We start from the raw sequence: 72,089 nt of genomic DNA on the forward strand, positions 1-72,089 counted from the left end.
AAATGAATGTATAAGCGGAGGTATACATGTGTTTGACGTGTTAGTGCAAAAATATACATATATTTATTTGAATACAAATTCATCGTGACCATAGACTTCACTTTTATTAATATACGAAAATTAATTTCATAAATGATTTTATTGTCTGTGACTAGATATCAACGATGGAAGTCGGATCAAGGTACTTCACGTTTTGCGCGTTTACTGTTACTCAAATGGTTCATCTACTGTTTGTGATGGGACAGTTTATGGTCAATTCCAACGATGAAATCTTCCAAACAATATAGGATCGACACAAACATGACTCCAGGTAAAATAATAATTTGTTTTTATTTTCATTCATGTGCTATTTTTCACAGTAATATCTATATCTTTTCATTTTCCTACTTAACACCGACGTATTGTCGAATTTCACAATCAGCTTGTAAAATACGCATCTAGTACCACACTACCGACCAAAAGTTTGGAATCACTACGAATTTTAAGGAAAACTGAATATATTAAAGGAAATTACACATTTTTACAGGAACTGAGGATATTTTATTTATCAAAGCGTCTAGTAGACAATAATTTTTACATTTTCTTTCGTTTTTTTCAAAAAGAAACAGATTTATTTTTCTTAAATCGCCATTTCATTGAAAAAGGCGCCTTTGCTTCTAATGACTGCCTGACACATTCCGGACATCCTGGCAATGAGTTTTTTAATTGTTTCTAATTTTACATTCTTCTAGTATTCGCTTCTTGTAGTATTTGCCAAAGATGTTCCTTCGATGTTTGGTAGTGGAATCGGATATTGCTATCGATCTCTTCCCACAAAAGCTCGATTACGAATCTGGTGACTATGATGGCCATCTTATGTTTTCCAAAACCCCCTGCCTTCCTTTTAGCAATAAGAACTCTTTACACAATTTAGATGAGTGCTTAGGGTTCTTATCTTGATGCATAATAAAATGTCGACCCATTAAATGGCAATCTAGTGGTATGGCATGTTGCTCAAATATCTGCTTATAGTCCTCCTTTCTAATTGTATTCTCTACTTTTATCAGTTCTCCTACTCCAACGGCCGAGAAACATCCCCACACCATAACTGAGCCGCCACCATGTTTTACAGTCAGTATAATAAATTCTGCCAACATTTTCTGTACTACAGATCGACGAACACAACTTCAAATTTGAATTCATCGGTCCAAAGGTCTCTCAAACGTCCTCAAAAGTCCAATTTTTGTGACATTTTGCCCAATCCCACCGCATTTTGCGATTTTTTTTATGAGAGCAATGATTTCCTGACAGCTATGCAACCGTTTAAACCATCAGCTCTTAGTCGCCTTTTCATTGTCACAGATACTGAAGTCGGTCTACTATGAGTAAGATATGCACGAATTTGTGAGGCCATTAGCCATCTATTAAGTTAGCATATAATCTGTACTCCAATATCTTCAGCCTTCAACGTCATTCTGGGTCTTCCCGATTGTAGTTTGTCTTTTAAACAGCCAGAGCTCTCAAAAGACTTACCATACGCTGAACTCCTTTGTACAAGATCTTCAATTTGCATTCAATAAAGCACTTCTAGTTTCAACACTAATCTGTATCGTTTTGGCCATTTTCAAATATCGGAGCACAATTTTAATTGCTGATCTCAGTTGAATTCCTCCGTGACCGGGAACGACAACAATGTATTGTAAATGTGGCTTTTGTCAATGTTCTCAGTGTCAGCGTCAACTAACCGGCGTCTAATGTAACTAAACTCTCATTGGATAAACAAAAGAACCAGGTAGTCCTAGATAACACGAAAACAGATAGTCATTTTACGTGGTAGGAAGGTTCATGTTCAACGTTACTTTAAATTGGGATTATAATCTGTAATCAAGAGTATTTTCAATGCCACAACGCAATTAAATATCTTAAAATTTGTACATGCTTGTTAATACCTACTATACTAGCATCAGTGCGGAATGTATAAGAATATTCGATTTTGATAAAAATCTGCAAGTGATTTCAAACTTTTGGCCGGTAGTGTATGTAAATCTGCATGAAAATAAACTCTTTCAATTTGTAGAGTTCTTTCTATATGAAACACACGAAAATATTTCAATCGAGAAGCATTTGTGCTTGAAAAAATAGACGAAGGAGAATATTGGCCGAGTGATACAACTAGTATGAAAGCAGAGGGCAATTCACCAAAGTACTACACACAATACATATCAATTATTCCACAATACGAAACGTATTAATTTTTCATCTTCTGCATATGGATCTACTTATGCACTCATCGCATTATAGCTATTTTTCTTGGCACTTCTAAGATTTTCTAGAAGTACACTCTCGCAAGTAATGGCTTTAAAAATGTAAGGAGAAGAGAAACCATCCGTTAATACGAACTGGTATATGATTATACAATTTCACTTTGCATAGTAAATAAATAATTGCCTCCTATTCCACGTTGCTTTACTTCCGCTGAGTGTTGTATGTAAATTTCAACGTGTCCTACCGAACACTAACTTTACATACATGATTATGAATTGGCAAGCACTCGAGAATCAATATCTCGGAGACATGAAATTTTTCATGCAGCTAGTCGGTATGTGGCCATATCAGGAAAGATTCGCTAAACTTTCTACGCGACTTTTTTCATTTCTTGTGGTTATTTATGCCTTTATAACCGAGGTATATTTCTTCTTCACGATAGATAATGTTTCTCACTTCTGCCTTTCGTACAATTTTTTGCGTAATGGAACAAACAAACATGAAATCGTAATAGAATTTTTCTACACATTATAGGTATCGCGGGTAGTAGTATTTTACAATACGAAGGTGCTATTGGATCAGATGGTGTATTTGGATATAATTATAATCATTTTCGCTAAACAATATCAATACGTACTGAATGCAACGAAGGTGAGAAGCCAATCAATGTTCTAAAATGTCTCCAATAATTATCTTTGTCTTTAAAATTGTAGTTAAAAGAACTTTTACGGGAAATCGTGGCTGACCGCATGCTGGAGTATCCGAAGGAAGAACTAGAGATGTTGGATAGTTACTTTAACAAGGCGGTATACTTCTGCTTCGTCTATAAAGGTAATAAAAGGGAAGAATAAAACTTTTCATTACAAAAACTGCCAAAACAATAATCAGGAAGGGGAGTTAATAATTTTTTTATAATTTTTCCGCTAAAATTTTTAACACATTTCGAAGTTGTTTCACAGAAATGTAAAATATATTCTCTCGAAGAGTATCACAACATCATTGAAATCGCTGAAATGTATCTGCTACTAATAATTGTTATTATATTTTACATTTTACACTCTTTGTACATAGGCGTCGTATATTTTTCCGCACTGGCGTATCTCTTAACACCGGCAATATCTCCTATACTGAATATCATAAAACCTCTGAACGAGTCACGAAGTTACGAATTAATCTACCCGGCTTATTATTTCGTTGATGAACAACAATATTATTTTGTCATAATAACGCATATGGCAATAGGAGTAATAATATTAATTACTGTGTATATCGCCAGTGATCTATGTTTGATTTATGTTATACATCATGGTTGTGCCTTGTTGACTATCAGCGGGTGAGTATACATTCGTACGTGTGTATTTTTTTATCTGTTTCTGTTTAATTAAAGAAATGCGTGATCGACATCAACAAAGCGAAGAAATTCATATAGGAATATGTCGATTGGCCCTGATTTTTCAACACGGAGACACAAGAACAAAGTGTGAGGGATATACAGAACAATTGCTCGGATTTTGTAAAATTGGCGAAAAGCCACATTGTTTAAATCTCTAGAAATCTCGTCATTATCTCGATGTCTAGAATGCATTCAGATAAATGTCATCTACTTTTATTTTTACTTTTTTGTCTATTTTTAAACACGGATCTTTAACTACATGTGACCAAGATAACAATGTGCACAGATATCGTTTCAAACACGCGTTCGATGAAGTGAGTCAATCTGAAGGAAAAGACAACGACGTATTGCAGGACGCTAATTCGAAAGTGTGCCGAGCTATCAAGGGACACAAAAAGGCAATCGAGTTGGTATTGTTGCATATTAGATAATAATCAGTAAACCTGTACCTTACAGATTATTTTATTACGTTAGATACGTTTTATTCTTTTGTTATATTAGATACATACATAAAATCAACAACTGCTACGTGCATTACTTCTTGATAATTTTGGGCCTGATAATCATAGCATTCACATCCACTTTCTTGAGGGTAGGTTTCAATGCACTAACAAAAATTTTATTGCGTTATTTTCTCAATAATTGCAAAACACATATTGAACTTTAATTGACAATGAATACAAAAAGCAGACACATTTAATTCTTTGTATTAATTTATCGAAGATAATTAATTTTTTCTATTGCATGCGTATTCTACAGTAACCCACTTCGTTGTATAAAATGGTGGTTAATTTTTCAGTTCTTAATCCACTAAACAATGTATTAAGCATTTTCAGCAGAGATGTACGTATGTATACATTTATCTGATGTNATGATGCGTGGATTAGTGCACAATTTGTTAAACATACGTCGTTTAATTAATACATGAAAACTAATTTAATAAATTTTTTTCATTTTCTGCGTATAGTTGTCGATGATGGAGAAAGGAACGACGTACTACGTATTTTGCATGTTCACTGTTGCCGAACTGTTTCATCTGTTCTTTCTGATGTCAATGGGGCAAATTGTGGTTAATATCCACGATGAAGTCTATCAAACAATGTAAGATCGATAGATGTAGTTGTAGAACAATTTCAATTTAATTTCAATAATTTCAATATCAATTTGGTAAACACTGTTCTACCCCTAGTTTCAATCCCTAGATTAGTTGTAAGGATTTCACTGTTTCAATAACATGTTGCATTCAAGTCAACCTAAACTCACAATAAAATACGATATACAGATGCGAAGCCAACTGGTACAATGGCGCGCCGAAAACGCAATTGTTGTACGTACTGGTGTTGCGAAAATGTTTAAGTTCGCCTGTACTAACAGGTGAACGATTGATCCCTTTGAATTTGTTCAGCTTCGTACAGGTTAGCTTACCAGTTCCGCAGACTATTGTTTTCAGAAAATAACTGATCATGAATATGACTCATTAACGATTAATTTCTTTCAGGTCCTGAAGGTTTCTTTTTCATATTACACGGTGTTTAACTCTTAATGGTTTTTGAAGAGAAAGTAATGTGAAAAAAGATTTTTATTACTTTATAACTTTTCAAGTTAAATATATTAGTACTTTATATAACTAGTATACTTCTTTCATTGCATTCGAATCAGTTAGTTGATAACATCAATGTTACACAGAAAATATAATATTTCTTTTCGCTTTCTATTTTTTGAAATACAACAAATCCCGAAATGTCTGAAATATTAATCAATACCACTGCAGACATATCCGTATAAACATCATGACAATGACGTTTTTAGAGTAGTAGCAATTAAAAATCGTGTTACGTTTGTCTAGTATTCAAAATATAAATATAGTACAAAGTATTTAATAATGAATCATGTTATAATAAAGTATATTTTATTATTAGTGTTTCAGTCACAAGACAAAATAGGCATCCTTATCTGAACAAATATGAGTTGAGATACTTCATCTTGATAATCATCAAGTAATCAATTACCAAATCTTGTAAAAAAGATTTAAAAGAAGAATAAATAACATTAACATAATAAATACACGATAGATACGTATTTATATTTCAGTTGAAATCGAACGTGCTCTACAGTTATAAATTAATATTACAACCAAACTAGCATTAATGTTAGAAATTAATAATACTGATTATAATTATAAATCATTATAATCAATCGTTATAATCAATTAATTAATGATTTCAAATTCAGAAACTACTCGATCGTTAGAAACAATTATGCCCGGAATGTGGTAAACGTAATAAAATGTTTAACACATTACAGTTTCGTTTTTCTTAAATATGTTAATTGTAGGATTCAGATTTTTTTCATCAGGTCGATTCTCGGATCTAGTTTCCAATTTGTTACGTGAAATTCGCGTTAGTATTCAAATTACCGAGAGTAATTGTTTCATCAGCATCGGCTATTATTGTATTGGTATTGACATTGCTATTGGTATCGTAGAATAACGTTATTAATTAGTATTAATGCTACTTGAAATGGTGTATTTCCAGATGTTGTAAAAACAAATGTTGCATATCTTTTGCAGACTGATTTTAGGAATGAACTATTAGAATATAGAGATAAATTAGGCATAAAATGATGTTATTTCAAAATACCTATAATAGAACAATGAGAATGACTTTTATTTCAACCGCGCGTGTACATGAATAATTGATGATGACTGTTAAAATGTTTTTGAAATTGATAATAGTTATTCGTAACCAAAAATCAGTTTTGTGTTGCAACTTTTATAATTGGGATTTCAATAAAGAATTATTTTAGTAAAATACGTACAGGTGTAACTAGATCCTGCAAACAGTCATTATACAGTAATATTAACATAAGTTATACAAATTCTTCCGACTTCGAAGGAAGCAAACAATTATTTAGTTACCGATTGATGCAACGAAGAAATTACTGCCCAACATATTGACAAACTTTGCTACCTGTTGCACAGTATCCAGCTAATATCCTGCGGTAGTACTGCGCCAGGAGTCCATTGCTGCGTGAACCTCCGACGCGTGCACGTCGTATAAATTGATTTTTTATGATGTTCCTAAATATTCGAAGTATTCAGAAATCTAAAACTTCCACAACGCCTATCTAAAACAATTGAATCATTAATTTGTTAATTAGTGCGTAAACATGCATTGTGAATTGTCTTAGTCTCGTTTACTGACTCTGTGCATTGAAATAGAAATGAAGTGCTTGGAACGTAAATGACTTTCTTCTTCAACACGTCGCTACAGCATTTACTCAGTTATTTTTGTAGCCTAATCAGTGTTAGTGCAAAGTGTGTTTGCCAAGATGTCGTAAACGTCAGTGCAATGGCAGAACTTGTGAGACGGAAGAGTCAGGAATTCACGAATCTAAGATGGGCCAAATTTCATTTTGTAATTTTCGGTTTAATAATCGGTGAGTAACATGATTTAAGTTTCTTGAGTACAGTAAATTGTCATATTCATACACAATATTTCTACTGTTATTCCTGTTGGTATTTTATGATTAGTTCAGTCAAAATATGTACTGTGTAATTAGTTTAGTTAAAATATGTATTAAATTCCTTTTTAATTTATTATACTTTCAATTTACTACACTAGACATCAATTGAAACGTAAAAGTCGTGCATTTAGTATTAAAGAATTGTTTGTAGTCTATTGAAATTTTCATAAAGCTGATCTTAAATAATACGAAGTTCTCCAAAACCGCTGAATTGTTATGTTCATGAATGAATTCAACGTAATCTTAAAGAATGAAGTCTATCCCTCGTGTTGACTCTATAAAATGTCCTTTACAATTTTTTTTCAATATTACCATTGAACGAGAAGGAAAAAGTAAGAAAATCCTGACAATTCGTCATGGAAATTCAAGGTCCCATAAAATGGCGTAGGGAATCAGCAAGTTTTAAGAGAACTCGTTGTAAAGACGAGACTACTTCAACCTTAGGGGAGATCTAGTCATGAGAAATTTTTAATTTAATTTTATCACCGTTACTGTAGAACACTTAAACTTTAATTAACAGACTTACACTGTGGTTATAATGAACGTAATGGCCACCCTCTCGCATATATCTTGTGACAATTGTTTTTCATATTTATCAATGATAATTAACCTTCCTTGTTGCACATATATTCTACAGTAATCTTTATTCATATCTGAATACAAATTTATTGTGGTCATAGATTTCATGTATAACTAAGTAATACATGAAAATTAATTTTACGAATGATTTTATTGTTTATGACTAGATATCAGCGGTGGAAGTGGGAGCAACGTACTTCACGTTTTGCGCGTTCACTGTTGTTCAGTTGGTTAGTGACTTATATACATAACGTCATATACGACAAAAATTTGGATGTCTGGTCTATCCTAATTAGGCATCTTAGGTTTATATATATATACTTCGTCTGTATCAGCTCAGTATTAGCTATCGCCAATGTACACGTACTTGCGTAGCCAATTCTCGGAGCATATGCGAATGAATATTGTTTATTACTTGAATAACAAAGTAACGTAAGTAACTGAGAAACTATGACAAAATGAAAATCAATTCAGTGTTACATACTTGAATTTTAATTATTTCTGTCTAATAACATGGAAATACAGAGATCATGTCCATTAAATTTCTCTCTAACAATTCGAAAATAAAGACATATATACATAACTTCAAGTATAAGAATAATTTGATTGTATTTTTATTAACATGCTACTTTTTACAGTAATATCTAAATCTGTGGATCATATTTATGATTATTCTTTTTGTACTTAACACTATATTGTTGAATTTCACAGTCAGCTTGCAGCTAACACGATATCCTTTCTATGCATCAAACGCACGAAAATATTTCATTTGAGAAACTCTTATGCTTGAGACAATTGGTAATGGAATATACTGGCTGACTGATACTGCTCGCATGAAAGCAAAAAGCGATTCACCAATATAGACAGTAATTACAATACGAAGCGTACACATCTTAGAATTAATTTTTCATATTCTGCATATGAATCCACTCAGCCACTTATCGCGCTGCAATTCTAATCGATATTTCAACGTTTTCCGCAAGTAATGATAAAAAAAAATATAAGGAGAGAAGTAAACATCCTTTTCTTTTATCGTCCATGTGAATAATAAAACGATTTCACTTTTCATATTAAATAAATAATGCCTTTTATTGCACGTTGCTCTACTTTTGTTGAGGGTTGTACGTACGTTTCGATTTATCGGGCTGCAGTCTTCACAGTTTCACTATGAACTGGCAAACAGTTGACGACCAATATTTCAGCGATATGCGATTTTTCGCGAAGGCAGTCGGTTTGTGGCCACATCAGGGAAGATTTGCTAAATTGACTATACGAATTATTACATTTCTTGTGATCATTGTTACCTTTTCAACCGAGGTATTTTTTTTTTTTTTTCCCTTTGTGACGAATGATGTCCTTCGTACAATAGAATTTTTGATGTGAATAAAAATGTGAAATCGTAATGAGAATGAACGTAATTTCTCTATACGTTATAGATATCGCGGGTAATAGTATTTTACAGTACGGATGTGCTGTTGGATGAGATGGTGTATATGGATATAGCTATAAGCATTTTCGTAAAACAATATCATTACATCCTGAATGAGAAGAAGGTGAAGAGCCGATAAAAAACTGAAATATCTTCGATAATTATCCTTTTCTCTAAAATTGTAGATAAGGGATCTTTTAAACGAAATCGTGATCGACCGCCTGACGAAATACCCGAAGGAAGAACTGGAAATTTTGGATATGTATTATAACAAGGCGAAATTCATCTGCACCATATATAAAGGTAATAAAAGAGAAGAATAAATTGTTACATTACAGAAACCACCACAGAGACAATCAGCAACGGGAGTTGACAAATTATTCTGTTAAAAATTTTTTATACATTCAGAAGTTTTTTTATGGATATTGTAAAATACATTCTTCGAAGAATAATGTCTCATTATTGAAATTGCCGAGGTATATCTGTTATAAATAATTATTATTCCATTTTACACTTTGTTCTCCTTGTGTTTAGGTATCTTGAAATTTACCGCAGTGGGGTACATCTCTTTACCGGCAATACCTTCTCTTCTGAATATCATAAAACCTCTGAACGAGTCACGAGGCCGCGAATTAGTCTACCCGGCTTATTATTTCGTTGATGAACAACGATATTATTTTCCCATAATAACGCATATGGTAATGGCAGTAATAGTATTAAACGTTGTATATATGGCCAGTGACATCAGTTTGATTTATATCATACATCATGCTTGCTCCTTGTTATCAATCAGCGGGTGAGTACGGTTTCTTTTACACTTAGAGAACCGCGTGACAGACATCGATAAAACGAAGAGAGGAGTATTTCGATTGGCGTTCATATTTGATACTGGAGAAGTGAAAACAAAGTATAAGGGAAATAGAGAGAACGCTTGCCCGGATTTTGTAAAACTGGCGCCAATCGCATTATTTCAATAGAGCTCTCATCATTATCTCGGTGTCTAAAATTCATCTATATACATATGATCTATTATTTTATTTTTATTTCGTCTTCTATTTTTAAACACGGATGTTTGACTACATGTGATCAAGATAAAGATATGCACAGATACCAATTCAAACACTCGTTCGATGAGGTGAGTCGATGTGACGAAAAGGACAACGACGTACGGCAGAAAGCGAATGTGTACCGAGCCATCAACGGACACAAAAGAGCTGTCGAGTCAGTATCGTTGCATATTACATAATAATCAATAAACTTGTATATGACAGATTTGTTTTTATACCGTTTGCCACGTTAGATTCGTGAATAAAGTCAACGACTGCTATACGCATTACTTCTTGCTACTCTTGGGCCTAATAATCGTAGCATTCACATCCAGTTTCGTGAGGGTAGGTTTCAATCCACTAACAAAAATTTTATTGCGCATTTTTATCACAAAAATTGGGAAACACATGTTGAACTTTAATTGACAGATACGATTTGCATTATGGTTACAATAAATACAAGGAACAGAGTTATCAATGATAATGTTTCTGTTGCATGCGTATTCTACAATAACTTGTTCTTTGTTGTATAAAATGGTGGTCAATTTTTCAGTTTTTAATCCACTAAACAATGTATTAAGCATTTTCAGCAGAGATGTACATATGTATATATGTATCTGATGTATGACGTGTGGTTCGGTGCACAATTTGTTGAGCGTACGTCGTTTAATTAATGCGTGAAAATTAATGTAATGAATTGTTTTTATTTTCTGCGTATAGTTGTCGATGATGGAAAAAGGATTCAATTACTACGTATTTTGCTTATTCACTTTTGCCCAACTGTTTCATCTGTTCTTTCTGATGTCTTTGGGGCAATTTGTGATCAATGTCCACGACGAAGTCTATCAATCAATGTAAGATCGATAAACATTGTTAGACAATTTCAATTTACTTTCAATAATTTCAATTGCTAGATTAGCTGTAAGAATTTCACTGCTTCAATAACACATTCCATTCAAGTCAATCTCACAATAAAATACGATATACAGATACGAAGCCAAGTGGTACAATGGTGCGTCGAAAACGCAATTGTTGTACGTACTGGTGTTGCGAAAATGTTTAAATTCGCCTGCACTAACAGGTGAAGGATTGATCCCTTTGAATTTCTATAGCTTCGTACAGGTTAGCTTACCAGTCCCGCAGAGTATTGTTTTCAAAAAATAACTGATCACGAATATGATTCATTAACGATTAATTTCTTTCAGGTCCTAAAATTATCTTTTTCATATTACACGGTGTTTAGCTCTCAGTAGTTTGAAGAAAAAATAATGAATGAAGTACTTTAAATAGCTCGAGTACTTTAAATAGCTGATAATAGTACTTATTATAACTAGTGTACGTCTGATAGTCGTTTTTAACATCTGGTATTACAGAGAAAATAAAATATTTCTGTATGATTTCTTTCTTTGCGCTTTCTATTTTTTTCAAATGCAAAAAATCTCGAAATGTCTGAGCGATGCTGTTGATGACGTATTCGTACTTAGGTAAGAATGAAATTTTCGGAGTATTTGCAAATGAAAGTCGTTTTCCGTTTGAATAATATGAGTAATTAGAAAATATTTAATAAAGTATTATATTATAATAAAATATATTTTATCATTAGTGTTTCAGTCACAATAGAAAGTAAGCATCCTTACCTGAACAAATATAAGATACTTCATCTTGACAATCATGAAATAATCAATGCTCAAAAGTTGTATAAAAGATTTAAAAAAGAATAAACAATATAAAATTGATACACGAGAAATACGTATTTATATTTCAGTTGAAAAACGTACTCTACAGTTACAAATTAATATTATAATTAAATTAGCATTAATGTTAGAAATTTACAAAATTGATTATAATTATAATTCATTATAATCAATTGATTAATGATGCCACTGATGACATCATTAATGAACACTGTCTGTATTTTTTTATTCTAATTCCCCTATCGCAATGCAATACTTGCCTAAAACTAGCAAAGATGTGACATGAAAATGCTAAGGTGACAAACATAATGTGACAACAAAAAGTATTGGATGTCCGGTCTATTCTAGTTAATCAATAAGCATCTTATCCATATACTTCGTTTGTATTAATTAGCTCTATTAGCAATATGTATGTACGTACTGACGTAGCAAATGAGAATGAAATACTTGGAGAATTTGCGAACGAATGTTGTTTATTACTTGAATAACACATAAGCAACGACGTAAGTAATTGAGAAACTTTGACAAAATGAAAATCAATTCAGTGTTACATACCTGAATTCTAATTTTTTCTGTGTAACAACATAGAAATGCGCAGACAATGTCCATTAAATTCCATGCACAATACGAAGATGACGACACATACATGACTCCAAGTAAAATAAACTAATAATAAACTCTTCCAATTTGTAGAATTCTTTCTATGCAACACATGAAAATATTTCAATCAAGAAACACTTGTGCTTAAGACAATAGGAAAAGAACATTGGCCGATACTGTTGGTATGAGAGCAAAGAACGAGCAAAGACCAAAATACTACATATCAATTATTTCACAATATGAAGCGAATGCATTTCGCAGTTAATTTTTAATATTCTGCCTATGGATTCACTTTACTTAACGTTATTATTCTAATCGATATTCCTCAGTGTTTCGCAAATAATAGTATGGAAAATGTAGAAGGAGGAGAAAACATCGTTTCTTATATTGACCGTACGTACAATAAAACGATTTCACTTTTCACGTTAAATAAATAATTGTCTCTTATTGCACGCTTTACTTTTGCTGAGGATCGTATGTACATTTCAATATCCGACTACACATTCTATGACTATGAGTTGGCAGACAGTTGAAGATCAATATCTCAGAGACAACAAATTTTTCGCGCAGTTAGTCGGTGTGTGGCCATATCAGGAAAGGTTCACTAAATTTTCTATACGGCTTGTTATATTTGTTTTAGTCATTATTGCCCTTGCAACCCAGGTATTATTTTTTTCTTCCATACATTTCTTAAAATGTGACAGATGATATTTTTCGCCTGTGACGTTTTATGCTCTAAAACTTTTCGACGTAATATATATGTGACAACTGGCACACCGCAATGAAAGTGATTTTTTTATACGTTACAGGCATCTCGGGTAATAGTATCTTATAGTATAGACGCGCTGATGGATGAAGTGGTGTATCTAGTTATAACTGTAACAGTTCCAATTAAACAGTATAACTACATCCTGAATGAGAAGAAGGTGAAACATTGACATTTTACAATAATTCCGATAAGTATTCCTATTCTTAAAATTGCCTATTGTAGCTGGAAGAACTTTTAAGAGAAATTGTGTTCGATCATCTGATGGAACGACCGAAGAAGGAAATGGAAATTTTGGACACATACTACAGGAAGGCGCTAATATTTTCTTTTATATATAAAGGTAATAAAAAGAATGAACAAATTATTACATTACCTACTAAACTAATACCGGAGTATTAACCACCAACGTGTTGCCCTGATATCACGTCTCCTACTAATATTGTTGATCCACATCAATGTTGTTCCACACACTTTTTTAAGAGTACTATCTTAAGATCATTGAAATCGCCGACGTATGTTCGATATATAAAATTATTATTTTATTTTACACGTTACTCCTTTGTATTTAGCCAGTATATCCACATCAGCCTTGACGTTTATCCTCATACCGGCCATACCACCTATTTTGAACATCATAGCTCCCCTGAACGAGTCACGGGGCCGCGAATTCGTCTACCCCGCTTATTTTTTCGTTGATGAACAACGATATTATTATCCTATACTGGTGAATATGATAATATCAGCACTAGTACTTGCGTCTGTATATATCGCCTGTGATGTAAATTTGATACATCTCATACATCATGGGTGTGCTTTGTTGGCCATCAGCGGGTGAGTATACTTTAGTACTGTGCATGTTCTTTGCCCTTTTCATTATATAATGTTGGAAAAGAAGAAACACGTAAGAAGAACGAAATAAGAATGAAACTGAGTCAAATGATTAATCCCGTTCGGAGAATTTATTTGTAGCACAAAATGAAATTGCTTGAATTTCGAAAAATTTGCATTTTCACAAGAACTTTTCTCGTTATCTCCAGACTTGCCTAAAATTCATTCCTATAAATATCATCCATCTTCTATTCTCTATATTTTCCACTATTTCTAAACACGAAACATTGATTACATGTAATAAAAAGAAAAAAAAAGAACAAAAAAAAAAATATGCACAGATATCGTTTCAAGCACGCGTTAGACGATGTGAATCTATATGATGAAAAGTACAACGATGCGTTAATGCATGAAGCTTACGCGAAGGTGTGCCGATCTATCGAAGGTCACAAAAGAGCTGTCGAGTTAGTACCGCTGTATATTATATAATGAGCACCAAACATCTTGTGCATGCTCGATATTTTATACATTTTTTTGTCACATTAGATACGTGGAGAAAATCGACGCCTGCTACGTGCATTATTTCTTCGTACTATTGGGCATAATAATCACAGCATTCACATCTACTTTTATTAGGGTGAGTCAAACAAAATGCGCTAACAAAAAATTGAATTGCTCAAGTTTAATCACTATTATTGAAAGTCACAATTTAGATTTTAATTAGAAAATACGATTTGCGTTACGGTCACAATGAATGCAAGTGCAAACTTTTAAATGCTTTGGGACACTTTTTATTTTTTTATATTCGTTATATAAATAATCAAATTTCTCAGTAAAATAAATACATAATCTACGATGCAACTATGACATCTTATAATTATAAATATAATACTATTACAATTATAATACATATATATTATATTATTATCTTTTCACGAACTCTTTGCTATATGAGATACTATTCTTCTTTGCCAGTTTTTAAACGAATGTTACGAATATATAGGCAGAAGTATTTAAATATATAATATTTATTTGAGCGGTATTAGTCGATGATCATTGTGATCGTAGAACATACACTGTTTAGATACATGAAAATTAATATAATAAATGATTTTATTTTATTTTTATGTGATTAGTTATCGACGATGGAAATGGATACCAGATACTTCACGTTTTGTATATTCACTTTTGCGCAACTGGTCCATCTGTTATTTCTGACGATTATGGGTCAAATTGTGGAAAATTCCAACAACGAAGTTTCTCATAAAATGTAAGATCGATAAACAGTATTGTAGAATATTTTCAATTTTAGTACGTTTGAAACAAGATGTAGGCATTCATTCAAAAACGTGTTCCAGTTAAGCTGATTTTATTAATTAAATTCACGGTACCATTTAATATATAGATACGAAGCCAATTGGTATACTGGTTCATCGAGAACGCAGTTATTGTACGTACTGGTGTTGCGAAAATGTTTAAATCCACCTGCGCTATCAGGTGGAGGATTGGTCCCTTTAAATTTGTTCAGCTTCGTGCAGGTTAGATTACTTTCGCAGAACACCTAGATATTGCTTTCAGAAAATAATTGATTCAATAACTATTCATTCCTTTTCAGGTTCTCAAAGCATCTTTTTCGTATTTCACAGTTTTTAGGTCTGCATAATTCGAAGAGAAAGTAATTCGGACTGCAAGCTTTAATGTACTTAGACAACTGACGTTAGTATTTATGTCAGTACAATTGGTTAATACATTTTCTTCTTTTTTTTTTTCTTTTGAATTCGAAATATGTAATTATTATTAACATTTGATATTACATAGAAAGTACAGTATTTCTTTCACTACGCTTTCTCTTTTATCAATGGTACATATACATACATATATATATATATACGTATGTTTGCAACAAAGTGTCAAGTTCGAGTTTAGTAGACAAAGAAATTTCAACAACAGATATATAATAAAATCTGCAACACTGTTTATATTATTTTATTTTAACTCCCCTATTGCCGATAATATTACAGTACAGTACTTGCTTAAATCCACAGCTAGGATGTAACTAGGATGTTCGATCTATCCTAATTAGCCAATGATTGCATCTTATATATATGTATACTTCGTATTGATTAGCTAATGAGAATGAAATTCTCTCGGAGCATATGCGAATGAATATTGTTCATAACTTGAATAATGTAAGTAACGTAAATAAGCGAGAAACATTGACAAAATAAAAATTGATTCAATTCTAATTACTTGAATTTTACTTCTGTCTAATAACATGAGAATGCGCAGATTATGTCCATTAAATTTCATGCACAATACGAAGATGACGACGTGTATGTGACTCCAAGTAAAATAATAACTTGCTTTTATTTTTATTCGTGTGCTATTTTTTTACAGTAATATGTGGATCTAAATATGTGGATCATTTATGATTATTACTTTCATACTTGACATATTATTGAATTTCACAGTCAGCTTGTAAAACTATATGCCTCAGGTATTTATATAAATCTGAACGAAAATGTAAGCTCTTCCAATTTGTAGAACTCTTTCTATGCGTCGCACAGACGAAAATATTTCAATCAAGAAACACTTGTGCTTGAGACAATAGGAAAAGGAGAACATTGGCCGATACTGTTGGTATGAGAGCAAAGGACGATTCAACAAAGTACCACACATCAATTATTTTACAGTATAAAGAATATACATCTCACAATTTTTCATATTCTGCATATGGTTCCACTAATACATTTATCGCACTGAATTTCTCTAAACGATATTTCAACGTTCTCCGCAAGTAATGATATGGAAAATGTTAAGGGCAGAAGAAAATTTTCATTAGATTCTATTTCATCACTGATGTTCATATAAATTTTGAAAATGCATAAAATCCGCAATTTAGTTATCAATAAAAATTAACGATAGTGGGAAATTTGTTCGATTACTTTCAATCATTTTCGACATTGAAATACAACATTTTTTAAACAATTTCATCTATTCAAAAATCTCTCAAAAATTATTTAAATTCTATGTGTCAATCGCTTGCATAATTTTAGTTACAATGAGGAAAATTGAAAAATTGGGATTATTTATAACTAAACAAAACGTTTACATACACGAATTCGTCAAGGATGAAATAGTTTACTTATTAGGTTGTGTAGTAAATTCGTTTGCATCATTACGATGAAATTAATATTACAAGGTTGACTATTCATTACAAGTGAATTAAATAACTTTGGAAGTCTTTTCTTTTTATGAAAAAATTGTTTGTATATAATACATATTTCTGCGTTCCTCGAATTACATAACTATTGTCTGTAAATAATACGAAATGATTAACAATTGAATGTCAATAGATATTTCAACAAACTTAAATCGTTCATCAATCGTAAGTTCAATATTTTCAATTTCATAATAAATGATTGTTTTAACATTTTAAATATTCCACATTAAATTTCATATTATTATTCATTTCACATTTATTGTGTTTGTCTTCTTTCTATTGGCAAATATAAGTAATATTTATCTATGTTATATGTTCCTGTATTCACTAAGTTGTTCACCGAATTTTTTATGATACATACTTTCAATATCCTCAAAAACCTAACACCGAAAAGGAAACGAATTTATTACACAATATAATATAATAACTGAAGTCCCTGCAAAAAGAGTACGTAAGAGTGAAGTAGTTTTTAAAAGTGATTCACGATGAACTTTAATTATTTTACAGAGTAGATATTATTATACTGAATTACTATTTATGGAAAGAATATTATATCACGGGATCTGAAAGATCAATGTCATGCTACATTTGAGTGGTTGTCGACTAAGATATACGAACTTTATAAAATTCAATTTTCATAGATATGTGCTACAATGTGCATCCAAAAATTCAGGTGTTACGACAAAATTTAATATCTCCCCGTATAACAGCCGGCAGAATAATCCAACTGGATGCAGAAGTAATGTATCAATCATGTTACCTTCTTAGTAATTACAATATACACGCTGGAACGATGTTGGTGTATTTTAGGTAGTGAAACTTTGCTTTTCATATTACACAGAATTAAGATCTTCATGAACAAAGATATGGAGTGTGATTTATTAACATTTATTAACACAGAATTCAACGTATTATTCACATTATCGAGAACGACAATGTTATCGAGCAATGTTGTGAAAATGTCTACACAATGTTATTCTAATATTATCTGAAAGTATAGCCCACATTTAAATAATGCAGAATTAAATATTTAAAAAGTAATGCTTCTATTTCTATTTGCAACTTCAATTTCAATATGTCCACCAGTTTGGGAGATTTTCACGCGACACTGACTTCTGGTTTTTGCACTGAACGAATCTATCACCAGGCATCCAACGGATTCACATTTTCAGAGGCTACAACTTATCGTGAGTCACTTCATCTAATTGCGAATGTATGTGATACAAAGCAGACCACTTTAGTTGTCACATCATGCCACGATCAATACTAAACGAATATGTCAGTTTCAATGTACCCTTCAGTATACCCTCATTCAATTGCTGTTGATTAAATATTCACAATGTTTTACATTCGCTGCAATAATGTAGGTCTATTGTTAACAGTAATTTCTGAAATGGAAGCACTCTGTCGCAAATACATCATTAATGTACACGCAAAAGTGCATTTACATTATCAGATAGATGTAAAAATACATGTAGAACTACATTTTGCACAGTAGACTTTGTATCATGAACAGAGCAACACTAGAGAAGCGACATTTAAACATCACAAAAAGTTTCGCCAAGTTAGGTGGGATTTGGCCGAATCAAAATAAATTCGTAAAAGTCATTTTGTGGGCTGTGGTTGATATTTCAATGGTATCGTCCATGATAGTACAGGTACGTGTTTACTAATTCACATCACGATCCACTAATGCTTCGCAAGGAGTAAGGAAACCGCAGATTATTTCGCGATTCTAAGTGAATAATTGAAATGCAGAGTATGAAAATTTGATCGACGAGGAAATCGCAATAATATCGAAATAATCAGGATATTATATAAATTTCATTAATTTCATTATATAGATTTTATAAATTTATTATATAAATTATACAAATTTAGATCATGAGAAATTACATTTATATATTTTCAAGCTACATATGGATGTAAAATTCTCAAGCAAATAAAGATGGATATGTTAAACGTTTATTTCAGACTGCGAGGATTATACGTATAGGAACGCTGGATGTCGTGATAGAGCAGTCATCTCTAATAGGGGCAGCGATTCTAATGATAATTAAACACGGTAACTATATATTGAACGCGACAAAGGTAAGAAACTATTTGCCAATTTTCGCAAGACAAATTTTCTCTGTAATTACAATCGAACGAACATTACAGCTTGAGAACCTTCTGAACGACATGTCCGAAGATTGGGCGACTAATCGATTGAAAGAAGAATTCGAGATCATGACGACGTACGCTAATAGAGGAAGCTTCCTGGCTAAATTCTACTTCGGTATATCGATCGACATTTTATAATTTTAATTTAATTAAATGACATACGACTTTAATTTAATTAAACGGCAGCAAATGATTTACTTTCAGCAAACGCGGGCGTATGTGCATTACTTTTCATTCAAATGCCATGGTCGGCGCGTCTGTTTCACATGATAAGACAACAGAATACGTCGCCACCAGTGACATACTCTATACCAGGTTACTATTTCGTCGAGGATGACCGTGAATATTACTATTACATTCAACTACACCTGGCCCTTTGTATATACGTCGTGCTCGTTGTGTTCATCTCTTGTGACACACTTTACATGGTCCTGGTGCAGCATGGTTGTGGACAGCTAACCGTGGCCGGGTAAACGACTGAAAACTACCCCATGAGTGAATCGAAGGAAATAATTCAGATTCTTTTGAAAAATTCGCACTGTTTGCAGATATCGCTTCAAAAACGCAGTCAAGAAAAATTCTTTTATTGCAAAATATTCCGAAACGAAGGCAAAGGAAATACATGAAAGTGTATGGTATTCCATACAAGGCCATCAAAGGGCTATAACGTCAGTATTACTCAGGGATTGTATCAGTTATTGTCAGAATTAAAAACACAGTTACAGAGGAAAAATTCGTACTTTAGCATGATGATTACATTATCAAATTATTGTTCAATCTGCATGATGAAACCGTTTTGTAACTATGCTAGTATTCATTAACCAACATGAAAAACATTTTGCCTCATTTCAATCATTGTCATCATTAACATATGACATTTGCTAGTAATCTCATTTCTTCAACAGATCTCTTGAATGTTTATCGATCGTTGTCTTCCGTTTAGAGAAAAATTAATTTTCTCCGGAAATTTATCGATTGTCACTTTTATCTGTGATATCAGTTTCTCATTTCGAATAATATATCTTCTTTTCCATCCGTTTCGCGCAGGAATCTACCTTGACCGGAAAATTTTTTTTTGTTTCCTGATTGCAAGACAGGTTTCTGGAGAAAATTGAGAGTGCACACGTTACGTATCTTTTTTTGACTATGGGCATAATAGTCGTGTGCGTTAGTATTACGATGGTTCAGGTAAGATTCTTTTAATCGAGTCTGTACTAGGTTAAACGTAATTCATCAGAGCATCATTAATTATTCGAAATTAGCTCGCCATGATGGAAGTGTGTTTCGATTTTTACAAGTTTATCGGTTTTCTGCTTGTTCAGCTGTTGCATCTGTGCTTTCTAACGATGCAGGGACAATTCGTTATAAATTCATCCGATGAAATTTATGACACAATGTGAGTAATGATTGTCATCAGGAAATTTCCTTCCTCCCATTTGTCAGACTTGCATGGGTAAAGAACGATGCGAAAAATTGGAAAATTAGAATTATTTATTTCTAGATAAAGATACTTGAAGCATTTTAATTTTGTTCTTCACTGGTTCACAATTATTTCAATTACTCTTAAAGGATTATATATCGTATTATTATCAATAGAAGAAATATTAGATTATCTAATTTTCGGGATAATTTTATATACATCTTTTCAAATAAATGAAAAGAATATATAATTACAATTCCTTGCACTGTCTGCGTCATTTGTACCTCATTTCAATGGATGTCTGCAAAATATAATTTAAAAAATCGTAACGAAATATCGCAGATACGAAGCGTTATGGTACAACACGCATCCAAAAACGCAGGCGTTATACGCATTAGCGTTACGGCGGAGTTTAACTCCACCACGTTTAACTGCCGGCGGATTAATTGAGTTAAATATGGAAAGCTTTTCAGAAGTAACGTATTAATAGTTTTATGGTTAATAATTACAACATATTGGCCAATACAATATTTGCTACATTTCAGGTTCTGAAACTTTGCGCATCATACTACACGGTATTGAAAACAGCATGAACAAAGTGACATCGAAGCTGAAATATTTTCTACAAGTTCCAAACTTCATGACCATGCGATTTATTCATCATACGTAAAACTCATGAGTTTGCGTTCTCAATGTCAGTAAGATTGATGTAATGCTAGCATAACTTCATGAAACTGTTTTAGTATTCACTAAATATTCTACACCGATACTGTAAAAATTAAAAAACAGCTATTTTGTAGAAAGATATTAAGAATATATTGTCAAAAGACAGAGCGCATCCTGCTTAGTACTTTGTCAACGAAAACTAATAACTGATTCTTGATATTCGAAAAGATTTCGGTTAATTTCAATAGTACTCAACATTAACGTATAATATTTCTTAGTAATCTCATTTTTTCAAAAGATTTCTTGAATATTTATCGATCGCTGGCTTTTTCTAAAGATAAATAATTTTCCCTGGAAATTTATCGATTATCATACTTTGTCTGTAATGAAATTAATTATTTATTTCGGATAACACATCTCTTTTTAGCTCTTTTTTACGCAAGTTTCTTTTGTTATCTGGAATCTCTTCCTTTTGTTTCCTAATTGTAAAACAGGTTTCCGGAGAAACTCGAGAACACACACGTTAAGTATCTGTTTTTTGACTATGAGCTTAGTAGTCATGGGCGTTAGTATTAACATGGTCCAGGTAAGACTCTTTTAATCAATTTTGTACGTTTGATACATCAGTACACTATCGATCATTCGAAATTAGATAGCGATGATGGAAGTACGTTTCAATTTTTACGAATTTATCGTTTTCCTGCTTATTTCAATTGTTCGTCAGTGCTTTCTAGCGATGCAGGGACAATTCGTCCGATGAAATTTACGATACAATGTAAGTAATAATAGTCGTGGATATTTTCTTTACTTCTGACATTTATCAAAGACTGGCGTGGGTAAAGAACGATGCGAATAATTGAAAAATTCTAATTATTTATTTCTAGATAATGATACTTGAAGCATTTTAATCAATTTCTTTCTTCACTGGTTCACAATTATTTTCATTATTCTTAGAGGATTCAATTATCGTATTATTATACATAGATGAAATGTCAGATTATCTAATTTTCAGTTCAATTTTATTTTCATCTCCTCAAAAAAATGAAAAGAATATAAAATTACTATTTTTTGCCCTTTCTGCTTTATTTCTACCTCATTTCAATGGATGTTTGCAAAATATAATTTAAAAAATCGTAACGAAATTTGCCGATACGCAGCGTTGTGGTTCAACACGCATCCAGAAACGCAAGCGTTGTACGCCTTAGCGTTACTGCGAAGTTTAACCCCACCTTGTTTAATTGCAGGAGGATTAATACAACTGAACATGCAACGTTCTCAGAAGTAATGTGTTATAATCAATGATGTTACCTTCTTGGTAATTACAATATACACGCTGGAACGATGTTGGTGTATTTTAGGTAGTGAAACTTTGCTTTTCATATTTCACAGTATTAAGATCTTCATGAACAAAGATATGGAGTGTGATTTATTAACATTTATTAACACAGAATTCAACGTATTATTCACTTTATCGAGAACAACCATGTTATCGAGCAATGTTGTGAAAATATCTACTCAATGTTATTCTAATATCATCTGAACGTATAGCCCACATTTAAATAATGCAGAATTAAATATTTAAAAAGTAATGCTTCTATTTTTATTTGCAACTTCAATTTCAGTATGTCCACCATTTTGGGAGATTTCCACGCGACAATGATTTCTGGTTCTTGCACTGAACGAATCTACCACCAGGCATCCAACGGATTCACATTTTCAGAGGCTACCACTTATCGTGAATCACTTCATCTAATTGCGAATGTATGTGATACAAAGCAGACAACTTTAGTTGTCACACTATGCCACGATCAATATCAATATACCATACAGTATACCGTCATGCAATTACTGTTGATTAAATATTCACAATTTTTTACATTCACTGCAATAATGTAGGTCTGTTGTTAACAGTAATTTCTGAAATGGAAGCACTCTGTCGCAGGTACATTATTAATGTACACGGAAAAGTGCAGTTACATTATCAGATAGATGTAAAAATACATGTAGAACTACATTTTGCACAGTAGACTTTGTATCATGAACAGAGCAACACTAGAGAAGCGATTTTTAAAGGTCACAAAAAGTTTCGCCAAGTTAGGTGGGATCTGGCCGAATCAAAATAAATTCGTAAAAGTCATTTTGTGGGCTGTGGTCCATATTTCTATGGTATCGTCCATGATAGCACAGGTACGTGTTTACTAATTCACATCACGATCCACTAATGCTTCGCAAGGAGTAAGGAAACGGCAGATTATTTCGCGATTCTAAGTGAATGATTGAAATGTAGAGTATGAAAATTTGATCGGCGAGGAAATCGCAATAATATCGAAATAATCAGGGTATTATATAAATTTCATTAACTTCATTATATAGATTTTATTAATTTATTATATAAATTATATAAATTTAGATCACGAGAAATTACATTTATATATTTACAAGCTACAGTAAAATTTTCAGGCAAATAAAATGGATATGTTAATCGTTTATTTCAGACTGCGAGGATTATACGTATAGGAACGCTGGATGTCGTGATAGAGCAGTCATCTCTAATAGGGACAGCGATTCTAATGATAATTAAACACGGTAACTATATATTGAACGCGACAGAGGTAAGAAACTATTTGCCAATTTTCGCAAGACAAATTTTCTCTGTAATTACAATCGAACGAACATTACAGCTTGAGAACCTTCTGAACGACATGTCCGAAGATTGGGCGACTAATCGATTGAAAGAAGAATTCGAGATCATGACGACGTACGCTAATAGAGGAAGCTTCCTGGCTAAATTCTACTCCGGTACATCGATCGATATTTTATAATTTTAATTTAAGTAAATGACATACGACTTTAATGTAATTAAACGGCAGGAAACGATTTACTTTCAGCAAACGCGGGTGTATGTGCATTACTTTTCTTTCAAATGCCATGGTCGGCGCGTCTGTTTCACATGTTAAGGCAACAGAATACGTCGCCACCAGTGATATACTCTATACCAGGTTACTATTTCGTCAAGGATGATCGTGAATATTACTATTACATTCAGCTACACCTGGCCCTTTGTATTTACGTCGTGCTCGTTGTGTTGGTCTCTTGTGACACACTTTACATGGTCCTGGTGCAGCATGGTTGTGGACTGCTAACTGTGGCCGGGTAAACGACTGAAAAATGCCCCATGAGTGAATCGATGGAAATAATTCAGATTCTTTTGAAAAATTCGCACTGTTTGCAGATATCGCTTCAAAAACGCAGTCAAGAAGAATTCTTTTATTGCGAAATATTCTGGAACGAAGGCAAAGGAAATGCATGAAAGTGTAAGGTACTCCATACAGGGCCATCAAAGGGCTATAACGTCAGTATTACTCAGGGACTGTACTAGTTATTATCCAAATTAAAATCGCAGTTACAGAGGAAGAATTCGTACTTTAGCATGATGATTACATTATCAAATTATTGTTCATTCTGGATGATGAAACCGTTTTTTAGCTATGCTGGTATTCATTAACGATGATGGAAAAAATTTTGGTTACTCTCAATCATTGTCATCATTAACATGTGATATTTGTTAGAAATCTTATTTTTTCAATAGATCTCTTGAATATATCGATCGTTGTCTTCCGTTTAAACAAAAAATTAATTTTCTCCGGAAATTTATCGATTGTCATTTTTATCTGTGATATCAGTTTCTCATTTCGAACAATATATCTCCTTTCCATCAGTTTCGCGCAAGTTTCTACCTTGACTGGAAAATCTTTTTTTTTTTCGTTTCCTGATTGTAATACAGGTTTCTGGAGAAAATCGAGAACACACACGTCACGTATCTTTTTCTGACTGTCAGCATAATAGCCGTGTGCGTTAGTGTTACGATGGTTCAGGTAAGATTCTATTAATCAACTCTGTACCTGGTTGAACGTAATTCATCAGTGTATTGTTAATTGTTCGAAATTAGATTGCTACGATGGAAATGTGCTTCGATTTATACAAGTTTATCAGTTTCCTGCTTATCTCAATTGTTCATCTGTGCTTTCTAACGATGCAGGGGCAATTCGTCATAAATTCATCCGATGAAATTTACTATACAATGTGAGTAATGGTTGTCATGAAAATGTTCTTTCCTTCCTGTATTTATCAAAGACTCTCGTGGATAAAGGGCGATGCGAAAAATTGAAAAGTTATAATCATTTATTTCTAGATAATGATACTCGAAGCATTTTAATTTTGTTCTTCACAATTATTTTAATTACTCTTAAAGGATTTTATATCCTATTGTTATCCATGGAAGAAATGTTAGATTATCTAATTTTCAGTAGAATTTTACATACATCTTTTCAAAAAAATGAAAAGGATATATAATTACTCTTCTTTACACTGCCTGCGTTATTTGTACCTCATTTCAATGGATGTTTGCAGAATAGAATTTAAAAAATTGTAACGAAATATCGCAGATACGAAGCGTTGTGGTATAACACGCATCCAAAAACGCAAGCGTTGTACGCATTAGCGTTACGGCGAAGTTTAACTCCACCACGTTTAACTGCCGGTGGATTAATTGAGTTAAACATGGAAAGCTTTTCAGAAGTAACGTATTAATGGTCTTATCGTCAATGATTATAACATTTTGGCAAATATTTGCTCCATTTCAGGTTCTGAAGCTTTGCGCATCATACTACACGGTATTGAAAACAGCATGAAGAACGTGACATCGAGGCTGAAGTATTTTCGATGTAAAGGTTATGATCATTCGATTCGTTCATCATACGTTCTCACTGTCAGTGAGGTTGATGTAAAGCTAGCATAACTTCATGAAAGTTTTTTAGCATTCACCGAATGTTGTACACCGGTATTCTACACCGTAAAAAATAGCTATTTTGTAAAAAAATATTAGGAATATATCGTTAGAGGACAGAGCGCATTCTGCTTATTACTTTGTCAACGAAGACTAATAACTGGTTCTTGTTATTCAAAAAGATTTTGGTTAATTTCAATCGTTCTCAACATTAACGTATAATATTTCTTAGTAATCTCATTTTTTCAAAAGATTTCTTGAATATTTATCGATCGCTGGCTTTTTTTAAAGATAAATTAATATTCCCTGGAAATTTAGCGATTATCGTACTATGTCTATTTTTTATTTCGAACATCTCTTTTTCACCCTTTTTTACGCAAGTTTTTTTTGTGACCTGGAATCTTTTCCTTTTGTTTCCTAATTGTGAGACAGGGTTCTGGAGAAATCCGAGAACACGTAACGTATCTTTTTTTAACTATGAGCTTAGTAGTCATGGGCGTTAGTATTAACATGATCCAGGTAAGACTCTTTTAATCAATTTTGTATGTTTGATACATCAGTGCATTATCGATCGTTCGAAATTAGGTCGCCATGATGGAAGTGTGTTTCGATTTTTACAAGTTTATTGGTTTCCTGCTTATCCCAACTGTTTATCAGTGCTTCCCAAGAACGATGCAAGGACAATTCGTCATAAATTTGTTCGACGAAATTCACTATACAATGTGAGTAATGTTTGTCATGAAAACTTTCTTTTCTTCCGGGATTTATCAAAAGGACTTGCATAGGTAAAGAACGATGCGAATAATAGAAAAATTATAATTATTTATTTCTAGATAAAGATACTTGAAGCATTTTCATTAATTTTGTTCTTCACTGGTTCACAATTATTTTGATTACTTTTAAATGATTTTATATGATTTAAATGATTATTTTTAAATGATTTTATATCGTATTATTCTCCATAGAAGAAATACTAGATTATCTAATTTTCAGTTCAATTTTATATTCATACTCTCAGAAAAATGAAAAAGATATATAATTACTATTCCTTGCATTGTCTGCTTTATTTGTACCTCATTTCAATGGATGTTTGCAAAATATAATTTAAAAAATCGTAACAAAATTTGCTGATACGCAGCGTTGCGGTACAACACGCATCCAAAAACGCAAGCGTTATGCGCGTTAGCGTTACGGCGGAGTTTAACTCCACAACGTTTAACTGCCGGCGAATTAATTGAGTTAAATATGAAAAGCTTTTCAGAAGTAATGTATTAATTGTCTTATCGTTAATAATTGTAACATACAATATTTGCTACATTTCATTGTAAAATACAATGTTTGCTACATTTCAGGTCCTGAAACTTTGCGCATCATGCTATACGGTATTGAAAACAGCATGAACAAAGTGACATCGAAGTTGAAGAATTTTTCTGTGAAGTTTATGATAATGTTCACGTTTTCTATGTCGGTGCTATTGATGTAATAGTAATTAATATTAATAATATAATTTCAACTGTTTTAGTATTCTCTGAATGTTCTACGATATTGTGGAAGCAAAAATAGCTATTTTGTAGAAAGATTTCAGAAATATATCGTCATGAGAGGAACTGCATTGCTTGTTACGTTGTCAACAAAAACTAATAGTTGGTTCTTGATACTCGATGAATATTGCTTTTGGTTTACATACATCATGTGACACGACTTACGTACTACAAATGGCGCAGCACACGTGCTGCTTTTAAATAGCGTGCACGATGTTCGTGCAGGAGCATAAAGCCTCCCTGAAATGACGTATATATAATGAAAAGTAATCCCTTAATTGCTTTATTCTAAAAGATAATATTATATGTACACGAGATAACTTTAATTTCGGCTTAATTTTTGTTCAATTTCAGTTTGTAACGTAACATTCAACATATTTCACTAGTGTTCTAAATATATGTATAATTATACACGAAAAAAGCTCTGTTGAATTAAATTCCAAGGATGTCTTATATCCCAATTATATTCGAAGTCGTCCATGAATCTCTTTGAACGATTGGAATATAATTAGAATATAGCACATATAATTGGAATATAACCATGGACTCTTTTATTCCTTTTAATCCAATGTTACGTAAAAAAGAAACGTGGATCTGTATTAAAAAAATTAATTTCACACGTTCGCAATACAGAGAGCTACTTGATGCCATGTGGAAGGATTGGGCAACCGACAGAGCGAAAGATGAATTCGACATTATGCATCGGTATGTTTCTCAGGTACACGCTGGTAAGACAAATCACGTTTCGAAGTTCATGTCTTTTTGCTGTATCGCTGTATCGCTGTGATCAACTTACGGGATTTGGCATCACATGTAGCACGCTATATTTCGTAGAACCATCCTTCACGACAGTTATTTTAGACGCGATTTTACCCAAGAACGAATCGCGGGACATCGTGTACGTTTTTCCAGCTTATCGCATGATCGACGATCGGAAGTATCGTACGTTGATCAACGTCCACGTGGTGTGCACGTGCTTTGCAACGTTGCACGTGTTCTCTGGCTGCGACACGAGTTGCACGCTCATTGTGCAACACGCGTGTGGATAGCTAGCGGTGGCTGGGTAAAAAAAAATACAAATATCAACTGGATCGGAAAATCCGTTTGTTGTGCGTGAAACTGTAACGAACGTGATTTGTCCGGTAGATATCGTTTCGAGAACGCGGTTTCAGATTTGTCCAACGTCAAAGATCCGAGCGACGTAGATAAGATTTATGAAAGGGCGTTTCCACTCGATTCGAGGACAGCAGCATGCCACAAAGTTTGTACTGAAATTGACGGAACGTTCCTTTGCCATTCTTTCTTTTCAGCTTGTTTCTACAATGGTGTAGACTAGAAAGTAGTCGCGCATTCTGTGAAAAGTTGTCCACATTTTAAACCGTTGCAACTTCATGCAAAAATGAAATCGCGTTCCAGTTGGCCTCATTTTGAAGTGTAAAGGTATAAAATATTTTTACATCGTTCATCAATACCAAAATGTCAAAGATTATTCTTGATTGTTTGCGTTCGCTGCTCTCTTACTTCCTTCGGATCGATCGATTAATGATCGGTAGAGATTCAGACGGTATATTTAGGTTAAAATTCCCTTCCCTTCGGCGAGCTGCATACGTGCTCGCGGATACGAAGCGTCACGGGTATTAATTTCATGCTAGTCGAACGTTGCTCGATTTGTTGGAAATTATATCGTGATTTCGACTCGTGCAGGTATACGAGCCGGTTCGTGGTGCCGGAGGCTTCCCGCGAAAGTAAAAAATCTGGAGTAATTGGCCGCGCCGGGACAAGGAGAGCGAGTTTTTCTTTCTTTCGGCGGATATCTATCGGCCCGTGAACGTCGTTAATCACTCCGCTTACGGGACAATAACGGTTCTATGAGTAATTATGAAAACGGTGGCGCGAAATATCTTTGAGAATTATCTTGTCCTTGCCCTGCCGCGGCTGAAGTAATTTGTATGTATAATTTGTATGTATAATTTGATGAGTGAAAATATTTGTACGGGATGTTTGAAAATTCGCTGACAGTTCACACGATGCGTGAGTTTGCTGTAAGCAACATCCACGCAGGTCCGTATTTTTTACCGAAAATACGTGTTAATAGAAATATCGAAATATCAAAAATTTAAATATTTTCATACGTAAACAATACCGAGTGACTGGCTGTTACGAGACTCGAAATTAATCTAAAAATGTGAGTTAGAAATTAATACATAAACATATTATTATATTATATATTATATCATACTATAACATATTATTATATTTTATATATTATATTATACTATAATATATTATTATATTTTATATATTATATTATAATATATACATTATACATATTATTAATATTTATATTGTTCATTAAATTAACAAGAATTCGGACGTTAGTGTTCCCAATCAAGAATCCAGATTAGACAATTTTCCATGTTATTATTTGTATTTTATTTAACCGTGACAAATGAAAATTTGTAGGAGATTTCTCTTCAGCGTTTCAAGCATCAAAGTTCCGAGGACTTTGAAAATTAGTTTCGAACCCGCGTGCTGACAGCAGTCCATTTAAACTTAAAATTTCCATTATCCGTAGCTGAGCTTACCTGAACGATTCGATTAGTTGCATATACGTACAAGCGACATCACTGGCAGAAGCGAGTGGTTGAATTATTCGCGCACACGATCGGATCGCTTATTAATCTCGTTGCAAAATATTAACCGTGAATCTAGACCGTGGGACTAGGTCAGCTTAAACGTGCTCGCGGCACTTTCTCACAGAGAGAGAAAGAGAGAGAAAGAGAGAGAGAGAGAGAGAGAGAGAGAGAGAGAGAGAGAACACTGACAAGGGAGACAAAATATCTTTCGACTGTTCGCTCGATGAAGAAGATAACGAAATGAAAATCCGTACAGATCTTCTCCGCATCGTTCGACCGTTCACTTCAACCGGCCGACTAGTTTCCAGCACTGGGAACAACTGTCTACACGTTCGGACTGTTCTTTTTCAAACTTTCCACTGTCAACCTCGTTTCAAGGTAGATAACCGAGGTACCTACCACGTTTCAATCTAATTACTCGTAGTCGTTCGACTACTTTTAATCCGACCATTTCGACTAGAATAGCTAACGCTTCTAAATGGTATTTTCCGTGACGAACGTCACAACGACGGCGACACACACTCACACGGCCATTAAGTTGCCATATTTCTTTTTATCAAAAGTACTTCGATGGTGTATAGACTTCAAGGGGGCGAGGATGAATCATTCAAACTGTTATTTTTTTTTCACGAGGGTCACGGTACACTGGCATCGTTCCGATAAATATTGGATGATCGGACGGAAGTGAAGGTAGACAGGTAAATTTCACTCACTTAACAAATTTCTCTGCTACCCTTTATACGTATACTCGCGTGCAAACAATCCTCAGATAAGCTTCTCGTTTTATCATGGACAGAACCACGGTTGAAGAAAGATATATGAAGGTAACCAAGATGTGCTCGGTGTTGACCGGTATCTGGCCTGATCAGAGTAAATTTTCGCAACTTGTCGCACGAACGATTATATACATCATCAGTGTGTCGTCGCTTTTTACTCAGGTACACGTAATACCTGTTTTACAATCAAGATCAGCGACTATTCGATCGCAAATGTTCGCAAGAATAGATATTTGTGCATGTCATGGTCTTTCACTTTTTATTTATTTTGAACTCGCACTATGAGGTTCACTTGTTTCTTTATTTATTTCAAAAAATAGTATATACGATTGGAATATAGAAATATTTCGTTTCACATATATATTTTTGTCAGTCGTATAGATTGAAGGAAATATTCAGAATAATAAACTTTCGACTTTTATACGAAGATTTAACGATAGTTGTCAGCCTATTCTATTAATTTAATTTTGACAATGAAACAGCTTCTTTAATCTATACAAGTGAAAGTAAAGCACAAAAGTATGAAAAATGAGAAATTATACAAATGTAAAATCTACTTTTTCAAACAAATAAAAATTATGTGAAACAGAAGCTATAATTTAATTGTCAAAGTGTAAAATTTCATTCCGTGTAATTTTTATACTAACATTATACTAACACCCTTTAGTAACAACATTGCAATTGTCATTGTCATATACATAATTATTTTCGCGAAATATCGAATTCTTGTAACATCGTTATGTGCTAGAAAATTTCTTTCTCTGTCAAACTAATCGATCGTAGGTGGCACAACTCGTGTCTTTTTTCAACCTGGACGCCGTAATAGAGCAAATCTGTTTTTTGTTTCTAATATCCGGGGTACTAATAAAGCAAGGAAACTATATTATCAACGCTACTCAGGTAGGATCTCTCATTTCGATTATACTTTTATTACTATTTACAAGAACAATATTTTTCGTCCATTGTTGAACAACAGCGAAACACGAATTTATGAAGTGTACGAAATGTGAAATTGTTTGATTCCACGAATTTCTAAAATTTCACGCATCATCAAAATCTCTCCAATTATTTTAACATTCTAACAGTCGAAATTGCTCATACACGACAGATTTAAACTTTCGTATATTATGAAACTGAACTGACTTGCAGTACAAGATGCTACTCAACACCATTTGGGAGGATTGGTCGAAAGACAGAGCGAAGGACGAACTGGAGATTATGGTGGAATACGCGGAGAGAACAGATCTCTTTTGTCGAATGTATTTCGGTAAAGTAAAAAAAGAAAAGAAAAAAAAAAATCACCTCGAAAATTCGACGTTTTCACTCTTCTGCAATCACTCTGATCCGTTCTGATCAATTTACAGGAGTCGGCATGGTCTGTTCCGGATGTTTTGTCCAACAAGCATTGTCGCCAATTATTTTGGACATAATTTTACCGACCAACGAAACGCGAGATGTGCTGTACATTTATCCGGCTTATTATTTAATCGACGATCGGAAGTATCGTTCGTTTATAATTCTCCATTTGACCTACGTAACTATTATGGCGTATTACGTGTTTGTCGGCTGTGATACGAGTTACGTGTGCGTCGTGCAACACGCCTGCGGACAGATTGCAGTGGCCAGGTAAAAGAAACATCAACCGAATGAAAGAAATAAAATTTCAGTTTGTAATTGTTTGAACGTCGAACGTAAAATTTCCTTTTACAGCCACCGTTTCAAGAATGCGATCTCAGACCTGTCTGTCGTGAAACAACTGAGCGACGTACAGGATAAGCACTACGAAAGAGTGCGCCATTCGATTCAGGCGCACCAACATGCTATAAAGTTTGTACTAAAATTGGCATTAAATTTACGTCAATATTATTCGGACAATTGAATATCGAAACTGTTGCAATTTTGTAAAAAGAAATTTGGCCACATTTTATTCTAAGATACTTTTGCTATGTAGCTTGCTGTACGATTACTTTTTCATCAATTTATTGAATTCTGATTGAAATCAAGAAGTCTTCGTTTTTGCCTGATATTCAAAGTTCAATAAAAAAGAAAGAAAAAAGTTGTTCAATATTACATTCACACACTATAAAAGTTTATAGCATTATAAGAAAAAATATATTTAATTTATAGCATTATGAGAAGAAAAATATCTTCTTTTATCCATTACATTACATTACATTACATTACATTACAGAATAAAATAATTCTACTTAATGCATTTTGAAATTAGAGGCTTCAAAACACGTCAGTTTCATCGTTGTATAATTCCTTTTTACAAAATTATAACAGTTTAAACATTTAAGTATATTAACAGTTTAAACTGAATATATTAACAGTAATCACTGCAACATTCTTTCTCAACTAATCATTATTTTTCTGAAAGCTTTTAACGCATTTTATATTTTATGTTTCATCTATTTATTAAATCTTCGATCGACGATGAATCCACTACTGATCCTGTTTCGATGGTTTCAAAATAGTTACCTGAAAATTATCGAAAACTGTCACGTCACTTATCTTTGCATTTGCGTCGCTTTCGTGATGGTGGCTTTCAGTGTCACGTTGTTGAAGGTGAGCTTTCATTTAACATATAACCAAAATATTTTACGTAAATCTTTCGTACGTAAACATTTTCCTGTTTCGTTTTCTCATTAAACCACTTCTCTGTTATTCTACATATCAAATTTTATTTGTTTATTTTTTTGTACTCTATTTTATTTGGTAAATTGAAAAAATTATGAATTCCCACGTCTTTACGTTTCACTTCTATGTAAACAACGCGATACAAAATGTATTAAACTATTCCACGACTAAACTAACACGTTTGAAACGAATGCTTTCGAAACAGGTTGCCTCGTACGAGGAAATCTCTGCACCTCTCATCAAGGACGGTGTCTTTCTTTCGAGTCAACTGATACACATACTTTTTTTAACGTCACAGGGACAATTCGTACTGAATGCAAACGATGAAATTGCCGAATCAATGTAAGTGAGCCACATATTTATGTATGTTGAAAAAATGTACAAACATTGCTCAAAATATTTTACATTTTGTTATTCGTGTCTCTGCAGTTTACTTTCAATTTGTCAGATTTGACAAGAACCGTCGGCATTAACTCAAAGTCAATTTCGATACATTCAATTTACCCGATTAATATTAAAATTTCAGATTCAATCAAGTCGCTTGTTATAATTTTGTTTTATTAATAAATTCATATCGTTCACAGATACGACGCGTCGTGGTATAATGCCAATAAAGAGACGCAACTGTTGTTTGTATTAGCACTAAGAAATTGCTTGAGTCCTCCGATTCTGTCAGCCGGAGGATTACTTACCCTGAATTTAGAAACTTTTGCCCAAGTAAGTACACGTTGATTCAGTTTTCAACTTGCAAATCAAGGCGCAAGTATTTTAACTGAATATTTGACACTGAAATAAAAACACACGATGTTTTTCAGATCATAAAAGGATCTGTTTCATACTTCACGGTATTGAAATCCTCGTGAATCATCACCACTCTGTGGAAGACGTTTACCGAACGAACAAACGTTGATAGGCAAACAGTGCATAACTTAGTATTAGTTATTGTTATGAAATTTCACGTGGAGTTTTTTAAATCGTTTTGTAAACAATTATACAAACAATGAAGACTGACGCAAACTCTATCTCTACCAGTTGTCTACGCGTGAACTGATTCCTTGCCACGAATTACTTTTATATCATTTTAAAACACTAGAGTTCCATTTTTTTTTTTTTTTCCTTTCATTTCTTGAATCTTTTTTTTTTATATTTGCGAGCATTTTCCGCATATTTTATATAATACAAATGAGAAAATGTCAGTAGGATGTGTCGAAGGTCACTCAATGCAATCCAAAAATAATACGTACACAAGAAAATAATTTCAAAAAGAGAATACCGTAGAGACGACTTGTTTTCCAAAAAATAGCGTAGAAACAAAAGTGGAGACGCGTCGACAAACATAAACCACGTCACACATAAATTCCCGTATTTACGAACATAGATGCAATGACAATTTTTACACACCTTCTTAACACAGCAAACTTCACCTGAGTAATATAATCAATGAGACTTAAGTTAACCACGTCAAATATCTCCGTTGTTTATATTATTACATAATATTTTATATTATATATACAGATATTATTAACCTACGTATGTTGAAAAATTATTAGTTTAGGAGATATTTGAATCTTATATTTTAGAATTTTATAAAAATATATATATATAATGAATGAGAAAACATATCGTTCCATTTAAAATGTTAATAAAATCTTTTCATATCTCAAAAAACAACGAAGACATTTAAACCTTTGCAACATAAAATTAACCAACAGCCAAAATCTTCACTTCGAAGAATTAATCGAACAATACAAGCAATACTAGCAGGAGACTTTAGTAGACACAATTCTCTTTCTATGAACTATTCAATACTGACCGACTAGGAAAATACTTCGGTCGAGTTCAATGCTAAACTTTTTTTTTTTTTACAAAACCTTCTATGTTTCAAGCTAATTGCATTCGATCTCCCGAGCGACTTTTAAACGATATAATGACAAAAATACGCATTAACTTAAAGCGTATCTGCATTGAGAGGAGTTAGAATTATTAATGGTACTCTAAAGGATTGGTACTCTACAAATGGTACTCTATGCATTTAATAAGGGGGAACGAACTCTCATTCCTTATTCACGAGAGTTCAGGAAATAAAAAGAACATGCTTGCTTGTATCGGCTGGCTAAATATTGCACAGTTGAAAATAGTTGAAAGTACCGGCTAAAATTCTAACCACTTTGTTGCCGCTCTTCAAACGTCAGTCGCATATACAGCCTATAAACTTCAGAATTCATTTCTCATTCTACTATGGACAAAGCCACGATGGAAAAGAAATACATGACGATAGTTAAAATGTGTGGCATGTTGTGTGGAATTTGGCCTGATCAGAATAAACTTTCGAAATACGCCATGCGAGTGTTTGTATACGTATTTGTCTTGACTTCGTTTTTTACACAGGTGCGTAAATATTAATTTATATTTGAACAAATATAGACATAAATTACAAAAATTTGCTGCGTGACAGAGGTTTCAAGGTTTAATATGTAAATGGTTAATTGGTGATTATATATATATAGGCGATGTGAATTTATCATAAAATTCACAATTTTCTTAGTAGTCTTACATACAGTGTAATAATTCTAAAATATTAATAAACTGTTACAATTTTGTAAAGAAAAAAATCCTACAACGATAAACTTGAGTTCATTTTAAAATATGAAACGTCTACTTTCAAAATACATCGTTCATTTTATTTTTACTGCTATGTAGCAGATAATAAAATAAAGACGAAAATGCTACAAATTGTCATAGTATGCAAAATCGTTGAAAAAATCTTTTTATGATTTTTGAAGATTAACAACTTTACAACAACCCCTGAAAAACCTGATTCTTTCTTTTTCATCAATTTATTGAACTTTGAATATTATCAAATTGTTAACATCTTCGTTGTTATATTATAATATCTTCGTTTTCGCCTGATATGAAAAATGTTTTACTATTTTTACGTATTACAACAATTTATAGCATTTTCGAAAAAAAAAAATATTTTGACTCGCCCACCCGTTGTGTGATATTAGAAACATCTTAGAATAAAATGAACGATGTGAGAAGTGGAGAAGTTTATTGTTGTACAATTTTCCTTTTACAAAATTATAACAGTATTATAAAATTTTCAGCATCTGAATATTGATAGAAGTCACTGTACACTAGCAGGAGAATTTAATAAATTTTAAAGTTAATTTAAAAAATTGTTTTTTTATTATTGTAATCGTTCACCGATTGCAGGTAGCATACCTCGTGCGTTTCTATAGCGCGGATCTCCTGATGTTCCAGCTACTTTTCCTAATTCTGACAGTCGGGACTATCCTCAAGCATACGAACTATATTATCAACAATAAGAAGGTAAACGAGATTTCTGCATTCGCACTTTCCATTTTACGTTACTCTTCTTTTATCTGTAGATAGAAATAACGTGGGAAAAACACTAACGTGATAAGTAACTCTTAAAATATATAGGTATATCCACACAGGTTTTGTTTAATAATGAATTTGTTATTTATAATCATTGCAGATTTTTTTATGTAATTGCGAAATTTAATTAATATAAATATATATATATATATATATATATATATATATATATATATACTTATATATGTATTTTATAGAGAATATAAAAATGCATTGAATAGTGAATAAAAAAAAATATATCAGTAGATTTAAAAAAGCGGAAGTGACCTTGAAATCTTCGAGACCTACCCACCTACAAAAAAATCATATTATGGCCCTTCCATAGTATTGAACAGCTTTTATTGACAAAGTTCATCCGTATCTCTAAAAATAATGAAGTTATTTAGGCGATGCAATTTAAACTGGTCCACTCTGTGTATATTGAATGACAAAATTTAAGTACAAGGAGTTACTTGATGCCATATGGGACGATTGGGCAACTAACAGAACGAAAGACGAATTTGACATAATGGAGCAATACGCCGTAAAAGCAGACATCTTTTGTCGGATACATATCGGTTAGATGAGTATATACAAAAAACAAAAAAAAAAAAAAAAAATGCACATAAAATTCGCACGCTTTCAAAATTAATTTACAGGGTTTAGCTTCACATGTGCCGTAGTATGTTTTCTTGAACCATCCTTAATGCCAATTATTTTGGATGTGATTTTACCCAAGAACGAGTCGCGGGGTATCGTGTACATTTTTCCAGCTTATTACATAATCGACGATCGGAAGTATCGCACGTTGATCACCGTCCACATAGCATGCCTATGCTTTTCGTCGTTTTATGTGTTCACTGGCTGCGACACGAGTTACATGTTCATTGTGCAACACGCCTGCGGACAGTTAGCAGTGACTGGGTAAAACGATACAAGTATCAAGCCGGATCGAATGATTTTTCGTTGAAATGTGAAACTATAACGAACGTGAATTGTTCCATAGATATCGTCTCAAGAACGCGATTTTAGATTTGTCCAATGTCAAAGATCCGAGCGACGTACAAAACGAGAGTTACAGAAGAGTGCTCCATTCGATTCGTGCCCACCAACACGCTATAAAGTTTGTATCGAAGTTGGATTGAATCTTCGTTTCGCCGTTCCTCTTTATCTGATTTCTCGCTCTGAAACTCCTTGGGAGAATTTAACGCATCTGTCTGCGTGTTTTCATGTTCATCGCTGCGGTTTTTTAATCGACGACGGGCTACGCTTCAATGACTTCGGAAACAGCTACGTGAAAACTATCGACGACACTCATTCCGTTTATCTGTTCGTTGGCATGATTTTCATAATAATAGAATTCAGCGTAACGTTGGTAAAGGTGAGCATTTTTAACGCGCAAGTTCGCACTAAACCTTCAACATCGTGCCACACACAGATTTCATCGTACATGGAAATCTCTGCGCAATATCTCAAGGACGGTTTCTTTTTCTTCTGCCAGATAGTCCATTTAGGTTTCATATCGTTGCAAGGACAATTCATAGTGAATTCGAACGACGAAGTTGTCCAGTCGATGTAAGTAACCGATGGATATTGAAAAATGTAAGATAATGCTATTTCCATTAATTTTCAACGTGTGCCATCATATAAAGGTCAATTATAGTAAGTATATTGTCTTAAAGTCAATTTTTGTTGCTGGATCGTATCGAATGATTGAGAAACTTTCTTCAAGAAAACTATTGTAAGTTGGGATCTACGGTTCCTTGAAAAAGTTTCATCTTCGTAATGAGTAGAATACAATGCAAGAAAAAAAAAAAATTTTTTGGTCCTGATATTCAAGGACAAACTTTTCTTTCCACTCTGTACTATCATCGAATCATGCACGAACCGAGCACAATGAAATATAATAATTGGACCCTAATTTCTACGAAGACCTATAATAAAGTTTCTTTGTTTCTGTTGATGCAGTAATTAAGAATTGAACTAAATTCAACATTACATTTTTTGTTTTCTGAACAAATTTATGTCGTTCACAGACACGACGCGTCGTGGTATAATGCTAACAAGAGGACGCAACTGTTATTCGTATTGGTAATGAGAAGTTGCTTAAACTCTCCGACTATATCAGCCGGAGGATTATTAACTATGAATTTGGAAAATTTCTCCAAGGTAAATATCCTTTTCTTAGTCCGCAGTTAACATTTTATTCGAACGAGAACATACATCGCGTACATCGATGCATCATTTCTCAGATCATGAAAACGTCCTTCTCGTACTTCACGGTATTGAAGTCTGTGTGAACGACGAAGCAGGGACGAGACACGGATGACTGATGCCGTACGAATTACGTTAAGAAATAATATGCACAGCTTAGTACATCATTGGTCGAAATTACACGCTTTCTCCCTTTCCTTTTTATGTTTCTTCACGTAATAAAAATGTTATTGTTTCTCTTGTTGTACTGAGCTTCTGTAGTGACGCTTATTACGCAAATACACTTCTCATATTCTGACAAAGCAATATACAACTTGATTATAAGAAGACCAGGATTATATAAAATTTGTTACTGCGCGAACTGAAATCCTTCAGTCAGAAAGAAGAAGAAAATGTCTGGAACATTTTCGAGCGTAGAAACACGCAAAAATGATAAAAAAAAAAAGTAAAACCGCGAGAAAGGGTGAAAAAAGAGGGGGGAGAGGAAACAGGAATGGCGAAGAACGAGCGATATCGCGCAGGAATTATAGTGAAACAACTGAGGCGAGTTGGAACTCGAGGAATTGGTCTTCGACAACGAGCCTTGGTACTCGGCCGCCTATGTGGTTGCATTACTCACGGCGCAACCAGCTTGCGAACAGAGAACAGGGTCAACGATCACCTATTGTCAGTTCTGACAGTGCACGATAGTTTTATTAACAGACAATGGAGTATTCGTTTGATCTATCACGCGTTTTACGTCGTTTCTCGTCGTCAAATGGTAGCGAGTAAGATCGAAGAACTTCAAGGGTGAGTGGAAATTACGTAATATTCTGCGCAATATTCTGGATAAATTCAAGCATCTATCTAGGGAGAAAATAAAGAAAGTAGATTCAGAAGCCTGGGATAGCCCTTCTAATCGGTTTCTCTCTTTCGTCGTCACGTCCTCGTCATTCACCTCGTCATCAGTTTGGAACGGAGCTTAATCCTGTTCACAATTCGAGCCGTTCCATTCTTATTATTACAGTGACACGCGTTAATACTTCAACATCATTATGTGCGATTAAACTAATAAACCTAATCTAAATTAGTTGATTATCTAATACCGATGTTACAGTGAGCGTTTCACTTTTTGCGTGAAGTAAATAATTAATTATTTACGTGTTTAATTACGTATTTGAAGGATATATAATTTACATTGTAAATTATACATTATATTACATTATACATATAATTTATATAATTCATACTTATTTAACTTATTAATATGATTTATTAATTATAAAAGGATTATATAATTTACGTATTTAAATATATAATTTATTATACATTACAACTATAAAATATTATAAGTATGCATTATATTACATGTAATGTATTTTACAATTTATTTAACTTATTAATATGGTTTATTAATTATCAAGAGGATTATATAATTTATCCATTTAAACATATAATTTATAACTATAAAATATTATAAGTATGCATTATATTAAATGCAATATATTTTATAATTTATACAACTCACGATTAAAATACTTAATTAACTTATTAATATGACTTATTAATTATCAAGAGGATTATATAATTTATGCATCTAAAAGATCAATACGAATCGCTGCAGATAACCTGTATCTTATTCATCTCGATTCATTGCCACCTTTGAACTATCACCCTTTCACCCACGCGTGCCGATTATTCTCTTCCAACTTATATCACTGGTGCCTCGTTTCCATTATGCATCACAGTTCGCATGAATCGCGCGCGAATCAATTTCATTCACCTCGTACTTCGCGTACAATAAATCAGCGGAGATTTCGAAACATGCAGCTGGGTAGTTTGGGTTAGGTTTCCCAACGACAGTTTCTGGATACAGAAGGAAGGAAGGGAAAAAAGGCAAAAGGGGATCGGGCGCAGGTGTCGCGGATATGAATCGGAATTCCACCGCCGATCGCGAGCGTTGTCCGATTCGTTGGGAATTATGCCGCGGTCGCGCAGGAGCGTGCGCGTACATATGTACGCGCACGAGCTATTCGTGACCTGAAGGCACGAGGCTTCTCGCGCGAAAGTAAAGAATCTAGAGTAATTGGCCGCGCCGGGACAAGGAGAGCGAGTTTTTCTTTCTTTCAGCGGATATCTATCGCCCGTGGACGTCGTTAATCCCACCGCTTACGGGACAATAACGGTTCTGTGAGTGATTGCGAAACGGTAGCGCGGAATCCCTGCCCCCGCCCCGCCCCCTCGTCGGAAGTATTAACTGGTATAATTGATCGGTGCGAGGAAAGGCATTCGAACATTTGCAGACAGGAAACAAGAACTTTGTTCAGGAATTTTCATGAATGAAAAGGACATTCCAGATGTTACGAGACTCGATTGTCGCGATTACTATATCCTGAAATTAATCATAGAAAGATTGTAAGATGTTTGTCACAATCAGTGGTGTTCAATGGGATCATTTTACAGGGTATTCCGTAACTTGTGGGATCCACTTCGGGAGCTGATTGTACGCCAAAAAAATAATGAAAAAAAGTCATATAAATGTATGTCCTATTTGTGTTCATTTATGAGATATAATGAATTTTATAAAGAGAGCAAACTCTAATAAACTAGTTTTACCAGGAATATATTCAATTTTCATGATAATCATAATTGAGATGAAGAAAACCAACATGTTATTGTGCATTCAAGACATCAACACCAGTTTAGTTTAAACGTACGGGCAGGAATAATTGATAAATTTTTAATTGGACCTTTTTTTCTTGATGGGAAACTAACAGGCACAAAGTACGTTGATTTTTCATTTACACGAAATATTAGAGGAAGTTCCAGTCGATATTAGATTATTCGTATGCGGTTTATGCATGATGGAGCTCCGCCGCATTTTAACCGAGTGGCTAGGCAATTTTTAAATCAACACTTTGCCGATAAATGGTCCTATTGCATGGCCTGCTGGTTCTCCGGATTTCAATCCATTAGATTTTCATTTGTGGGGACATTTAAAATCTATTGTATACGCATAAAATATTGAATACGCATGCTGAAATACTACGAAATAGAGTAGAGTAAGGCTTCCGAAAAATTCGAGAAACACCAGGAATGATTGAGAGAGTAACCAGATGAATGACAAGACGCGTGCAGGCTTGTCTTCAAATGCAAGCTGGTCATTTCAAGCAGGATCTTTTGTAAAAGTAATTAAAACAGAAAATTCATTGTATCTCATAAACGAAGACAGATAGGACATATATTTATATGACATTTTTTCATTAATTTTAGGCGTACAATCAGCTCCCGAAGTGGGTCCCACAAGTTACGAAACACCCTGTATATATATTTCAGTACTGAGTCTTGAAGTTTTCGCGATATTGAATGTTAATACTGCTTGAGATTTTTAAAATGAAGTCGTGTTCAGAAGAAAACTGATATCTCGCTGATGTTAGCGAGATTTTTGGAAAGAATTTCATCGAAAGTTTCGAGTAATATTCGGCATTTATTACTCTAAGTAGGTTCAAGATCTTTGTTCGTGCTATTATATTTTACGGACGAACGCGCGAGAAGCTTCGATATTTGAAATTTCGAAGAAAGAAAATAGAGAGATAGGATTCGTGGCAATGGCGCGCGATAAGCATCCGACAAGCTGAGGTTTCACGGCATCAATTCGAACGCTCAAAGGTAAAAGTCGTGACTAGCGATCGACAAACTCGTTCGAGAAGCGATCGAGGCACTTAACCGCTCGTTTCATCGGGTATTTTCAATAAGGCTCGCGGTGTTAATGGCCGCATACGTGGCCACTCGCCGAACGAACATGCTGTTTCCGTGGACTCTACGCGACAACGAATCGTCGATCGAAAATTGCCCAATTTCGATTTCGATTTCGATTCGTTCAAAGTCGGATGAAACGTAATCTGACTAATGATTAATGTAGAAGGAATATTAATCATTTCATATGATAAATTATAATACAGTTATAATAAATACATTGTTATAAACTTTATAAATTATAAACTATATAATTTACTTTTGTATTAAAAATATACAATTTATTCCAATTTATATCAATAATTTATCTCAGATTTAGAAATATTTTTCACCACAGGAATCCCGTAATTTCGCTTCTAGACTGTCTTCCATCGACAAAATAGCATTTCTATTGGAAAATTCGTGATCATTCCTTCGATGAGCGAAATTCTTTCCTCTGAAAATTGCAGCTCTCACAAACGATGATTTTAGATTTCTTTTTTTTTTCAACTACAATAGAATGGAATAATAAATATAGGGGAACAAATTGATTAAGAGTAACAATCGTGGAAAATTCTTTGGTTCTAAAAGGAAGATAGATCTCGATGACGTAACCGCAGTTCATCAAACGTAATGCCCCGAACCCTCAACCGCAAAGCTAAATGAAACTCGTTCCACGTCGGATGTCGGCGGAGCATAAACCATTCGACTTAGCTGTTCGGGATGCCAGCATTTTCAACTCACTACATTGCTAATTCCGAGTTTCGTGAAGTTACAGTGAAGAGCAGACCTGTAGCGATGTATAATACAATGAAAAATTGTCAAATTATTATGATTTAAGCTGATATAACTTCGTAAAAGAAGATCATGATGATTTACTTGGTGTCATTTTGAATTGATTTTACATCATGCAAGCAGGTGGTAAAGTGAAGATACTTTCTTCTCAATAATTGTAAAGAATCAAATGTGAAAAGATAACAACAATTTTTGTGAACTAAATCCACTATAGTTCTGAAGAATGTAATTTTCTCTTTACAACGAGCTCTTAAAACTTGCTATACTATTTCTTCTTTTTTCACTAGTTTATTGAACTTGGAACGTTAGAGTTAAACGATGAAATTGTTTTTTCGTTTTTTGTCGTTGAATCCTAATATTCTCCGTTCAACAAAGTAGGAAAAAAAGAAAATCGTAAAAGGGGGACTATTGTAAAAAGGAAGATTTTTAAAATCATTTTTTAAATCAATCATTTTTAAAATCATAATAGATCTAATTAAAAAGGAATTTGTAATGTTTTTACACACATGTTCTTCATCGTTTTTACACACGTGATGTAGAAACATTTAAAAATAAAATGAATGACAAAGTTTGAAAGTAGAAGGTTTCAAGCTTTAAAGAACGATCTCAGGTTCATTGTTTTACGATTTCATTTTACAAAGTTAGAATATTTAGTATGTATTTAGTGATTATTAATGTGAATAGATTCTTGTTATCTCGAAAATAAAAAATTTTAAATAATAAATAAATGAAGAATAAAATTCACTGAAACAAATTCACTAAATAAATAAACTACGTTAAATGTAAATGTAAATAGACGCTTTCGGTGGTCCTTATACGAAATTCGATACTTCTTGCGTTTGTCGTGGAGCGAAAAGGGCCACCCTATCCATTCGATGCGATAGATTATACGTAGAATCAGATGGGGTGGGTCATTGGGATGCTCGATGTGACAAATTGCGCACGATGTGTCTTCCAATCAATAAATGCCAGTGATAAATTCAAGGATAGTCGAATCATCTCGACACGATTGTCGAAAGACGAAGACACAGTAATATTATTAGGAAAAAAAGAAAGAATGTTAGTTTACAAGAATTGAAAAAATTAAGAAACTTTTTAAAATAAATTCTATTTGAAACGTGGACGGTAGAACATTTCCGGGAAATGTTCTTACATTGCAAATCTCGAACAGATAAACAAATGTTCTCAAAGATAAAAGTTTCAGACCGAATAGAATTTGTAAAATATAAAAATAAAAATTTTTCTGTCGAAGGAACAGATAATTCAGTTCATCAAAATTTAAAAATGTTCCCGATGCTTGTAGCAAATACTGTAGCGACAATGAATGGTACTGGGATGTAAAAATGGATTTCTAATTAAATGTTTTAAACTAAAACTTGTTCTCATGTAACTTTTATTATCTAGTCCATTTTTTCCCATAAAAACTTCACTAAAAAACAGTCACACTTCGCGTTACACTTCTGAAAACATAATTAAATCTTTAGAGAATTTTGTACAGAATGTCAATAGTAAAATAAATCAAATGCCATTATTTACTCGCGATGCAAAAACTCACTATTACTTTTTATTAATATAAAACAAAATACACCTGCAAGTTAAATTGATAAATAAAACAAATAAATATTTGCTGTTTCTACAAAACTTCATCTTTCCTAATTTTCAACTTACGCCACTCGTCGATCGAACAACTGAAATACCAGAAGCTTGAAACTGACTGAAACTTCGTTAACTTTAAATTGCACGAGATTTCAAGAGATTTTGGCGAGCAGATTAAATCGACGTTTATAAAAATCTGCGCCATGCGCCAACAATCTTCTTCAAAAAGATCCAATCTTCGCTGTGAATCAATCGCCAGCAGGACATCTCTCGAAGCCACCATTTACCCGCATCCGATTGGAAGAGACACTGCCATGGCTGCAACGAGACGCATCCGGTTCCGCGGAGCGAAATTTACGCGCGGCGATACACGGTGTCTACAGTGTCGTCCTGAATATCGGCGATCGAGCCGAGATCGGCCATCTCGAAATATACAATCGGCCGGGCGATTTTCACTCCGCTTTCTCGCGCCGCGAAGAAAAACTCGAATGACGAACGATCGGGCGAGAAGTGTCCTCCGCTTCCTGATACCGAGGCTGTCGCTCTCCGATTCGCTCGATTTCACGAACGAACGAACGTGGAAGACGACAACGGCGATAGTAATAGCGAAATACAGTGTTGGTTCGATGAAAGAAAAGCGTGCTGATTCGTTATAAATCGCTAGTCGCACGCGATTGATAACCTAATTTCTGCTTCGCGGGCCATCTCGTGGAATTATTTGAAACGTATATACAGGGTATTTATACGGAACATGATTTCTCGTAAAGAAATTAAAAAATAATAATAATAATAATAACATAGAATGAAATGTTGTTGATTTCAGGCTTCTTTTTTTTTTAGAAGATCAGCTTTGATGATTTATCGAGTTGACTTGAATTCGACTAACTTTGGCTGTTACAGAAGAAAGTAGGAGTGACATTCAAAATGTGGAGTACAATTTGTTCACAATATCCTTCGTTTTTTAAGAAAATTCAATTTCAATTACACATGTGCCTATCAAATCAATTTTTAACTGAACGTCTTCAAAGTCTGTTTCCTTCAAAACGGTTCTAAACCGTGTAGAAAGATTTTATTCTACGGTTCCCATTTGTTTTTCATATTTTAGAATTTAATAATAAATTTAATAATAAATTTAACTCAATATTTGAGAATTTATTCGCTCCTGCCTGGTCTCGAATTAGCCAAATTACAAAAATATAGTTGACAAATTTTCAAGCTCGACTGTCCCGAAAACAAAGCTTCAAATGAAAAAGTTTTACTCCTTTTCTATTCTTGACTGTTTCATGTAGAATCGCCCTTTTTTCCGATTGCGATCACTGGATAAGAGACACCTTGTATATTACATGTTTGTTACTTTCGTATGTATGAAAATAACGTGGCGGAAGATAGATGATCGATGTAACTCGAATCTTGTCGGTGGTCGTCTCGCTTCGCTCGCAGGAATCCAAGTGCGAAATGAGAAACTCGGGTGTGAAAGAGATGTGGAGGAGAATCGCGTTCGGGTGGAAATATATGACGTTCGAGATTGTAATTTATTTCGAATTCAAGTCGAGCAAAGTTTTCAAGATGAACGAATCGAACTCAAGGAGCAAAAGGAGCGGATAAAAATGAAAGAAGTTGTAAAATTCATTCGATTCAAATGACTGAACCACGTCAATGCTATTGTAAATAAAATTTCATTTCTATACGTGGTTTTTTTTTTTCTTTTTTTTGATTTGAGAATCGAGAAACTGAAGCAAACACAATTTTATGTCATCCGCGAGATCAAATTCACGTAATCAATCAGTCTCACGTGAAAAATTACCTCCTCATTTTTGTCACTTTCTTGAACATTTAAGGAAACGTTAATTAACGCGTTTAATACATCTCTTGAACATTTAAAAATATACTAAATCTTTCAGTTCGAAGAAAGATCCAATCCTTGAACCTCCAATTTATGTTTACTAACATGAAAAAAATATTTTTCTGCCTTCTTCCAAGGAAATTATATCGATTTGAATTCACAAAATTTCGTGATTTTTTTCTATTTTTGCTCTGTAAATTTTTTGTTACAACGAGGAGTTTGCCATTGTTCTTGTTAAAATTTACACATACATATAATCCCGAGCAAATAGCGTACATTTCACCAGAATGAATGTCAAACTACCCTTTGATCAAAAGTCGACTGCTTCGAAACACGTCGTGCACAAAATTGATTCTTCTTTACGTTACGTTCCTCTCACGTTATCTTTTCTAAAAATATCTTCGTATTCGTATGCAACCCTATTACACCGTTCTATTCTCTCAACTTTACAAAAAATCTTTATGAAAATATTGTGTGCACAACGATTTGCTCGAACCGTGTCGTAACTTTCGTACCAAATAAGATACATTCCAAGTACCTTCACTTCCTTCATTTCCTTCGTTCAATCGAGAAAATCGTAGAAAAAAATATTTTATCACCTCGCACCGAAAAAGGGTTAGTGACATTCATCAACACGCTAGCTTTTTAGAACTTACAAAATTAAAGCTACGAAACTTCAAACGTCTCAATGTCGATGATTCTTCGTGAGACGCGACAAAATCGACGATGGACAATTTTCTTGCCAATTTGGATCTTCTATATTCTCTCCTTTCCCCTCTCTCGCCATCTTCTTCGGAACTCAGTGGAATCGAGTCTCGAAACCAGAAGAGGGTTGCCCCTTTTTAGAATTTCTTCTCGTGCACGAGGTCTTTTAAGCCTCCCTCCCTCTTCTTCTTTGGAGACGCAACGGAAAAAAGAGAACGGGAGAAGGGAAGGGCACGTCGATAGTTTCGCGGAACCATGGAGGATTTCGGCGTCCTGGAACTTTCTCATATTGATCCTGGCGAGTCCGTTGAGCGGCTCGACGTCTGCGTCTAAGACGTTTCTGCGTAGGACAGGAAGCGGTTCCTCGTCCTCCTCCCTCTCGAATGATGCATTGCGGCAGCGTAGATGCCTACTCGAACAAACTAGATCGCCGAATGATATCCGAAGGCCCGTGCATTAGATAGAGATCTAGCGGTGAATCCCTCCCCGTGAAGCCGGGACGCGAGCGGAAACGCTTCGGTGAAATAGATTCCTCGACTATCGTGCTTCAATTTTCAGGAACTTCTCGTAGACACGCGGAGGAGTCCAGATTGCGAAATATACTCTCAGGGTAGATAAGCTCATTGTTTCGTGGATGACTGATTGAAACCAAGAGAAATTTGTCGAAATGTGGACGACACGTCTCGTGTTTGGGAATGGAAAGAGCCAGAGCAGAAAACGTATGGTTGCTCGAGTGGACATCAGTCGCTTCATAATTTTGTGTCAGATCTGTACGAAAATTTACTTGACCTTGTATTAGAAATTTCGACGTCCAAGGAAGCTTCGAGTTTCGAAAATTCGAAACTCCGTACATTTTTTTCGACGATTCGAAACTCTCGAATGGAATCGAATGGAAAACGCTTTTTTTTATTTTACTTTTATGTTTCTTATTATATTTTATATATTAGTTGAATCAAAACTGAGGAACGTGCACGTGTTCATAATCTTGCACTGAAAGCAATAAGGGATTCCTTAAGATGAGAAAAGATTCGAACCGAGTTCTCGTCACGTTCGAATCGATACTTGTTTCCGACGTGCGAAGTGCTGATCTCTCTGGTGAGAAAACGATATATTGATATGCAAATGAAAAGTGCAGGGAAATATATGGAAGGCATCGACGCATAATACGCAATGACGTGATAGCCCCTTGAGAGATTGAAATAGTATCGAAACGTATGACTTATTTATACGCTTTGTTAGCTGAAAACATTTCAACTACTTTGTTTGCTTTGGCGACAAAATTAATGATATATATAATTTCTTTTTCTTTCCGTTTACTAAATTGTAACAGTGACGATTTTTGCCAGCATTGAAAGAATTTTGTGAAACAAACGAAATCCATACTGAAAGTCTTTTTTTCCAAAGTCAAATCACCTTTCAATCGAACGTATTTGAATTAACACAGAACTCTGCATAACTGTTCGCTGAATTCCTCGTATTCTTCCACATCGATATTCACACTGTCCACTATTCAGACCTACATACGTCTGTAGATAGTAAATTCGGCGATCTAAATGACAAGAACAACTTTCAAACGTTGCTGCTCCCTTCGTCTTTTAATAGCTTTTCTCCTCTTCCTGAAGAGGTTCTCGTTTTTTATGTAACGTGCTCGACGTATGACGACAGCAGTAAAGAAAAGAAGAGGCCGTTCGTTAAGCAATCTTAAGCTGGCAAGTGAAAAGTCATATTTATTTGATTCATAAAAGTGCCTTTACGAGGCAGCGTGCTTTTTACGACGAGTAACTTTTAACGACACTCCTCTCTCGAAATCGACAATTTCGTTCGGAGTCTCCGGCGATCATAGAGTATCGTTCGTATAAATTCGTCGCTAGAATCGTCACCTATTCGAATTCCTATGTGGCAGACCATTCATACGCTAGAAAATCGTAGAAGAGATGACTGCGTTTTGTCTCTGCCTCGTGAAATATTTTCATCTCCCTTTTATTTTTGTCGAGACTCGTAAATAAATCAATCTCACGACGAACGTTCATTGCGGTTGACGAAAGAATTTTGGCGTAAATATGTCCGTATCATCATCCGTCAAAAGTTAGCTCCAACGATTGAACGTCTGGAATGTACTAAAATTCTCTTCGGTTTTCTTCAAATTGCGAATTATGAATACGGACGCAGGTTCGAATCCAAAATCACGAGTTAATTCGTGAATTCCATTGACTTTTAACTTCAAAAAACAATAGGCATTTTTATATACGTGATCTTCGATGTAGGATGAAATTATATGAAAAATCATAAAACATAGGAAAAGTTTGTTATTGATGTCTTTAGTCGTACAATAAACTGCATGCTAAAAGAATTATTTATATTTGTAGAAAATTTATTAAAATATTTTATTTTTATCATTACTTTTAATACACTTGAAACAACATTGTTACTTTTTAAAACTGTATACACACATTTAATAGGCTCTAAAACGTGACACCAAGAGGCAGACGAATTTATTGTACAACTTAATATAATAATTTAACTTACTACGGTAAGAGTTGACTCTCTGTTTTATGAAAATTAAATATTAAACTAGAATTAGATACCCTATTATATTAATATAAAAAATACTTTTATAATTAAATGTCGAATTATTAAAATAAAATAATATGGCGGCCTTTTAATCTTTTTAGGGAAATTTATTGTTTAATTTGATAATCCACGATAAGAAATACTTATATTTATGTATTGTTATTATAATTTATGAATAAAAATTATATAAATAAAAATTTTATAAAATAATATTTTAAATCAAAATGTAGTATATTTAAGAATAAGTGAATTATAAAAAATTTTATTTTTGAATAATTATTTTTAATATTAATTTGAAACAGGATTTAATAGTAAATTAATTTAATTATTTTAATTGAATTAAGTATTAATCAAATAATTCGTTCCCCTTACCAATTCGTCTCCTTGATTAAATAATAGTGAGTTAAATTAATTCATAGGAGTTCAGATTCAAACAAGTGAATTCAACCGATGCAAGATTTCATCAGGCATTGGCTAAAATTTTGTTAAAATTTCACTTAAAAATTTCGTTAAAAATAAAGTTCCTACTATGATATATTCTAGAGAGTGAAGTGATTTTTTTGGAGAATTTTTCACAGTGATCGACTTTAATTATATTTTAGAGTATGGAGAGAATATTATATTCTAGCTTCTCTCACAATATGAAAGGCATAAAATAAAGGCGAACGAATTTATCACGCATCCAATAAATTAAAAACATCTTCTCTCCGACAGTAAGATCGCACAGTAAGGAGTTGAACAAGAAAAGAAGAAAGAAGATTTTGTTCAATGTGGACAAAATTCAAGTTAAATGAATTTTATACCAAGTGCTTCGTCCATTCCGAAGAATAATAATGATACGAAAGTAATTCGACCAATGGTAAAAATCGCCGCGCCTCACTTTTCTGCCGGCTGGCTCGCTCGAGAAAGTTCAAGGTTGTGATTTTTCTCCGTCGAAGAATCCACGGAGCGAGGCGTTCGCCGAATCGGTGCTCGGAGATGGGCCCCCGGGTAGTCAGACAAGTTTTAAAAATACTTTACCAAACCTGTGTGTGCCGTCCCGTCGCTGACTTTTTGCATGATTTGGCGCCAGTTACCGATTCGCACTGGCGAATCTCATCTCGACTTGCTCCCTGCGCTCCACGAGGTGTAACCAAACTTCGCGTTGCATCGACAAACCACACCGCCGCGGACCGTAACGTGAGCAACAAATTTCGAATTTTTATATCGAGACGAAAAAAGGAGATATACGAATAATTTTAACTGTACGAGGTATAATTTCAAATAATTAACAAATGAGACGTTACTTCTTCGATGTTCTACGTTCTGTAGCGTGTTGCAGAATTATATGCGATCCATTCTGATTGTTTCTGAAAGTTTCTTTTATAGTTTGCTAACAAAATATTGTCCGAGGCTCATTTACTGAGCGAAATCTTTTAACGGAAAGAGCAAATAATGATCGGACGATACAATCATCAATTTTTTAATTTTTTAATGGAAAGAACAAATAGAACAAATTTAACCTCGCATTTTTTTCTATATTTTAACCCTTGTCGAGTTAGACTTGTGGTGGAAATTGTAATTTCGATTTGAAAGAAAAATCGAATTGTAATCTCATGGAATTTCAGTCTTCAAATTTCAACTCGTCAAACTGAAGGTTAACAAATACAAATTGCACGTAATAAATACACGATACAATATGTTACAACAACTAATGTTCACGTAAGGCATAAAAAGAAAAAAAATGGTCTGCAATTATTTCAAACGAGACGTGGAGAAAATTACGAAACAAAAATCTCAGAACAATTGTATTTAAAAACAATAATAAAAGAAATAAAAATAATAATCAAAAAGAAATAATAATTTTGTTGAAAATAATAATTTTCGTTAGCAAGTCACTAATGATTGATCCGTTTAAATTGTGTCTTTTGAGAAAAAAAAGTAATCTTCGCTCTGCGCACACTTCTTTCGCAAAAGCTAATGAAACAACTTTCCACAGATAGTGGTATAATCTGGGTTACTCAGTGACACTCAAGGCCACCTCCTGTTCAAGTGACATAACGCTATGAAGTCACAGCCGAGGGACGTAATAATAGGACATTCTCGGAAGATCACGAATAGGCTAGATCTCTGTTGATCCAAGTTGAAGGGCAACTTGCCTTCAAGGAAAATTCGACTTTGTTCTCCGTTATTTCAAACAATGCAACAGACAGAAAGAAACATTTCTGTAGAAAATTCTTTTCTATTTATTTTGAGACAGTAGATTCTCTGAAACCGACGAGATGAAAAGAGGTAACATTTTAAACGCGAGACACGCGTTCGCCGGAAGAGGTGCCAGCTACATTTCAATCCCCGAATATATTAATACAAAGATCTCTGTTAGATCCGTTGTTTGTGGTTCTCCGGTATGCGGACGGCGTGTCGTGACTTTTTTCTCGACCGTGTGAGCGACTCGCGAAAGTATTTCAACGTATCGTAGAACAAACATTTACGAACGTTCAGAGTGTAGTGAAATATATAGGTATAGCTAAATTTTAAAAGCATCTACGCTGAGGTTTTCCTCGTTTCATGTGGACCACGCACGATACTACATATATACAGTAAATTTCTGTCTCGACATTGTTCAACCTTGTTCCCCCTGACATCGCGGCGACTTCGAAGCGAAGAAACGCCGCGCCGGTTTCGTCTGGGTTAGGTTGGGTCCCGAACTCACCCGCCGTGGGTTATTATTTAACGCCGTTTACATAAGTAATCCGTGTGTCAAGTTGACCGCGCGTCCCGAGCCTCCTCTTCGTCCGAGAAGGAAAGTTGCGAGTCGTAGGTGGTCGTCGAGGATCTCCGGTTCAAGCAAACGGCCAAAAAGAAAAAAAAAAAAAAAAAAAAAGAAAAAAAAGTAGAACGAGCAAGTGGCGATATTCTAGAGAGAATGATCTGCCAAGTACATTTTATACGTGCTTCCCCGCGAAAATTTCACGATTATAGAACACTGTGACGTAAGAGAGATGATAGGCGATACTTCATTCTTACATAAAGCGTCGCGGAGAGGCGAGTATGCATTTTGTCGCCGCGTTATGTCGTGGATTTCGCGCCGAGGCTACCTAAGACGCCGGTGTCTCGGAGTGGGCGGTGGTATATGGCGATTAGGACAGCCGATTTGTTCGAGTAAATCGATGGACACTGAAGGGAATTTCGTGACGTCGGTTGAGAAAAAGGGGGCGTGTGAAATGTTGCCACAGCAGGAAGTGCAACAGCAGCTTGTTTCAGGAAACCGACGCTCATCGATAAATATCAATCATACCAACTATTCAGAAATGTATTAACCACTTGCGCTGGCAACTGATTGCGGACCATAACGAGCGACCGAACCGTATACAATAATTCGTCGCTTTCTTTTTGAACTCGACGGTACGATGTCACTGGATAGAAATCATTGAGAAGTAATAAATTTATTATTTGTTTTGCCTGTGTATTTGATTATACTTAAATATACTTAAAACTGAGGAAATATTGCAATTTCGGGGCAAAAAATTCTCGACGTGCGCAGCACGTCATTCCAGCGAAAGAGGTTAATAACTCAACTCACTTACTACAGCATATCATCCGAATCGTCGTAATCCACTTATCAGCAGCACACCACTAGAAATCAAGACTAGGTTTCCAAGACACACAGATAATAATCACTCGACTTCACGCACAATCAAGATTATAAAGAAGCACCGCAGCTTGAACATTTTTCCTGCAAACACCACCAACGTGAAACATACGCGCAACACCTCGTTTGTTACTAATCTAATCGAAATCTCACGTTAAATGCAGGTACTAACTCAACGAGGGGAAAAAGGAAACACTTTGATTAAAACCATTTCTTTCGTCGAACTTCGAGCAACTTGAAATTCAAACACGAATGTATCATAAAAAAAAAAAAAGAAATAAAAAAACGCCAAGGGCTATTTTCACCGAGAGAAGGTGGAATTTCAATTTACTCTTGCATCGCGAAGACCCTGGCGATTCAGGTGAAGAAATCGAAAGAAGGAGAGATACCAGCCGGAACAAAGGCATTAACTCACCGCGCCCCCGTCACAGTGTATATCTCGCCGACGGTTGAACACGTTACACAACGTTGAAGGGACAACATTTCTCGCTCGCCTCGGCGGGGACAAGCCGAGAAACTTCGCCGTCGTTGTCCAAAAATCGCCAAAGCAACAAAACCTCTGGGAAACGAGGCGGCGGCATCGAGGGGGCACGAGATGGCCGGAGTTGACACGGCCGCGAAAGTTGTTCGCCAGAATGGCGGCGGTGTCTGGCGGCGCGGCGACGCTCTTTATTTTCGCTGTCGCGATACCGTCGCGTCGCACGAAAAACACGTAGGCCAGGGGGGAAGGGACGAAGAAGGCCTCCCCGATAAAGAAGAAGGAGAAGGAGGCCGCGGAATTTCGCGGCAAAGTGACAAATTAGCTTGCCACGCGGCATCGTGGCAGAGCGTGGCAACATATTTATAGAGAGTCTCGCCGTTAATGGTAATCCAGGTGTTCCCCCGGCGACTCTATTTTCGTCCCGGCCGTATTTTATCTCGCTCACGGCCCACGGGAATCGCCCTGTCGTTGATCCTTTCCTTCCCCTCCCCCTTTCCTTCACCTCTCCTTTGTCCCGTTTTTCCCCCCGGAGAGCGCATTTGCTGAACAAATACAAGCGCGGACATTACCAGATAGTGGCGTGATTGTTAACCGCAATTCATTTCACTACCTACGTTACACGGCGCGCCGCGTGACGTCCCGGACACCGCGTTGGATTTATCGCCGTCTAAACGCCCTTTTCGAAAGAACGCGCCACGATGCTCTCCGCGTTAATTCGCCGCATCGAGCATGCTCGCAATTTACCCGGTCATCGCACACGGGCTTGTTAACCCCGCGAGTACAGCCGCTCGCTGGATGATTAAAATGAGAGAGTAACTGTAATCGAAACAACGTCTCTCAACCGTCCCTTTGCTCCCGTTTTCAACGGGACGAGCGTCCCGCGCGTGTTTCGCAGACGGAACACGGCCAGGTTAATTGGGAAATTTGTTCCCATGGCTGGGGAATCGCTCCTCGTTGGTACATTTTACAACCAACTAGACTGGATCCTTCAGGTACTTTTATGAGGGACTCGCTTTGACTTCGTCACCTCCCGTCGTTGTCTCTGAAAGATTTTTGTTAATAAAAGTTATTCGATATGGCAGCAAAAGGAGTTTAATATTATTTATTTTACAAGTGGAAAGATTTCGAAGATCTCAAGATCCATTTTCTCAAATCGATGTAGGGTGATAGTCTGTAAAAAAAAAAAAAAAAACATCGTCAGAAAACTGTTAGTTTAGGAAATATTTCAATTTTAACTTTAGATAATTAATGAGAACAGATAATTAATGAGCGCTGGGACGGTCACTGTCCCAAAAGCCAAAATATCTCCTACATTAGTAATTTCTCGACATACTTTTAGAGAATCAATCGGTTAACCACTTACGCTGACAAGTGATTGCGGACCATAACGAGCGACCGAACCGTATACAATAATTCGTCGCTTTCTTTTTCAACTCGTCGGTATAATATCACTGGATAGAAATCATTGAGAAGTAATAAATTTATTATTTTTGCCTATTTTGTTTAACTTAAATATACTTAGAACTGAGAAAATATTGCAAAAATATTCTCGACGTGCGTGGCACGTCATTCCAGCGCAAGAGATTAACGGATTAATCTGAAAAAAAGCCAAGGTAACTTCGAAATGACTTACAAAAGAATTATTACTACACGTATCACGGTCCAAATAATTCTCCTAGAAAACGACTTTTATTAACAAACGTTTTTCCACACGTTCAACGTGAGCAAGTTACGCAGGCCACCCTGTACGTAAGATACAGATAACAACTAACAGAAACAACTATCGGCAACGAATGCCGCAATAATTCGTAATCCCGGCGGTGACATTAACGTCGACGAGACGAAACAAGAAACACGAATCCGCCGCATCTAATTTGTCCGCGACGGCCACGTCGCCCGAATGGTGGCCCGGGCATGGCCGGGTTCAGCGAACTCGATGGTCCCGAAATGGTCCTTGCCAGGTTGCGGGAAGCGACGACTGGAAAGGGATTCTGTTGGTTCACAGGGTGAGTCATCGAGGGAGAAGCCAGGTCCACCGAGCGTAATTCAGCGGTGAACAGTGTCGCCCAGCCTTATGGGTGCGCGAACGTGTCGTGCCGCGGCGCGTAATATCACGTAGGTGGCATTAAAATGGGTGAAGGTAGCCCCAGGCACAATGGCCGCCGATACAGCGACATATCCTGCGACGCAACAAGTGTTAGCCCACGCGTTCTACCGTATCGAACGGCACCCGTTGGTACAGGTACGACCGAACGAAAATACACATCTCGCGGTTTTCCCATATTTACAGGTGAAGAAGAACTCGGAAAACGTTTCGAGTTTCCAGTGAAGTTTCTAAGTTTCTAAAACTTCGTGACTCAAAAGTCTCGAAACTCGGTTAAGAAGGAGTGTAAAATCAACGAACGAAGAGTAATTTGCATGAATGAAAGAGAAATGCTTGAATTCTTTGAACCTAACGTGATATGAGTGACATGTGCGATCGATTGTAATTCTGAAACGATAAAATGTGGAGAAACAATATCTTTTGAAAACCGGTGCCGCAACTGATTAAAAAAAAAAAAAAAAAAAGTAGATTAGGTCCAGAAAAGGTTCGGATACTGGTGTTTTTTAATCAAGAATCTGGATTAAATATTCTTTGAATATCTTTGTTACGTTGCTTGTATCCTGTTTAACTGTGGCCAATAGAAATCTACACCAAAAACAGTTAATTCCAGTTCTTAAAACAAGAAACTCTTACAAAAAAAAAAAAATAAAAAAAAAAAATAAAACAGTTCGAGCTTCGAGTTTCAAAATCTTGCAAAGTTTCGAGAATTTCAGAACTGTCTTCGAGTTAGCTGAAAGAATGGACTACTCTTCAGTTGAAAAGTTCCAAGAGATTTGACATTTTTCAGAGTAACATCATTACAGATTGCAGGTATAGTTAACTAAAAAAAAAAATAGGACAACTTTTGTCCTATTACGATCGGAATTTGATTGATATCGCAGGTCGATCCCAAACGGCAGTTTGAAGCAAGTTTCGAGGTGAATACGCCGGGGTCAATTGGATCGTTCTGTTCAAAAGAACGCGTCTACGTGGCTCTGCACGGACTGTGTGTATCCAGTAGTGGTTGAGGAAAATAAAACGCGTGGATGATAGATGGACGAAAGTCTCTGCTGGTCGATTCGCGTGGAGAACGAGCGCGCTGGCATCTCACCTTGAAGCTATTTCTCGGATTTCTAAGCGCCGCCAAGGTGACTCCAACGTGCTCCTGTTCTCTCCTTTACCTTCCGGATGGATTGCGTTCGGAGACCGTGGCGTGAGAAACGCCCAACAACGTTCCTCCGACGTTTCAAATTCAGGTGGTTCGGTTCATGCTGCGTTTTGTCTCTGCTCTTTCTCTCTCCACTTTCTCTTTTTTCTCTTTCTCTCCCAATATAAAAAAAAAAAATCGACGTTTTCGACGATATCTTTACAAATGATCTATCAGTAAAAATCTGCTTCCATAAATAGTGCAATGTTCGATAATAAATTATACAATAATAATGCAAGAAATGTAAAAATTCGAAAGTTACTGTTGCGAAAATCCGTTTGCAAACACTGGAATATTAGAAAAGTTAGAATGTTAGCTTATCTTTAAAAACAGTTAAAAATATTCTATACTCTTTTCAAATACACGATAGAGCTGCAAAGCAAAAACCCTCGCGTGTCAATCAACTTTTTTGATTCTCGAATTTTTATATTATTATTGTACAACTCGTTATTAGTAGCCAACTATTCATGAAAACAGAGTTTGTCAACGTATCGTTTGTTTTTGAACAGAAACATTGCAGGAAAGCTGTTTCGATACTTTTCTGATCCACTGTAGTAGCTTTCAAACGTGGAAAATTCACCTTACATTTTGAAAAATTCACCGGTTGAGTAAAATACTCAATGGCGAAAGATCAGAGTTAACACTCTCCCAGTCGATAATTATACAGTCTTCCTTCGTTGCTTGATTTTTAAACGATCCTGTAACCTGTTGCGCCACCGATGTTTATTTAATTTTCCGCCTATTTTCTATCAACTTTCAAAATCACCGACACGTCCAATTTGCATTGGGCAATCCTCTGTCGACAATTTTCATAACGCGCAGCGAAACGAACCTTCCCCACTTGGTAATTACCGTTATCGCTTATGGTCGCCAGACGGAGGTTACCGCAGCTATCCGCTGCACCAGGCAATTAAACAATTTCCATGGATTATACGGTCGATGATTTCTCGTAGGAATGCACGGGTGGAATTATCGGAGAGGCGGTTTTCGCGGATCCGAGAGAATTAAAATGGCTTGCCTCCTCGGTGTCGCGACTCGTATCATTTTCACGGCGCGTCAGACTTTCACCCGAGACACCGTGAGGTCCCCTTTGTTACGGGATCGAGCGCCTCTCGTTGCACCTCGCTCCATTCCCACGTATTTTTTTTTTTTTTTTTTTTATCGAGACGGCCACGCGTCGCTCGAAAGTGATGGTTTCTGGCATTCGCGTCGATTTGCTTCCGCGTGTCCACGTATCTTCGTCGAAGAGGATGGAATTTTTAGAAGGGAAGATTTGAGTTTTGAAAATGAAGATCAGAAGAATTTCATGTCCTTTTGATATCCTTCTCTTCTCTTTCTTTTTCTTTTTTCTTTCTTTCTTTTTGGCAGTGTATTCATCAAGAGGGACAAATTTTGGAAAAAATTGATTCTCAGGGTAGAGATCATATCTCTTTCCCTTTTCCCTTTTCTTTTCTTTCATTTACTAGTATGCTCGTCAAGGGGAACAAATTTTGGAAAAGAAACTGATTCTCAGAGTAAAAGATATCGTAAAGATCAGTGACAAGTTTCTTCCCTTTTCTATTTCTTCCTTTTCTCTTTTACTAATGTGTTATCAAAAGGAATTTGATTTTCAAAGTAAAGAACACTTTCTCCTCTTCTTATTCTTTCTCCTTTTTAACTAATAATGTACGACACGAAACATACTATTATATTACAATATTGATTACACTCAGAGACTATATATAATTATGTACATAATAAAAAAAAAAAGAATTTCAACAAACGATACTTATTACACAATCTGTTTCTATTCATAACCTGCTTCATTCGACAACAAGGCAAACTCACCGTTAAAGGAACATGTCCAATTATTTGATCAGAATGGATTAATCAAGGCTCGAATAACTGACCGACGTTGCAACCTGTAATATCATACCACGCTTGCTACATTTACGATATCGTTATCAAACGAGTCTATCTTAAATTATCTCTTGCTTATTATAGTTTTAGCCTTTCAGGCGTATGTATTTCGGCTTTACTCGTACAAATTTGTTCCTGTCTCCGATAATTATAGGTTTAAATCGTTTATGCATGATCTCGATTGAAGGAGTAACGTTAAACGTACAAAAACGGCGATTATTTCGTGGGATTAGAAGGTGCAACGGCGTTGCGGTTCGCCCTTCGAAGCGAAAATTCCGTCTAAACCGGTGAAATTAACCGCAACAGGTGTAATTTATACTGGCAAATTGCTGTCTCTATGTACTCGCTATCGCGTGCACGCGTGTAATTACAGAGTCGCGTTTGTACGATGTGTTTCGTTCGGTCAGCAAAGGAGCTTTTCAACGCACGGCGGATGCCTCTTTAACGCGGCCGTTTCCGCCCGATTAACCGTTTTAATATTTCATTTATAACTTGATCATTGATCTCCCGCGGATCGATGGTACGGGGAAAGGATGAAAAGGCTGGGAAACGAGCAAGAATTTAGGCTTCATTACGGTTCGAGTAACTCGACACTTGAAACAAGTATCCTGCTATCAGATTGCAATTAAGGAAAATTGAAGTAATATCCATAAATAGGATATGTGGAAGGTTCAACTACGTTGCTAATGCCGTTGGTTACTGGAATTAGGCCGCTCGAAACTTTCGACGTTTAAATTATAAAAATTCTTTTCGCGTCTCAACTGTTCCCCGAATTTTCTTTTTTCTCGTTTTTCCGTTGTCTGTTGAATTGTGTAATAAATTCGCTCGTCTTTATTTTAGATCTATTAAATTGAGAGAAAAGCTTGAAATCCCAAAATATAATATTTTTTCCGTAAATGGCAATTCAACGTAACAATATCTGTTCTAAAGAAAAATGATTGAAACTCATCGTGAATCATTATAAAGAGCAATTTTACTTTCTAGAATATGTTGCAGTTTATATATATTATAAAATATAATATAATATATAAATATGTTTTTATATATATTATAAATATATAAATATATATATTATAAATATATAAATATGTTTTTATATATATTATAAAATATATAAAATATATTACGGAACTACATTTCTATGAGTTGCTTTTATTTTAACAAAATTTTAGTAAATACCCGATTAAATCTTGCTGGTTAAATTCTAGCTTGTTTGAGCCAGAAGTGTAAAGTGACTTCTGCTGTATAAACTCCAATTTTTACATTAGATTTTGGAACTTATGTTGGTTTATATTGTAATTGTGAACATAAAAAAGAAACAAACACCATAAATATTTGAAGTATAGCATGAAATCGAAGATCCTATATACGATATTTAAAATACTGAAGAATAATTTCGTATTTTTTATAATAATAAATGATTTCTCTAACACTTTACATTTGCACACATTAATAAATATAACTGATTTAAATTTATTGAACTATCTAGTGTACTATTGACATTGTTAATCAATTCAACGCAAGAGATGACGTTCTTTACAGGTAATAATTACATTACATACAACACATAGAACAACCTAATGACAAATTAGTAAAAATATTTTCAAACGTTCGAAGAATTTCAGTGATTCTTTTATATATATATACATATATTCCTCTGAAACTAGAGAAATTTGTTAACAATGAAAGAACAAACAGCTGTCTAGATTAAAACTGATTCGAAGAACACGTGACATGTTCAATTCAGACAGAAAAATTCAACGTCTGCGAACTCGACCGATGGTGTCGCCAGTTATTATACGATACTACGTGCAGCTTGAACCGAACCTCGGGCAAAACAGCGAAGTGGGACGTGCAATCGGCCGCACAATGGGTTCGTCGAAGACCAAGGTGGTTGCATTTCCGTTTCGCGACGGCTGGCAAAAGGCGAGTAGAATCTACGGGACGCGAGCTGACAATTGTACGTCGTGTCGACGTGTGAAAGGCCGGTATTGTTTCGTCAGAAGAAACGTCGCAATCCGCGAAGCGACGGTCGTGGATGAAGATCGGCGTGGGGGACTCTATGGCTCGAGGATCACCGCGATCTTCTCTGCTTTCGCAACGCGACAACGTCCACCCACCTGGATCTCTCGATCGTGACCTTATACACGGGCTCGAAACTCGCTAGACGATAGACGCTGTCCCGGATGGATCGCGGGGCCACGAGTCGTGAGAGACAGAGAGAATAAAGGAAGAGATTATCAAGGGAGAGGGTCAAGTTCAAGGAGAACTTCTCGATTACATTATCTGGCTGATGAAAGTTTCCCATGAAACTGACAGAAAGGAACGAAAATTGCGTTGCCGACGATGAAACAGTATTTCGACTGCGAACTCGATTTTTCATCGATCGTGGACGATTTGCTGGACCCATCGAGCCTATCGAATCACGAAGAAAAATAGCACGAGTACAAGATGAATCGACATAAATTTGTAGGTTATGCTCGTCGCTTTAAATTGATTACACACTTGGCGATTATAAGAAACTCACATTTTTTATTTTTTTTTCCTTTTCGTGAAAAAAAAAAAATGTGGAATTTTAAGCTTAACAATTTTTGTCTGCGTAAAGTTAAATATCAAGCACATAAAAATCAGTAAGGGACGGAGCAACTCAGGACCAGATCGTAAATTCCAGCGCTTGAACTCTCGCATATATAAAATCAAGGAACATTAAGCGAGGTTGCGCAAGCGGGACGCGTCCCGTCACGCAATATTCGCATACCGATCGTACTTCCTCGTTGATCATTCTGTTTGCGATGACACAACGCTCTCTCCTTCGCGCGTATCTCGTCAGATCGTCGAGGAAACTCTGCGTGCTGGACGATCAATATTGTAGATTGAGAAAAGAGGGAAATTCAACGAGACGAGTCTTCGTAATTATTTGTCACGGCAGAAATCCATTTATGGAAACTGCATTTACAGTAGAGCTTCGCTTATATAAACTCTATTCATTTGAATATCCAAACGAACTCTATTCAATTGAACGTTATTCGAATTTCTGCAGATTGGATCCAATTATTAGTGGACTTTTGTTGAACTCTTGTCCTTTTTATTTTCTCTTTTCTTTTTTAACGAAATTATAACAGTTTGTATATTTAGTGTCTGAATATTAGTGTAATTGTCCCCCCAAGTTCATTTACGTAGTGTTCCATTACATTAAAAGAATTAACAAATTAACCAAGTTATAAAAGTTGCTTATCCCCAAGTGGATTCATACAAACGAAAAATAAGCCGTAATCCTTCTTTACGTAATCAGTCGACAAAGGTTCGTCTCCGTTTCGTCAGAGGATATTTCTCGGATTGAAAAAAAAAAAAAAAGTGTAATTACACGGTGTCGATATTGCTTCCCTGATGCTCGCCTCCTCGCTCGTTGCCTTTTTTAGCAAAGGGATGCCTCGTAATTGCACGGTCCCCGTTAAATTGTTTATTAACGCGTCGTGCATCGTGTGGATTATCCTTCGCCCCATTCGCCAGAATATCAAGCGAATGAAATGAAAGAGATTTCACTCCTTTGCTCCTCTTATCCTTGAAACACCGACAATACAAAATTTCACCCTATCGCGTACTATAATTGATTCGGATAATTAGGAAAAGCCGTACCACCTCTTGGAATCATTGATAACTGACCTATTTGAATATATTTGTAAACTAATCGGCTTATTTTCAATATTCTCCAAGAACGAAATTTACGAGCTCGACGAAGAAAGCGATTCTTTCATTTAATTAACGCGAAATCTTAACTTATCGGACATATTAATTCCCGTCTTTCACTGTACTTTACTAAACAGAATTCCAAGTAAATTTTTGGTTGTAAGTTTGGAACACCAATGGCGTTCAATGATAGTAATTAGAAACATATAGTTTCTCACATGCACGTGGAAATCTTAGAAGATGGGCGATAAATTTCTCGTTTGCTTTCTCTACGCAGGCTGCTTGAAACGAAAGACTGACTGGACATCAAAATAATCGATATATATTTCCTCAGAGCCAAGATTTATAAAAAAAATAATCAAACTTGAGTTAGACTTCGATCACGATCTTTTCAATGACACTCAATCCCACTCGAATACTCGACGTAATATTGTTACTTTTGCACTTGCATTTCTATCACTGCTGTATTCGCTGTTTGTTTCACGTTGCTTTATTTCATTGTTACTATTTTCTTTTTTTTTTTTATGTACCTTTTCCTCTCATAATGGCTTTTTCTCGTTAAACAAACGGATGGACAGACGGATAAACAAATGGACAGATAAATAAACAGACAGGCAAATAAACAAACAAACAGACCGATGATCAAACAAGCGAAAAAACACACGTACATATGTATGTTCAGTTCTTTTTATCCAGTTTAACACTCTTTCCCAGGGGCGTTCATTTACAGGTCGAAGTAGAACGATACGTTATTCTAAAGAATCTGCAATGTCCTCCGTGTACAACGCTGCAAGCTCGTCTTCGACATTTATGAGCGTAAGTATACCGACGCGTCGGTATTACGATGTCGAAATGGTTAAATAAAGTGGGACGCTTAACCGTGTCGAAAAATTACGACGCGAGACGAAACGATTGCACGAGGAGAATTGCGAACGCGTTGCTTATTTGCATGCAGCCGCTTAGATGAAATATCCCGCGACGTCAAAAGAAAAAAAAAAAAAAAGAAAAGAATAAACGCCAGTGAAAAATAGACGACGCTTTTCGCGGCCGGCCTCGATAAAAAATAAAAAAAAAACGGGACTGTATGTGTCATGTGTGAAGTTAACGGGAACGCCGTGAGCATAAAGAGAGAAACAAACGAAATTTAAGACGCTGCTTCGTGACTCAATCCACCGGCGATTCTTTCACAGGATCCGGAGGAACCCGTAATTACGCGAGTTTTTATATTTGAAACTTCGTCCACCGTGAAAGACGTTTCCACGTACAAGTAACGATAACGCGGAGTCTCGGGGAACATTTATTGCTGGAGATGTTCACGTTAATGAACGTCGCCGGAGATGCCGAGATCGACGATAATGGAGAGGTCCCAAAACTCTCTCGGGCCGTTCGAAAAAATGCCAAAGGCATCGAGAGTTGTCGAAGTGAGAAAGTCGTCGATGACAGATCAAGACTATCTGCGAATCGCTAGGTTTCTAACGGATCGTGAAGGTCCGATGTGAACGCACGAGGTGTGAAAACATCTCGAGGAGCCTGAATTCTCGAGATTTCAAAGTTGTTGACCAGACGAACTTCCTGATTTAATTATCTTTATTATATTTTTGAATTGTTGATAATTCAAATGAACGTTTATTATTGTTGTTGTCTGCCGTCTATATTATATTTTATAAATTATATTTTATAAATATGTCGAATTGTTTATTATTATAAATGAATGCCCATTATTATTCCTTATAGTTTATAATATAATATAAATTGCAACATGTTATACTATATTTTATATATAATACGTTATATATACAATATATAAGTATATATAATATTTTATATATTTTATATATAATATTTTATAATATAATATAAATTGCAACATGTTGTACTATATTTTATATATTTTATACGTTATAATATATAATATATTTTATATATAATATTTTATAATATAATATAAATTGCAATATGTTATACTATAATAATTACTCTATTTCGCATTCTATGTTATTTAAATCACGCATGACAACTGAGTTGAACACTGAGTTTCTTGAATCTAAAGTTATCAGCCTCTAGCCTTCCATCGATCGTTTGAATCCCGCTGAACGACAATCAGTAATTACAATCGTAAAACGATTTCGCACACTGATTAACAATCGATTGCTTCGGCTAATGAAATTCTCATAAATGGATGGTGATGGCTCGTTTCTTCATCGCGTGCTCGTTTTAACAATCGATTCAAGGCCGTTCGGGTGATTCAACGACGATGAAATTATATTTGAAGCGTGTAACACGTAGCTCGCCACAGGTGCAATGATATTTAATTTTAGCGCGGTAGGCGTTATCCTTGACTAGCTTGCACATGCCGGTTGAAAGGTGTGTCTGCGCACAGGTTTCGCGCCCGATCGCTAAACGTATTCCAAACATTCCAGCGTGCCTCATTAAATCGTTTCGCGAGAATAATGAAAGATGCTCCAACGAGTAACCTCTATACGAGAAATTTGCCCGGCAATTTTCGCGTTAAATCTTTCAACAAATCGTGAGAAATATCGAGAACACGTTTTTCTCGAAAATTGTAAACACTCGAACGGGCTGTATATATATATATAAAAATTTTTCTCGTATATGACTAGATTCATGGCTATTTTGAAGAATAGTCTCCCCTTGTTGTACTGATTTCTTTTCACCAATGTTCGGTGGACACAAATCCAAGAAATTCCGACATTTTGTCATTTAACTTTAACACTCCAAGTTCAATGAAAACAGAAAAAAAAAAATATTTCAATCTTCAAGATCGCACGAAAAAAATTTTTAATGTTTGAATTTTTACAAATCCTCACTTTCGCCCTCGCTACAATTATAGGTGTAAAATCATTGTCAAAGAAAAACCAAACTACGTCAATATAGAGATTATTACGAGTAACCGTAATTTCTCTCGTCAATAATAATTATTGGCAACGAAACAATTTTCCAGACACTTTATTTGTAATCAAAAATATTTGGATAAAAATAACAGTTGTTATTCCATGACGTTTCTCATTCTGGTTATAATAATCATAGTCCCTGCGAGAACGAAAGAAACTCGCGAATCAAAAGTGATTGGCAGGTTGTTAGGGCAATTTTTGTTTCGCACCTGTGAAAAGATTCTTCTCTTCTTTGCTCGTTCGATTGCGCCAGCGTTCAACTGTTTAAAGATCGGAACGATCAAAAAGATTGAAACAGGTGGCAGCTGAAAGGCGTAATTTACAGAGAAAACGGCAAATCATTCGGTTATATTCGATGCCAGATCTATTAATTATCCTAACAATCGTGAGAATAGATGGTAATTTAACACTATCGAACATTGACAGACAACAATCTGCGCTTTAATTCAATGCTACATTCATCGTCCAGTGTCGTAACGCGTTCCAATGTCAAATTAATTTTCTCAAGACGCAGAGACGAATCCTCTCCAATTAATTGTTAATAAATCCTTCAACGTTGGACTTTCTATTATTATTTTAGATCAGATCCGTTCCGAAGATGATGTATCTTATTCGTACCTTCTTAGAGGAGTAGATAATTAATTTACATATTAAGTATTTGAATCTTTATTGTTTAATAAGAGAAATTCCCTCCAATTAATCTTTAACAAATCCTTGAACGTCAGAGCTTCTATTGTTATTTCAGCTTCGAAGATATACTATGTTCGTATTTTCCTTTTAGAGAAGGTGACAATTCATTCGTATGAAATCTCTAAATTTTACTACACTAGTTATTTTTTAACGAGCCGAGCTCGCCTATTTGCCTCAGTATAAACACGTTTGTCGCTTGCAGGAAGTCTCACGTTTGGGCGCAGCTTGCGTGGAAGAGAGACGAGGGGAGGGGAACAAGTACGCGACGCGAGCGTAACTCGTCCGTTGTAAACGGCGCATTAGTGAAAGTGGCGCGGTCGATTACAGCGATAACACGGCGAGAACCGGCACGTATCCGCACGATGCTTTATTGGCGCGATTCCCTTATCGATACTTTCCTCTTGTTCCCCGGTGACCTTCCACCGGCCATTCCCTTTTTCCTGCGAGTCTGCGTCCCGTCGTCCATCACGCGTGCTCTCGCGTGGGATACGCGTGAGCCATTGTTCCGACGAAACCAAAGGCTACCAAGCTCGAGACGTATGGAGACAGACTCACATTTGACCCATTGAAATCCGCCTGTCGATTGATCTTTGATAGAACACATTTGCAATCTACACCGCAGCCAAGTGGCGAACTGGCGGCCCATGCCCCCACTTTTTTACTCGCTATCCCCTCCACTTCACTCCTATCCCCTCCACTTTAACTTTGGCTCGGCTAAGTTGAAGAAAGATCGAAGAAGCTCGTACGACTCGTCGCAGGAAAGAACACACAGAAAGTGGAAACCAATTTCCTCTTATGATGGAGGCGAGGAAGATGTTCTAATCTACAGTAACATTATAGGCAATAGCCCTTCTGTAACATGATAAATAGAATAGATGAAATATTGAATTTTGAAAGCAGAAGCTTCAAAACAAACCCAGGCTTATCGTACAATTTTTTTTTTCTTTGCAAGATTATAACAGTTTCAATATTTAGTATCTGAATATTAATGAAAGTCAATCACAGTATACTGTCAATTCAATACTGTCTCTTCAATTGAGTTGTAGTCTTTCGTCGAAAAACGCATCGAGAAACTTTCTGCAGCAATAATTTTATTGAGAAGAAGACGCATCTCTCACTCTACGCGATAGAAAAACATTTTAGGATAAAATGAACGACGATCTACTTTGAAAGTGGAGGCTTCGAGTATTTTAAAATGAGTTGTGGAATTGGTTGTTGGAAATACAAAATTATAACAATTTGTGTTTGTCGTTAAATCGCCGTATCAATTAGGAGAGTTTTCGATAAAAAAAATCAGCTGCGAAGCTTAGAAAGCGTCGCCGAGTTCGATCAGCACCCAGCGTTAGTGATTCGTCGGTGACTTTCGCGCCCAGGGATAGAGGAACAGAAACCATGCGCAATTTCACGGTTATTCGTTCACCGCGCCGAGAAATTCTCACGTCGCGACGATTAATAGGTGTCGAACCTCTAGAGAGATCAATTCAGGCTCTCGCTGCTCGCAGAGCGATGTGTTAAACTCGGACCATACTTCATCCCTTGTATAAGAATTAATTTTAAAATTAATTTTTTAATTTGAATATACTGTTTCGATTTTATTATCGATAGAAAGAAGGTGTCCATCAATTTTCATAGTCGTTCGAACGCAAGCTTGAATTTCAAAGAGGCCCGGGAGGAGACAATTCCCGAAGAGGAGAAAGTAACATTTTCATCCGCGCGCGTGCAGGTACACCCACAACGACATAAATCTGCCAATCATCTGTAACGCAGATTCCTCTGTACCGTTGCCCGGCCGAGACCAAATTTGTATTATTCGCCATTAAAGGTGACGATGAATTGGCCGATCAATCGTCGACCGGATTTAGAACGCGAATAACCGACTCTTGTGGCAACTTTCATGATACGCAGAGCTCATTCGGAGAATACGTTTCACTATTTAGCCGTTGTATCGCGCGTTTCTCTCTCTCTCTCTCTTTCTCTTTCTCTTTCTCTTTCTCTTTCTCTCGGGTAGCCCTTACGATACTAATTCATCGCTGTCGGAGCGGCGGCTCATCGCGAGAAAGGATCGACCAGCATCGAGCTAGCGACTTTCTGCGCAGCGATTGCATAGGAAACGCGGTTCTTGGTAAGAAAGTTCTATCGAACGTCACTTCCGGAATAATTCCTTGGAAAGTTATTGTTAGACCTTCTCCAGACGCAGTTGCCTCCTTGCGGGATTGCTTCATTACGAGTCGTGCCTCTTTCCAATGACAACCAGCCACGAGCAAGATTCATCGGCATCGGAAGGATTAATCGAACCACGCGGTGATTTAGAAGTTTCAAGAATCAAGAAGACTTCTCCTGAACACGGCATAATCATGGTTCAATAATTCATCTAATCGATCCTTTTTCTTCTGTCTTGTTCACACGAGACTAATCTACGCGTTTTCATATATGTACTTGGGACAAACGTCTTTAAATTTTTGTAACTAATGATGTTAAATTTTCATTGCTCAGGGACGTTATTTAAGAATAACAGTTCTAAAAATTTTTACGAAAAGACAATGTGACGATTGAAACTTGTCGATTGTATAAGTTCAAGAATATTAATCGTAGAATGTGAAGGAAATTTTTCAGTGATTAAACAATTTCGATCTTTAAACACTTTAATTGCAAATAACGGATTATAAGTGGCCGAAAATATTCTAACTGCCGAAAATAATTGTTGATGTGGGAAATTCTATTTCTATTTTATCTATATTTATGTATAATAAACAGCATATTATATATATATGAAATAACACCAGTATTAATATACAATATTATATACATGTATAATAAATTATATAATATAATTATATTATATATATATATATAAATATATATGTTATTATTAAATTATATATATAATATAATAATAATAACTATATATAATAATATTATATATAATATATATGTATGTATATGTTAATATTAACATTTTATTCGTCTGTGGAATAATGTTATATCTACATCGAAAATTATTGAATTAAATATGAACGATTTCTTATTTGCATAACTATTCTTAAGAAAACGATCAATTTAATTTTTGACTGTAATATAATTATTTTCTACATAAATTAGTATTACATGTCACAGACTTATAAATTAGCATTTAGTATATCTCAACAATAACTATAAGTTAAAAACTAACCGTGCAAATGTAGTTTCACTTTGTAAAAAATATAAAAATTGCAGTATTTATTGTTGCCTTAAATTAATGGAGGCTATGAAACAATAAAACTGTAAAATTACTGATTGCTGAATAAAAAAAGTGTTTTTGAAAGTATTTACAAAGATTACCACCTGCTGTGCATCACTGACTTTACCTGAAGGTTGAGCAGGAAAAAAGTCATTATAAGTTGAACCTTGATCGTTTGCACATCGATTGAACTTTCGAAATAAATTTTTAAATAATATTTCTGAATACTCTAATTGTTTAAACATCATCTAATATTTCTAACAATTTACTTGCAACAATTAAACAATAAATTCTCTTCTGTATCTAAATGTTATTCAAAATATATAACTAATAATTTATAAGAATCTTGAACAATGTACTTAAGAGAAATGATGTTGACTTATTGAATGGAATGATTAATTTAACTGTTTAATCGTAACATAAAAATTGTGAAAATTATTAAATAATGTCTAGAAATAATGTAGAAATAATTTAATTGTTTCAAATGAATTATTCAAACTGTAAAACAATGCATTTCGATGATATTTTTGTATATTAATAATTTTTTAACGATTTATTTATAACAATTGACTTAGTGATTGAATTCCCAAGCATTATTTCATAGTTTTCAATAATTCATTTATAATAATTGAATTATTTTATTTACAATAACGGAAAAGATAGTTACATAATACATATATTTCTTGCTGTCTGACAATAAACGAGCAAAAATTTTTATATGTTGCGCTATGTTATTCTGAAGAGATGACCACTGTTCAACTCGATTTTTGACTACGAAACTTTTCTCTACATAAATTTCTATTTAATATACATCAATGCAGTTATAACTTAATTAAATTAATATCATGAAAGTGTAAATTTATTTTTAGTCAGTTATAGATCAAAAAATTAATAAATTATTACATTTGACATTGTAACATATTTATGAAAGTGTAACCTTGCGATAGAAATCTAAAAACTATTGATTAGTATAATAGAAAAATTGTTTCGAATACTGAAAAAAAATTATCAACAATTCCGGGTCATTGACGACTGGAACATTAGATTAACCTACAACAGTACGGAAACTCATTACCAATTGAACTTCCGTCGTGTGTACATCGACCAAAATTTAGGAGTGAGTTTTTAAATATTCTGAATATTCTGTTTAAACATTATCTAATAATACTAATAATTAATTTGTAATAATTGAACAATAAATTCTATTCTATAACATTTCTAAGTATTATTTAAAATGTTTAATTATTCATGTGTAATAATCGAGTCACTGATACATTCCTAAAAAATTTTTATTATCTGTATCGCATCATTAACGACGGACAGATCAAATTAATATCAATCGATACGGAGACAAGAGCTCATTACGAATTCAATTTTTGTAGTGAACACATCGATCAAATTTAGAAGTTTGAAAACAATTATCAACTGTTCTGGATCACTGACGATCGAAATATACATTAACCTTGAACGGTACGAAGACTCATTACCAATTAAAAAACCATCGT

General features: G+C 34.9%; 7 protein-coding genes across 7 annotated transcripts; all 7 read left to right on the forward strand.

The window, feature by feature from the left end:
- Positions 1–9,186: 9,186 nt before the first annotated feature.
- Positions 9,187–11,495, forward strand: LOC122533846 (odorant receptor 67c-like). The gene is made up of 8 exons (XM_043663942.1): positions 9,187–9,294; positions 9,356–9,473; positions 9,705–9,966; positions 10,278–10,391; positions 10,471–10,561; positions 10,937–11,070; positions 11,206–11,338; positions 11,422–11,495. Exons 1-8 carry the CDS (start codon positions 9,226–9,228, stop codon positions 11,467–11,469), a joined length of 969 nt encoding a protein of 322 aa, XP_043519877.1. The 5' UTR covers positions 9,187–9,225; the 3' UTR covers positions 11,470–11,495.
- A 1,470-nt stretch (positions 11,496–12,965) lies between these two features.
- Positions 12,966–15,827, forward strand: LOC122533841 (odorant receptor 22a-like). The gene is made up of 9 exons (XM_043663936.1): positions 12,966–13,173; positions 13,320–13,436; positions 13,502–13,619; positions 13,849–14,110; positions 14,449–14,571; positions 14,654–14,744; positions 15,244–15,377; positions 15,513–15,645; positions 15,723–15,827. Exons 1-9 carry the CDS (start codon positions 13,018–13,020, stop codon positions 15,768–15,770), a joined length of 1,182 nt encoding a protein of 393 aa, XP_043519871.1. The 5' UTR covers positions 12,966–13,017; the 3' UTR covers positions 15,771–15,827.
- Positions 15,828–18,838: 3,011 nt separating this feature from the next.
- On the forward strand, positions 18,839–21,627 carry LOC122533843. Its single transcript, XM_043663939.1, has 9 exons — positions 18,839–18,988; positions 19,305–19,421; positions 19,491–19,608; positions 19,698–19,962; positions 20,042–20,161; positions 20,591–20,681; positions 20,756–20,889; positions 21,256–21,388; positions 21,459–21,627. Exons 1-9 carry the CDS (start codon positions 18,839–18,841, stop codon positions 21,504–21,506), a joined length of 1,176 nt encoding a protein of 391 aa, XP_043519874.1. The 3' UTR covers positions 21,507–21,627.
- Positions 21,628–24,499: 2,872 nt separating this feature from the next.
- On the forward strand, positions 24,500–24,985 carry LOC122533848. The gene is made up of 2 exons (XM_043663945.1): positions 24,500–24,732; positions 24,812–24,985. The coding sequence occupies exons 1-2, from the start codon at positions 24,503–24,505 to the stop codon at positions 24,972–24,974; spliced, it is 393 nt and encodes a 130-aa protein (XP_043519880.1). The 5' UTR covers positions 24,500–24,502; the 3' UTR covers positions 24,975–24,985.
- A 437-nt stretch (positions 24,986–25,422) lies between these two features.
- LOC122533849 lies at positions 25,423–26,442 on the forward strand. The gene is made up of 4 exons (XM_043663946.1): positions 25,423–25,454; positions 25,529–25,662; positions 26,025–26,157; positions 26,223–26,442. Exons 1-4 carry the CDS (start codon positions 25,446–25,448, stop codon positions 26,268–26,270), a joined length of 324 nt encoding a protein of 107 aa, XP_043519881.1. The 5' UTR covers positions 25,423–25,445; the 3' UTR covers positions 26,271–26,442.
- A 4,706-nt stretch (positions 26,443–31,148) lies between these two features.
- LOC122533847 (odorant receptor 67b-like) lies at positions 31,149–34,876 on the forward strand. The gene is made up of 8 exons (XM_043663944.1): positions 31,149–31,240; positions 32,468–32,585; positions 32,683–32,944; positions 33,029–33,145; positions 33,796–33,886; positions 34,164–34,300; positions 34,543–34,675; positions 34,774–34,876. The coding sequence occupies exons 2-8, from the start codon at positions 32,474–32,476 to the stop codon at positions 34,819–34,821; spliced, it is 900 nt and encodes a 299-aa protein (XP_043519879.1). The 5' UTR covers positions 31,149–31,240; positions 32,468–32,473; the 3' UTR covers positions 34,822–34,876.
- Positions 34,877–37,784: 2,908 nt separating this feature from the next.
- Positions 37,785–39,749, forward strand: LOC122533840. Its single transcript, XM_043663935.1, has 7 exons — positions 37,785–37,917; positions 37,999–38,263; positions 38,346–38,462; positions 38,630–38,720; positions 38,778–38,914; positions 39,376–39,508; positions 39,592–39,749. The coding sequence occupies exons 1-7, from the start codon at positions 37,785–37,787 to the stop codon at positions 39,637–39,639; spliced, it is 924 nt and encodes a 307-aa protein (XP_043519870.1). The 3' UTR covers positions 39,640–39,749.
- The last annotated feature ends 32,340 nt before the right edge of the window (positions 39,750–72,089 follow it).

This window comes from Frieseomelitta varia, unplaced genomic scaffold, assembly GCF_011392965.1.
Source record: "Frieseomelitta varia isolate USP_RPSP 00005682 unplaced genomic scaffold, Fvar_1.2 scaffold_557, whole genome shotgun sequence".
Classification (NCBI taxonomy): Eukaryota; Metazoa; Arthropoda; class Insecta; order Hymenoptera; family Apidae; genus Frieseomelitta; species Frieseomelitta varia.

Coding starts and splice junctions, on each gene's coding strand:
- LOC122533846 (XM_043663942.1), top strand. CDS start 9,226: ATGGTGTATATGGATATAGCTATAAGCATTTTCGTAAAACAATATCAT. Junction 10,562..10,936: donor TCACATCCAGTTTCGTGAGG/GTAGGTTTCAAT, acceptor TTCTGCGTATAG/TTGTCGATGATGGAAAAAGG. Junction 11,339..11,421: donor ATTTCTATAGCTTCGTACAG/GTTAGCTTACCA, acceptor AATTTCTTTCAG/GTCCTAAAATTATCTTTTTC.
- LOC122533841 (XM_043663936.1), top strand. CDS start 13,018: ATGACTATGAGTTGGCAGACAGTTGAAGATCAATATCTCAGAGACAAC. Junction 13,437..13,501: donor ACATCCTGAATGAGAAGAAG/GTGAAACATTGA, acceptor TGCCTATTGTAG/CTGGAAGAACTTTTAAGAGA. Junction 14,111..14,448: donor GCTTTGTTGGCCATCAGCGG/GTGAGTATACTT, acceptor AAATATGCACAG/ATATCGTTTCAAGCACGCGT.
- LOC122533843 (XM_043663939.1), top strand. CDS start 18,839: ATGAACAGAGCAACACTAGAGAAGCGACATTTAAACATCACAAAAAGT. Junction 19,963..20,041: donor GGACAGCTAACCGTGGCCGG/GTAAACGACTGA, acceptor CACTGTTTGCAG/ATATCGCTTCAAAAACGCAG. Junction 20,682..20,755: donor TTAGTATTACGATGGTTCAG/GTAAGATTCTTT, acceptor ATTCGAAATTAG/CTCGCCATGATGGAAGTGTG.
- LOC122533848 (XM_043663945.1), top strand. CDS start 24,503: ATGCCATGGTCGGCGCGTCTGTTTCACATGTTAAGGCAACAGAATACG. Junction 24,733..24,811: donor GGACTGCTAACTGTGGCCGG/GTAAACGACTGA, acceptor CACTGTTTGCAG/ATATCGCTTCAAAAACGCAG.
- LOC122533849 (XM_043663946.1), top strand. Junction 25,663..26,024: donor GATGAAATTTACTATACAAT/GTGAGTAATGGT, acceptor GAAATATCGCAG/ATACGAAGCGTTGTGGTATA. Junction 26,158..26,222: donor ACATGGAAAGCTTTTCAGAA/GTAACGTATTAA, acceptor GCTCCATTTCAG/GTTCTGAAGCTTTGCGCATC.
- LOC122533847 (XM_043663944.1), top strand. CDS start 32,474: ATGCTACTCAACACCATTTGGGAGGATTGGTCGAAAGACAGAGCGAAG. Junction 32,945..33,028: donor GGACAGATTGCAGTGGCCAG/GTAAAAGAAACA, acceptor TTCCTTTTACAG/CCACCGTTTCAAGAATGCGA. Junction 33,146..33,795: donor GCGCACCAACATGCTATAAA/GTTTGTACTAAA, acceptor GTTTCAAAATAG/TTACCTGAAAATTATCGAAA.
- LOC122533840 (XM_043663935.1), top strand. CDS start 37,785: ATGACAAAATTTAAGTACAAGGAGTTACTTGATGCCATATGGGACGAT. Junction 38,264..38,345: donor GGACAGTTAGCAGTGACTGG/GTAAAACGATAC, acceptor ATTGTTCCATAG/ATATCGTCTCAAGAACGCGA. Junction 38,721..38,777: donor TCAGCGTAACGTTGGTAAAG/GTGAGCATTTTT, acceptor TGCCACACACAG/ATTTCATCGTACATGGAAAT.